Here is a 55,365-nt window from a genome sequence, read left to right on the forward strand (position 1 = left end):
TGCGTTCCTAAACAAAATATGTGCGTGATATCAGACAGTCAATTGCAAGCTTAAGACCTTAGGAAAGATCTTACAAGGGGTATCATAAAACTTGGTCTCCACTGACGAATGACCAATCTATCGGGTTGAGGAAAATCTAGCCTTGACTCAAAGACTACAAAATGGAGCCTGAGTCAAAAATATCATTGCAAGCCAACCTAAGCATAGTGGGAATATGCTCCCAAAAGCACCAAAAGTAACTCAGGCTTAGGCCATCCTCCCAAGGGAACTTTTGAGGAGGGAGGGCCTTGAGGGTCTCCCAGAGCTCCTTGTATGTGAATGGAGCCTCTAGCCATCTCCTCAAGATTTATGGGACTACTGACAAAACTTGTTCCCAGATTGCCTCTCTGGATACAAGAGTCATGGGGATTGAAACAATTGCTGATAGAAGTCCATGGTCCCACTCAAGAATCCTTGAGGGTCCGTGTGCATTTTCCCTTGCACGTCCTACAACTGTTGAAGCTACATCCCTGTTGACCATGGTCTAGTGGTCTAGAAGAATTGCCTCGTTATCTTGTCCCCTTGTTGCACCCATTTGGCCCAAGAGAAGTGGTACGAGAACATGACACTCTGTGGCTTGTAGGTTGAGTTGCGCACTCTCATTTTGGTCCCTAAGCCACTAGGATCCTAGATCCTGGTCTTTTAGTCTTTCTATGGATGCTAGGTCACAATGTAGTGCTCTCTTTCACTCTTGAAGATCATGACATAGTGCTCTCTCTCATTCCTAAAGATCATTCCTGCATCTAAGGGCCTGGGATTGTAGCTCCTGGCTACTCTGTTGGATCACATCTGCCACCCAAGATGTCTAACCTACACTAGGCCCCTCCTTTGGTTGCTTCTAGATCTCAGTTAACTTCCTGCTGCACCTCTGCCTCCTGAAGGAGACCATCTAGTATACGAACCCCTTTTGGGGTAGTCAAGTCGAGGCTCCTCTAGATGGAGTAGAATCGGAGAGTGGTGTGACATCATAGTGGCTGCTAAAATGGTTGTGGAGCCTCCCCTATGTAATACCCATGCCCCAATGTAAAATTTTTCAAGGCGGTCAAGCACTTCATCATGCCTCTCCTCTATCTAAACAAAATGTGGAGGCTACCGGGGAGCCTAGTAAACGATGCCTCTCTTCAAGGTCTCTGCCACCAATCGCAAAGATGAATTGTTTTCAAGTGCTCCTCTCCACTGCCAGCATCTTAGCAAAAGAGGATCCTCCTTGCTTGTCCTCTTTAAACTCTAGATTGTTGAAGTTGTCTCCAACAATTCAAGAGTCAACATTTGGGATGCACTTTGTCAGCCGACTCCAAAAAGCAGGGCAATGCTATCTGCAAGTAGGTACATACACATTCGAGATCCCAATCCTTGACTCACTTGCATGGAGACCCTCCAAACTGCATGACCTATGATGAGCTCACCTTGATCAAAGACCTCTAGGGCCACTAATTGGGAGATTGAGATGTGGACCCCTCCACTCCAGCCTACTACTGAAGAACAAATTTCTCAACCCCTCCCAAAGAGGGGTGGTGGTGAAGTCCAATGTTCGCTACTAAAAACATGTGCTCCTAAATCAAGAGAAAATCTACTTCCTATCCTACCACTACTCTCTGCAACTCCTGTTGAAGTATCAACTATTGTGGCTAACTACATGCACGGCTATGGAGCCCATGCATCCCAACTCACCATGGTCTAGCTCATGGAAAGGGGGTGGTAGAAAACAAGGCTCGCCTATGAGGGGGAGCCTACTCCAAAAAACTAGGCCTCTGTGACTTCAAGGGGCGTTTGGAGGGAGAATAATATGTATCCATGCATTGGCACACTAGGATCGCAAATGGCTTAATACCTACCTTCTGTGCCCATTGAAGGATGAAGCAGATATCTAACCCAAATGACTTGATGCATTGCTAAAGCGTCCAATAATGCAAGCGAGTGAGCACTACCTCTAGTGGTAGGTGGATCACTTCTATCGCCAAATGTGAGCCCGATCTCTTTGGAGTAAAACCACGCCAAAAATGAGCTAAAGAACCATAGGTGAGCCACAAATCCATCCCTTGTGAGCCTATCCACTCATCATCATGCGATATACCTGATCCTCCATCATGGCATGCAATATTGATGCTGTCCAGTTCTAAGGATGTGTTTGAGAGCCAACAACACTAATCTGACCCCCTTTTTGAGGGTTGCAGGATCAATATATAGGATACATGTTCGGGATCTCAAAGTAGTTCCATGGACCTCATCTAGAAATACCTTGGCAAAGGGGGCCCAGTGCGTAGTCTTGAGAGATGGAAGCTAAGAGGGTGTGATGCTCCTTCCCCTAACACTCGCAAAAGAGGTAGTGTCCTCCTACAAACAGGGGGAAGTGGTCTATTGAAGCAAGATAGAGGCCGATGTAGAGGGCACGACATGGCCTTGCCCTTGCAAGGGGTCAAGGTTGGCTCCAAAGGAAGCTCGGAAGGAGGTGAACTTGATGTGGGAGGGGGGGAAGAGGCGAGAGGAGGACCTCTTGGGAGTGGGAGTCTCCTATGCTCTCTTCCTGCGATTAGTGCACTATCTATGGTTCTTCAAGGCCTACTTGTTGGATTTCTTTTCCCCACCTTTTAGTCCACTTTCCCTCAAAGGGCTCCACCCAAGGGGTCTGGGACCCCTATTGTCTCTGTCTATCCTACATTGTGGGGCTTCTGGCTCCTGTCCCCGCCTAGGGGCTCCCCCTATTGTCTCTATCTCTCCTCCTTGTGGGGCTTCTGGGTCTTGTCCCCACCGAGGGGCTCCCCCTATTGTCTATCCTGCATGGGGAAGGGAGGGGCCTCTAACCTCTAGTGTAGTCCCTAGATAAGTGGCCCATCAGCTTGGCAATAAAGACACTGTCCTCGTAACTCAGATACCTCCAGCCTTTGTCAAAGCGTTCCCCCCTCATGGGTTTCAAGGAGAATCACTTCTGGAAGGGACTCCAAGCTCTCTGCCACAATTGAAGCTACAAACTCCATGGGAGACTCCAACACAATACCAAATGCTCGTTCCATGAAAGGAATAATGGCTCTATACTCCCGTGTGAGCCTTGAGAATCGAAGCATCACTAGGAAGTGAGGGACACAGGCCCTCCATTGTGAAACGGTGGTATAGGGAAAAAGTTATACCAAGTGAGGGCCAAGGAGAATGGGGCTCTGCTCCACAAGTGCTAGGGTAGTGATGGGGGAGCTTAGCTAGAGGAGGATGACACCTCTCCCATAGATAGTGACCTCTTGAATATGGTCCCCTTCTAATGCCAAGCTTGCCCGATTCCTTTTGGTCTCTCACTTGTCTACTTGTGGGTGCTACCAACTATTCTACTCATAGCCTTGTCTTGAACTTGTTTGCTTCACATATTGCTTGCTTGTTGAAAGAAGAACCTTAACAGCTTGGGATTCCAGGGTGCTGCCATGAGAGCCCCTTTAGATTATTTGTCTCCAAATCAAAGCAATAAACTAGTCACTGCTGCAAGGACGGGAGAAGTGGAAAGGAGAAAGCAGAAAGATCAGCCACCACTAATTCAGGGTAGAAGTTGCTCCAAACACCAGTTGGATTGGCAAAAAGTAACAAGAAAAGGTGCCTCAGAAAGCTGAGAATAGAGGGCTGCAAAGGAACATGCGAGCCCTTGTCCAAAGGGCCTGAGAAGAGCTGTCCAACCTCAATAAAGGGGCCCAAAGTTTACTTGTTGCACAAGGGGTAGCTAATAAATGCTTGATAGGCTTCCAAAACCAGGTTGATCCTTCAATAAAGGCCTCGCAAGTCCCCAAAAATTTGAGCAAGTAGAGGTGCCAGTAGCCACATTGAGCACCAGGCTCGAATGGCCTCAAAAATTGCCGCGCGAGTGGTGCTTCCAATGCTCCAAATGTGCTCAAGCTCTTGTGAACTAGAGGTCGACGGTCTCTAGCAACTAGGGCATAGTAAAAAACAGACAGAGGGAACAACAAAGGGGCAAGATGGAGCGAGGGAAGAGGCATGATGAAGCAACGAAGGGGCGGGGAGGGGACACGGTGGAAAACAAAGTGGAGAAGAAAAGGAGAGGGGGGGGGAATGTAGCACGATGAGCAATGTAGGGAGCTTAGTCTTAAGTAGGTATTCTAACCCCCAAATGATATACTTTCTAGCCATAATGAGCAACCAATGAAACAACACACCTGATAGTGGTCATCTTGGAAGTTAATAAAGGTCTCTTAAAAAGCTATCCCTTTTGTTGAGAATAGCCTTTGGCATTAATCTTGCCTTGTACTTATCAATTGTACCATCATATTTCCTTTTCAACTTGTAAACCCACTTTGTCTCAATGGCCTTTTTGCAAATGAGCAAGCAACTCCACTAGATCCCATGTGTTGTTCTTATGGATTAAATCCAATTTAGCATGCATGGCTCTCATCCAATGTTCATTATCCTAGGCATCCTTTAAGCTCTCAGGTCCATTTGCATCACAAAGTGTGCTTAACCAAGCCCTATCAACTTATTGAGTTCCTTCAAAACTTGTTTAACTAGTCCATGCTCTATTGGAAGAGCAGCTAAAAGCTTGCTACCTTGTAAAGTTTGTTGAGCATTGGGATTGTAAGGATGGTATCCCTTGCTTTCACTGCTACAGCCAACAAATATACATTTCATGGTCTTGTCATCTAGCTTACCTCTGAACTTTTGAGGCACATATGCATGTGCTATGTAGCCAAACCGTCAGGTAATCCACCTTGGGTTTCTTGTCATGCCAAGCCTTGAAGGGTGCAATGGTTTTCAAGGCTTTGGTTTGGGCATTTGTTGAAAATGTGTGCAACGCACATAATGGCTCCCTACCCAAAATGATGAGGCAATCTTCTACCCTTTTTGTGCATTAGGAACATCCCATCTATTTAGTTTTAGCAGTTACCATTATTGTAGGTGTAGGTCCGGCCACCATTGTAGCCTAGTTTCTATTAGATGTTGCTAGAGCATTGGTTGTAGCATCTATTGGACAAGGTTCATCCCCATTTACAATTCCCCATAGACCCTTGGTAACTAGTAGGTTTTTTACCATGGAGTAATCGGTGCCATCAAGCTTGTCTTCTTGAGACAAAGCTCCACCAAATAAGGTATCACTGAGCCATTGCACAAAGAACCTAGTAAATTGCCCACAAAAGTCATGTATTGTGAATAATTTCTACATTAAGAAAATACACTGACCCAGTGGGAAGATGGCTTGCAACATGTATAGATACAAAAAAGGGGAAAACAATTTTACAAAAAAATGCATTTTTTTTGATATAGGGGTATTTTTAATGTGTGCTTGCTACATAGAATGACTACCCTAGGAGTTTGTATTACCTTAAGAAAAACTAAAATGATGATATAAGTCTCTACATAGGTACTCTAACCCTAATAGTAACCTTAAGTGAAAAGTGCGCATGGGCATTGCCTCCTAGTATAGAGTGCTTTTAGATGCAAAAGAGAAAGCAAATGAAAAATTTAAAGGCATTAGGCTATTAAAAGGCAACTTTTTAAGGATAATCTCCATAAATGGCAGTTTGAAACACACAAGTTAATTAAAAATGTTAAAAATTACATGTGGAAATTCACAAAAAAGTTTCAATCCTCTGTCATAACACTACGTCTAAGGAGACAGTGCTAACAAATCCTTTTTCTTCTATATTGTTTAATGTATTTAGATAGGTAGCATAGTGGAACCAAACCCCCTTTCTACCCTCTCGTTGAGCCAGGTGGCACACTATAAAAAGAAACCCCAAACCCACATGAGCGTATCCTATATTTGATGTTGCTAGATACTGCCTCTTCGGGTCTAGTTTCTCTCCCTCCTTTCTTGTTAGGCAGGCATCATAATGGCTTAGATTCTGCCCGCCTAGCCTGACATCGTTCACTGCTACCTGTCCGGTTCTAGTTTATGAAAGAAAACCATCATGTTCTTTTACAATGCAGTTTTGTAAAACAAGCCTTTTGTTGCATCATGTCATATATTATTGTATTTTGACTTATGATTAGAAGATTGCTGTAAAGACTTGGACATGATTTTCGATGCATATTTACTTGGCCAACACTAGAGTGCTTTATGAAACTCTAAAATCCTAGGAAGCCATGTAGCACATTCTAAGCCATTAGATCAATTGGCCTATTATTAGCTACTTGAAAATATACTTAGGATCTGGCCAAGCATTCTAGTTTTATTTTGTTTAGAGTATTCAACTGCTTGCTTCCCCCTAATTACTAATCTTGCAATGGCTAACATCTCTCTCTCTCTCTGCCCCTTTAAATGTGGAAGAGGATTCATAATGTCTTGTTATGTGCCCGCCAATCACTAGGAGAAACAACGAGTCTTTAAAACAAAGTGGCAAATATATGCAATGCAACCCGGAAACATCTTTGAAGGAACATACTTTCACAAGGATGCATTTTGGCATATGTGGTAGCCGTGAATAATTTCCAACCATGTAACCATGTAGATTCAAGGTAACCAGGTCGCACCATGTGGTTACAAGAGAGAGAGGTAACAAGAGAGAGAGGAGGTTAAGAGTGTGTGTGTGTGGGAAAGAAAGACTGAGGTGAGGCAGTGTTACAGTTTTTGGGGTTTTATTGTTTGGAGGGAGCAAAGCAGAGCTTGAGAGAGAGCAGCGATGGCGAAGCCCGCACGCTCGCCTTCTCCCTCAGCGTCGGGCTCTTCTTCCTACTCGGGCTCCTCCTCCGCCTCTGGCTCTCGCTCCCGTTCCCTCTCCTCCTCCTCCTCTGCTTCAGCCAGCGACACCTCCCGAAGCCGTAGCCCCCCCCCTAAGAAGAGGTGCCTCCATTTTCCTTTCACGATTCTCTCTCCCTCCACTTTTTTTGTGATGTTTCACCATTCAACGTGTCGCCTTGCAATCTTCAAGAAGACTTCTCGTTGTCACACTGCCTTTTGTAGACGAAGCGCCCTTTTGCTAGGGCTTACCATTGAAGGATAACAAGCTGATCCTCTTCTTCCTTCTCTTGCGCAGTACGCCAGCGCCGGCTGTAAAGAAAGCGAGAACGCCGCCACCACCTCCACCGAAGCGACCGTCTCCAACGCGGTAAGGAATTTCGGTTTTTATCACCGTCTTTATCTCAGCTTCGGCTTTTTCTCCATACATAAATTTTATGTACGTTTCGACCGACATATGGGATATCGTCTGTTATCTGACGATAGTATGTGCATTGCGGACTGTTTCATGAAAGAGGTAAATTGGCACCGTGCGCAGGAGGCAATGTATAGCCTCATATGTGTTTTCTACTCTTTTAGGGTATTAGCTAGCATGAATCTTATAAATATTTCGGGTTCTCATTTATTTGAACAGATTATGGTTTCTTCAAAGTTGAGGATATGAATGTCTTTAAAAAGGGGAACATGTAGGGGTTATAAGGACTACGACTTGCCTCTGTTGTCTCAGATCTTCCAGTCGTTGTGATTTAACTCTATGCGATCATGTTCAGGAAAGCTTCATCGCCGGCATCAGAGTCACACGTGTTGCACGTGAGCAATCTTACGCGGAATGTTAACGATGCACACTTGAAGGAGATTTTTAGTATGTTCAAACTCTCTGCTCCTTGGTATTTGGATGGGTATGGGAATCTATGCATATTAATTTGTTTTGAAGAAAGCATGAAGGTTTTGTCATTATTAAAGGAAGTCGGAGCTGAACTGCTACCTCATAATCTTTTTTATTTTACGCGGAATGTTAACGATGCACACTTGAAGGAGATTTTTAGTATGTTCAATCTCTCTGCTCCCTGGTATTTGGATGGTTATGGGGATCTATGCATATTAATTTGTTTTGAAGGAAGCATGAAGTTTTTGTTATTATTAAAGGAAGTTGGAGCTGAACTGCTACCTCATAATCATTTTTTATTTTACCCAGAATGTTAACGATGCACACTTGAAGGAGATTTTTAGTATGTTCAATCTCTCTGCTCTTTGGTACTTGGATGGGTACGGGGATCTATGCATATTAATTTGTTTTGAAGGAAGCGTGAAGTTTTTTTTCATTATTAAAGGAAGTTGGAGCTGAACTGTTACCTCATAATCATTTTTCGTATTTTTAGTGTTCTTTATGCTTTCTATATGCCTACGTGCCTAAACATACTGTGCCATAATTGACAATTAACAGTAAAGCAGAGGAATTTCAAGGGTAATAGCAACGTTGAAAGCTGTAGGTTGCTCTTATTTTTCATGGCCTTTGAATTTAATGTCATGGGGTTTTCCTCCAAGACGATTAGGGCTTTGATGTCCTATGTCCAGTTTTCTCAAAACTATCACATCACCATGCCTGTGAAACTTTGCCAAGATTGTGGAGTAATAACTAAGAGAGAATGATCCTACAATGGTTTTTTAATGATCGCAGTTGTGGGTCATGAGGTTGCCAAGTTATCATTTAATGCTGAGAAGATTTTGTCAAAGCTTGAGCTGGATACTCCATTCTCTTCTTATGATATCAATTTGTATAAAGCCCTCGTAGTAATTTTGCACGTGTATTTTTTGGCCTGTTTCAATTAGGCTGTGATTTCCATACAACAATTCTTTTTTGTGATGATTATTTAAATGCAATGGGAATCTGCAGGGATTTTTACCTGCTGATCTTGTAATTGGCGTATTTTTGGTTCCTCGTCTATTAGTCCCTAATTGCAGATGTCCACGTCAGTTCAGGATGAACGCTGGTTATCTCTGTTGTAACTTGGACTTGTTTTACTAATTTCAGGCAATTTTGGTGAGGTCATAAGTGTGGAGCTTGCTATGGATCGAACAGTAAGTACTTTTGTATTGATATAAGGATGTAGGAAGGTGTTATCTTGTGGGATATTATGCTTACAAAGCCTTGCAGTTATCCAAGTTTTAAATCAGTTGGTTGGACGTATATTTTTCTTTTCCGGTGAGATTAAGCATGGAAAGTGTCTCTCTGAGCCTTAAATGTTTAATTCAAAGATTGTCAATTTGCTATAGGTCCAACTACCCAGGGGGTATGGCTACATTGTTTTCAAGACGCGGTCAGATGCAGATAAGGCCTTGCATCATATGGATGGGGTATGCAAGCGTCATTATGGAGCAATTTGCAGTGCACCAACCTGTAAATGTGGATCTATTGTATCTGCATTGTATATTTACCTTTCCAAGTGAAATGTTACGATTCACCTGTATTATCCTGCAGGGACAAATTGACGGCAACACAGTTACTGCAAAGTTTACTCTTCTACCAAGCAAAAAGGCATCTCCACCTCCTAGACCTGCAGCGGCACCCCCCAAAAGAGATGCAGGTGGACGAGCAAATGTGCATGGTGATAGTGAAAAGGATGGATTACCCCGACGACGTGAATGTAAGCTTTCTGACGACTCTCTTTACTTTTCTCGTAATTTACTCTCCCAAGTGCAATTCTTTTTGTTTCCGCATCTCTCCAAGGGAATTGACTCTCCTGGGAGGTTATCAAGGAATTCCAGCTCTTTTATGATATACCTTTTATTAACAATGACAGCTGTAAGTTTCCTTGAGACACAGATCTATTCTGTTAAGCTGCCTCCAGATTTGTATGTGCTAAAGTAACGATGTTATAGTAGCTAGTCCCTGCTATGCATGATGGAGTTTATGGTTTTCAACCTTGTGAGTGACTATCATGAGATTGAAACTGCACTATGTTGTGTTTTTAGAGAATGAGTTTGGGAATGTTCTTGGATTCATCTAGGTATATGCTTCTGCCGTATTAGCGGACATGCAAATTTCACCTTGTGAAGTTTTCGTCCAAGTTGCGGTCTGCTGGCATTGTGATAATTCTTTCTATCTTAAATGGTGCATTGCCCTATCAGCTAGATTTAGATTTAGATGCTCGTTGGGGAGAGACTAAAATGAAAACGTTTATAGACTTCACAAGCAGTTGTAGCTTGAGTGAAGAGATTTTGGACTACCTTATGATTAGCCTTCTCCTTTAGTGCTAGCCTTCGTCATGGTTGAGTCTGCCCTTCACCTCCGGAGTGCCGACAGAAACTCAGTACGAAGACTTTGTATAAATGGATGCTCAAGTATGTGTGGGTGTGTGGATTTATATGTGTGAGAGCATATTTTTATACTATGGTCTACACCCACTGTTGGGCGTTGATGACGTCAGTGGGGATGTCATAGTAGCCAGTCCCTGCTATGCATGATGGAGTTTATGGTTTTCAACCTTGTGAGTGACTATCATGAGATTGAAATTGCACTATGTTGTGTTTTTAGAGGATGAGTTTGGGAATGTTCCTGGATTCATCTAGGTATATGCTTCTGCCGTATTAGCGGACATGCAAATTTCACCTTGTGAAGTTTTCGTCCAAGTTGCGGCCTGCTGGTATTGTGATAATTCTTTCTATCTTAAATGGTGCATTGCCCTATAAGCTAGATTTAGATTTAGGTGCTCGTTGGGGAGAGACTAAAATGAAAACGTTTATAGACTTCACAAGCAGTTGTAGCTTGAATGAAGAGATTTTGGACTACCTTTTGATTAGCCTTCTCCTTTAGTGCTAGCCTTCGTCATGGCTGAGTCTGCCCTTCACCTCCGGAGTGCCGACAGAAACTCAGTACGAAGACTTTGTATAAATGGATGCTCAAGTATGTGTGGGTGTGTGGATTTGTATGTGTGAGAGCATATTTTTATACTATGGTTTACATCCACTGTTGGGTGCTGATGACGTCAGTGGGGATGTCATAGTAGCTAGTCCTTGCTATGCATGATGGAGTTTATGGTTTTCAACCTTGTGAGTGACTATCATGAGATTGAAACTGCACTATGTTGTGTTTTTAGAGGATGAGTTTGGGAATGTTCCTGGATTCATCTAGGTATATAAAGTAATGATGTTAATGTGGGCCCCAACTCTTTTCCATGGACTTGCGAATATCCTCTTGACATTAAATTCTCAGGTCTCTGCTGCTATACTGCATGCCGTCTACAATATAGACTTAGGTCTTGGATGTCTGGAAAATGTGTTGTCTCATGTAATAACAATAAACACAAATGTCATCTGGATAGTGATGGACAAAGCCATTACCTTGGTGATGTAAGGGTTCGTGTCTTTATGTACATGGGAATGGCTATTCAAATTTCACACTTTGGTGCATGTGGCAGAATATAAATTGTGTGTGAACATGTTTCGAATTGGACAGGGGTGTGTGCCCTGTTGCCGTTTTTTACTGCAGTTCTAGCTTGCCTCCAGGCCATGCCCCTGTGACTGTAGACCAAGAAACTACTGGAAGATCTGAGACTTGGAGGGGGATGGGGGCTCCCTACTTTTTTGGCTGGCTGCTTTAGCAGTGTTTTCAAGTTATTTCTGCTGGCTATATTTTAGGGGTCATTTTCTATCTCCCTGTAGGACAGATTTTGCAGAGACACACGAACACACACACACACACACACACACACACACACACACACACACACACAGAAGAAGTGGAAGTGGAAGTGGAAGTGGAGGGGTCAAGAATTTTCAAAAATCCTCAGTACAAAAATCTCCTCCGTTGTGGAGGGGTCAAGAATTTTCAAGTTCTTGATGGTATCAAAAAAGACGAGTGACAACATTGCCGTAGAGGCAGTGGAGAGAACTGACGAGATGTGAGTGGTGTCTGCTAGTATCTGCTGATAGTCGTCTCTGATGTGTGCATATCGGGGGCAGTGTAGGTCTATATGTGCCTCTGTCTCTTATGTCTGCGAATCACAGAATCTGCAAACTCTAACATGTTGCGGCAGACTTAGCCAAGCTCCTGTCTCTATTGCCAAGGTATGTGACCGTGTGCGGAATCTGGCAATATTCTTGCGATAGAGAAGAGGTATGGGAGTACTGATGTATGACTGAGCAGGGGCATCTGGTGTCATGAAAGATGACCAGCATAAAGGATTTATTTGATCTTGATAGTATTCTAGCTTGGTCCTCTTTTCTGCTGTTAACCATTGGGTTTGTAGAGTGCATAGTAGGGACAACTGGAATTCTTGCATCTTGACCTTTTCAGGGGGCATAGTCAAGTATGATTCCACTTTCCATGTGCTGAACCATTTCCTTATATCTGTCCTCCATCCTGTGCAGATGATCTTGCTTTTATGATTCTTCTGAAGTTTCACTCTTTGTGGCAATCTTTCTTTTGGCATTTGTTGTACTTCCACTAGGTACTGCATCACTCTGATCAGTGCTTGGATTCAATTGGCCGCCTGCCCGTTTCCAAAAAGAGGACTGAATAAGGGGTAGTTGCCTTGACTCCTAGATGTCTTCGTAGGAAAGCGTTCTGAATTTTTTCAATCTCATTCCATGTGGAGAGAGAGATGCTGCCCCCCCATACTTCTACTCCATATAACATTGTTTGAACCACATGCATAAACAACATATTCTGAATCTTCCAGGTCCGGGTATCAGTGTGCCTACAGTTGTTTTCAAATTGATAGTACTTCCCCCAACCTGTATCCAGCCTTCTTTGTGCACATTGCCACCATCTGTGATCGGCTGGTATGTCAATTCCCAAATATTTAAAGGTATCGACATATTAAATGTGCTACCCCTCAAAGCTGATAACTAGGGGATGTTTAGGTCGGGTGGTGCATACTACCATCATTTTGGTTTTGGCAGTGTTAACTTGCAGCCCACTTTCCGTGCAAAGGACCTGTAGTACCTGTAATAGTTGATGCATGGAGTCAGGGTCATTAGCGAAAAGAACCACATCATCTGCATATAGGAGCAATAGTATTGTCCATAGCCCAAGCTTGGGCCCTTGTATCCCTTCTTCTGCTGCAAATTCATTAATCAGTTCTTCTAGCTTGTCAATGCATATTCCAAACAGTGTGGGTGAAAGAGGGCAACCTTGTTTCACCCCCATATTACTTTGGAAGGCGGTTGACAGTCCATGTTCTTGCCTGAGTTTGCATGATACCTTCTTGTGTATGCGAGAGATGCCTATCCTTAGTGCCAGAGGGACTCTGAGGTCTTGCATTCTTTTCCATAGGCCACCTCTCGGGACTGTATCAAATGCCTTCTTGAAATCTACAAAGCAACACATAAGAGTTTCTCCTTTGAGCCTGCTCTCATCCGTGAGTACTCTTAATGTGACCAGGTGATCTGCAGTTCTATGTTCTTTACGGAAGCCTGCTTGGCCAATGGCCCTCTTCTTGGCCTCTTCAGCCCAAATGCTGATTTTTGCCTCAAGCACTGTGCTAAAAAGTTTAGCCAGTGTGGAATTGACCATTATAGTCCTGTAATTGGTGACTGAATTTTTGTCTCCTCCTTTGAATAGAGGCTGAACCCAATTCTCTTGCCAATCTGGAGGGAAGCCATGATGTAAAGCGTTTGTCAGTATGTGGGATAGCCATTGTCGTGCCTTGTCTTCTGTCCATTTGAAGAGTTCAGCACACATGTGCATGTGGTCAGAGGCCTTGCCATTTGCCATCTTTTTCAACCCTGCTTCAACATCCTCAAAAGTGAAAGGGCTGGCTGAAGCATATGACATTGTTTCATTTCCCATTTCTGTGGCATTGGCATGATTATAGAGCTTGGTGACATACTCCAGCATTTCCTCATCAGAGATATTGCTTATGACCTTTTTCTTCTGGCCCTTAACCTGTTTCCACCCCTTTTTGGGATTCTTGATGAATGTAAGCAAATCAGATTTTTCCCTTTCGAAAATGTAATTTCTTTTCTTCTTCCTCGTGAGGGCATTGTATTGCTCTTTCTTCTGTCTGTAGAGGTTAATGTCAGAAATATGTCTCAGCTCACTGCGTAGTTGCTTGCATTCATCATCATACCATTTCTTGTGGGGCAGCCCTTTATGTCTCTTCTTTCTGTCCTGGGAAATTTCTCCAAAAACCTGCGTTGAAGTGTCAAGGACAGCTTTTCTGAGGGCTTCCCATGTGGGTGTGATTGCCAAGTGTGTTGGGGTTTGGAATGTCTCCCCGCCCCCCAATGGCCCATCAACAAAGACGGGCCCCACCCCCTCCTTGAGCAAATTTAGTACTTTTTTTTTGGCTATAAGAACAATTTTTTGGAATTTGAGGAATATTTCTAGGTCTCGACGCAAGTGCTCTTTGAAGTTTGTAACTAACCTTAGGGAGTTATCTTCTCCGTGGTTAAAGTTTTGTTTAGAGAAATATTACAAGGTATCTATTATTTTCATGTTTGAAATGTTCCATTGCTTGATCTTGAATCATTAGTTGAGTGGCTGCTGTTAGCAAATAGATTTACAAATATGTCACTCTAAACCTTTTAGCCTGCAAAGAGAATGGCCGTTATTATGTCTATTTTAATACAAGAGAGAGGAATTTTGTAATTTGTGCACAGTCAGTTTCTGACATACTTGTTTTATTATGCTTCTGTATTCTTTAAGAGCTGCTCTGACCAGTCTGGAAATGCCAGCAACATGTGAGGTTGGTTCAGTTTTCGAATCAGAGGTGGTCTTTCAGGGTGTTCTTGCTATTTCTACTTTCCCTTATTGCAATTCACGATTACACATTCACTCTCTGCAGTGGAAATGTGTGTTAGAAATCTAAGCGTCCAGCAGATGGAGCTCAAGTATCATGATAGAACTAGCTTTTTACAGCCTAAAGGCTGTGGTGGAATGCTTAAAGAAGTATCATGATCAGAACCACTCAGGATGACATTGCTCAAAGAAGACAAGGATTTGGAAGAGAGAGTATAGTCTACTAGACATCCAAAATACCATGTATAGGTAATGCTCAAAATAGGATGTGTCAATACAACGTGCACCTCTATATATCTGACATCTGCAGTCAAGTGCTGCCTGAGAACAAGTATCTTCGAAGGAAAGAAGCACGATCCCTTGGAGGTTTCTCATGTAGAAAAACGCCTTTTAGTTCCGGCTTTTTTGTGGATGAGGAGAGTGAGGTTTGCTAGTGCCACGATATTTATTATGGTCATTTTTAAGGGGCAAGTGGTGGCGAAATGTGAATTGAAGGGTATATGGGGTAAGTGCATAAAGGAGTGATACTTGGCAAGGTGCCAAGTGTGGGTTATGGAGGGTCTATGCTCTAGGTCTATGTCTAGAAGGGGTGTGAGAGACACTGATTAAGAACCATGCATGACTAGAAGGTGATGATCCTTGTAAGTTCGTGATGATCTTTGTATGTGACGAATTGGTGCGATGTGGAAGGCTACGTGCATGTAATTGCATGTAACAATTGGTATAGAGCATTGAAGCTCGAGACACTAGTTGGTATACACTTAGGTTGATTCGACATGCAATGGTGAATGATCGTGTAATGCGAAGCAAGACCTTCTTTAAACCTTTGTGCAAGGCGTATGCGTATGCACCATAAGAGATAGAGAGAGTAGGGTTAGAGAGAGAATGTAGACGACACGAGATTGGAGCTGCGTGAGTGTGAGATGAAGTGAAGACGGAAAGTTGAGAGCTAAGAGAGAGCTGAGATGTGAACTGAGAGCTGAGTGATGAGAGCTGTGAGTGAGCTGAGAAAACTGTAAAAGAAGTATAAAAAGAGCTGCTGAAACAGACACCAAACCTTCTTCCGTTCACTGGTCCAAACCCCGGCTGTAGTGCTGCATGTACTTCTCCCTTCGAGGCTGATCTGCACTGCTAACTCTTGCTGCTGTGCATGGGATCTCTGGAGGTGCACCGGGCTTCACTGGACGGGCTGAAGGCTGCAGGGAAGGCTGGAGCTGAATGAGGAATGAGGGCTGCAGCCCCCCCTTTATATAGGGGGCTGCAAGGTGAGCCAACCAGCCCCAAACTGGCCAACTTTCTGGTCGGTTGTTTTGGGCTCGCTGGTTGGGCCCTTTGCCCCATAAAAACAGCCTAGGGAGGGCACATGGCGGCCTATAAAGGCAGCCCTTCCCCCAGCCCATTCTCCCTTGATGGGAGCTCATTAGCTCAGCCTTGAGGGATCCCTTTTGGGTTCCTATCCTAGGCTGAGACCTAGACCTACCTAGAACCCTAAGACGGAAACACTAACCTACTGTTCTCCAGTGGGTACTAGTGAACAAGGACTGACTTTTTGACTTGACCCTAGGCTGAGAGATTGACCTACGTAGCTCGTGCTTGACTGTCCTTGGACAAGGGCTCACAATGGGGTCTTGGCTTACGACAAAATATCCTATCATAGGAACTATTTGCACTTTGTCGATGAAGCCACTTCTCACCTTGCACCCACGTGCAGAGGTGCATGTGACATTCCCTCCTTAACTTGGCAGTAGGTGCATGGCCTCGAAATAGTAGTCAATATCTGTGGGAGCTCCTTGAAGAAACTTTCGTCTAACCACACCGCTTCATGGGTTTCTCAGTCTCGAAACTTCGTGTAGAATTCGCGGATCGGGTGTCTTGACCCATGCTTCCATTTGTGGAGGAGAATTTGCTCTGGCTCAATGATTTATTTCTTGTCGATCACCTTGGGCTATAGCTCATCGGAGATATCGCTAAGTGGTGGCCCAATATATGGCTTCAATCATGCCATGTGAAAGACATTATGCATCGTCCAATTTTATGGTAACCGCAACGTCATAGAGACATCGTTGATCTTCTTAATGATGGGGAATTGTTCGAAACTTTTGAAGGGTAACTTAGGGCATCGCTTGCCCACCTGTTTTAGCCTTTGCTTTATAATCCTCAGATAAACCTAATCGCCCTCTTTATAGTTGACATGCTTGGCGCGTGTATGTTGCTTTAGCTTTGGCGAGGCAGTCTATAATTGACTCTGTGATCTCAGCCATGGATTCTGTAGTTTTGAGGGACGGTGATATCATCCTGGTGAGGGGTGAAGAAAACCTCTTGTTGAAAGTAGCTTCATATGGGGTACGCCCAATATTTGAGGTGTAAGTATCGCTTAATATGGCCTGTACTAACAGAAGGTGTTGCTCCCACTTGGATTGCAAATCATGACAATACGATTTTGTTAGAATCATGGTAGAGAGAGAGAGAGAGAGAGAGAGAGAGAGAGAGAGAAGGTTAGGGTGTGAGAAAATGATACTAAAATGAAGACATGAAGAAGGCTTTCATTCGTTCATCAATGGTAAGTGAAGTACAAGCCTTATATAGACTACTCACTCACACACTAGCACCAAGTGCATATGGGATAAGTCCCATTGTGACACGTGGCACTAGTTCACACACATGAACTAGTACGAGAACTCCTAGTACTACATACCAACACATCACATCACCACACTCTTTGGCACTCTTTGGCTATGATATCTCCAACATCCCCCCTCAGAGCAAAGAGTGAGACCCAACACGCAAGAGTAGACCGATTCCCCCTCCACCGCAATACTGTAAAGAGCAAGTCCAACTATCCAATATCTCCCGTATGATAGAGACTTCTCAGTCAACTTGCGATCGGCAAGGGCAAACCATCTCTCGTGAGAGAGAGAGAGAGAGAGAGAGAGAGAGAGAGAGAGAAGGTTAGGGTGTGAGAAAATGATACTAAAATGAAGACATGAAGAAGAGAGAGAGAGAGAGAGAGAGAGAGAGAGAGAGAGAAGGTTAGGGTGTGAGAAAATGATGCTAAAATGAAGACATGAAGAAGGCTTTCATTCGTTCATCAATGGTAAGTGAAGTACAAGCCTTATATAGACTACTCACTCACACACTAGCACCTAGTGCATATGGGATAAGTCCCATTGTGACATGTGGCACTCACACATGACTCACACACATGAATTAGTATGAGAACTCCTAGTACTACATACCAACACATCACATCACCACTCTTTGGCTATGATATCTCCAACGTCCCTCTGCAGCGCAAAGAGTGAGACCCAACACGCAAGAGTAGATCGATCCCCTCTCTATCAGGGTATATGTAGCTGTATTAAATCTGCTTAGAGTGACAGGCCTTCTCACGCCCTAGGTCTTTGCAAACTCTGTAGAAATGCTTTTCTGGCTTGATACAGATGTCCAATTCAGAGCCTTGAGGTGACCGACATGTAATGCACCCTGTCAGTCTAGTAAGATGGAAGGTTTGTATGGTGTTATTTTTATGTGAAGTCTCATGTTAATTCCATGTCTACTATTTACTGTTGTCTCCTATGTTTCTATCCCCTTGTCACCCTACTTTTCAAGGATAAACTTAGCAACTTAAGGGCACATGGGTTTAATTTCTTGGATTAATGTTCTGTGTGACTGCAATCTTTAAAGTTCAGTCCACAACTGTATTCAGTTTTGTCAAAGCATGCAGCAATAGTGTCTTGAGTGCATTGTAGTATAACTTATTTTTTTCCTGATATTTTCCAGCACCACGCCGGAAGTCACTCACGCCTCCAGCTCGTAGGAGGTCTTCATCTATTGATCGGCGACGTGGTATTTCCCCTCGGCGCCGAGCTCCAGAAAGTCCCCCGCATAGACACCCACCAGCAAGCTCTCCTCGCAGGCGATCTCCTTCTCCTCCACGAAGAAGACGTCGCTCACCGATCAGGTCAAATAATTCCTGTTTGGTTTAAATTTAGTTTGTTAAGCTCTAGAGCTTTAGCAAGATTTGGTTCATGTTACTTGCAGGGAATTTGGATGACCCTCTTTGGTGAAATTTTATTTACAGGTCACCTCGTAGAGCTAGAGGAAGTCCTGTGGGTCGCCAGAGGTCACCTGTTCTTCATCGGCGAAGGTACTCTCAGTTTCATTTCTTTTGGCCACGGTCTTGTGATCACTTCTGATTTGGTGAATCGAATGAACTGTACAACAAGTTTTTGGCATCATGTTTAGATATTGAAAGAATGCCCCGGATGGTAGGAGTTACTGTTTAGAAATGGCCCAAGTAGGTAGCATGCCTATTTAGACTCTTATGTAGTCATAAAGAGCTGCTATGCAGTGTGACAGCTTGTCCTCAGAGGCTAACAAGTGAATCTGCGTGCTGGGAAGACTGCTATCTCCTTCACCTTGCTTGAGCACGCAATCTACAAGTATGGATGTAACATATGGTTTTGGGTGGGAACCTTTTTAATAATTATACATGACCTCAGTTATGTCTTCCATGACCTTCTCTTGACCAGCTTGAAATGTGCAGTCCTTTTTGACAGGTGGACCATTTACTAGCTTTCTTCATTTGTTGTTAGAGAGGTCTTTTCCAGGCCTTTCAGTGCACTGCCTAAGTTATGCCTGGCCAAGACCTACTTGACCAGCTTGAAATCATTTTTTGATAAGTGGATCATTGACTAGCTTTCTTCCTTTGTTAATAGAGAGGCCTTTTCCATTTGTGCTGTATATTTCCAGTGGACTCTGGGCTACTAATGTACAACACAGGGCCTTCAGGACTTCTCGGATATTCACATTTAGACCTTATCCTCAGAATGCAGGACTTCAGGACTTCTCTGATGCTTGCATGTAAACCTTATCCTCGGAATTCAGAGGACTTCCTTTGTTGTTAGAGAGGCCTTTTCCAGTTGTATTGTGTATATGTCCACTGGACTTTGGGCTGCTAATGTACAACACAGGGCTTTGAGGACTTGCATGTAAACCTTATCCTCAGAATTCACTTCATCATTACTTGCGATTTGCCATTCCTGAAATTTATAGGTAGTTGTTGACCTTGAATCTTGTTAAGCCACTCACATGTGAAGCGAGCAGAAGCCCACTCAATACGTCAGTACATGGCAGTCAGTTTCGGAAGGCAGTCTTTATTAATTCCCGTGAATGCTGTGAATATTATCAAAGGATTTGCAGTGCGTAACAGGGTTATATCTTACAAAGGAACATAGCCCAATTGAGTTCAGCAGGCTCTTGTCAGCTGGCAGTTCTTATATGTAAGATTAGTCACTTTCAATGATTGCTCACTTGAAGGAAAGATGGAAGTTCACAATGACCTTTCTTACTCTTGATAATTGTCCTACCAATTTATGCTGTGCTCCTTGTAGTTAGTGTAGGTTGTGGGTAGTCGCAGTCTTCAAACAAATTAATGTGCTTCAACGAGAAAAGACTATTGAAGAGATGAAAAAAATACTATGGGTTAGAGACAATTACCCACCCTTCTAGGTGGGCTGTGAGTAAAGCTGAGGCTGCTACTACAGATGCAGCTAAAAGATGAAGATGAATCGAGCGAAGTTAGGCTGCTTGACACATCGATGGGTTGCTGATTGCGACCCAGTTTTGAGGGCAGTGTTCCTGGATTCATCTAGGTGTATAATTAATACTGCCTTTTTCTTGAATTCATGTACATGTAGGCTTCCCCTTGATTTTCCTCTTGCGGTCATCTCAAATGAGGACCTCGTGCTTTTAATAGTGTTTCCAAAACTCGCTGCTTATATCATTGATTTTTAGGCCGCCATACTATGAGGTATTGGATGGCACCTTATGGAGATGGGATAATTAACTTTCTTTGGAAGTTTCCTTGCTTATTTGCCATGGATACTACCTACCTTAAGGAAGCTAACCCTTGACTAGCCTTGTCCATATGGTCCAAGGCCTTGATTGTAGTTCCAAGGATGATTTTAATTATAGGGATGCAGACAATTAACAAAAACCTCTCGAGGGTCTATCTTTCTGCCCAATGAAGATATTCATGTGCTTGGATCTGTTGTTCTATTCATTTCATTAAATGAGCAGCCCTATCCCCTTAACCAAAGTTGCAAATTTAGCCTTGATTAACCACATTTGACGGTTTTAAAATTTAATCACATAAGAATTTTTAAAGGCAAATTGAGGTTAGTGTTGACCGAAGTATAAATGGTCATTCCGAATCCTTAATCAATATTTATGTTAGTTATTCAACTCTTGAATCCGCTTGGCAATATTTAACGTGTAGGTTGTGTGTGGCATAAGGATTGACATAGTATATATCGCTACTGTAGGATAGAACACAAAGATAGGTGGTAGTCTGTTGGACGAAAACCCTCATAATGCAACCTCGAGGGCTTCCAAATTGTATACATGAGCCCACTAAGCTTGTTGACACTTACAAATACTAATTATCCGTGCATAGCCTTGGCATTGCATTGTACAAACCATGAAAATATTATTTTCTCAAAATGAAATCAAATAAGGACGTCAGCCTATGGGCAAAATTCAAATCCTACTCCATGCAGGTTGATAGCTATTAATTTGGTACTTTATTAGGAAATATTGCTTTAAATCGGCTCCAAATAGCAAGTATCTAAAACAATCAAAAGAACCCTATTGTTTCCATAAACTTATATAGTTCTTGCTGGTTCCCTCTAGTGAAACTTCATAATATTAATTTTTATATTTGAATTATGTTCATCAATTACGTTAAATAAAAGTAATAGACAGCTTTATAAGCTTGACAATAAATAACCAAAGTAATAAATCTAGGTCCATATTCAATGTTCCGCTAAAAATAGTGGAAGACTTAATCTGCCCTAGAGATCTTCACACTAACTCACATAAGCTTAATCAATTTAGGCTAAAAGCCGCTTCACATCAGCATTAGTGCTGAGGCACATTTCAAAGAACTGGAACTGTCTGAAGGCCATGAAAGAACTAATGCCTTAGCAATGTTGTTTGCTCCAATCCTTCAAAGATACTGTTCCTTTGTCTTGCTGACATGCTGTAGATCAAGATGCTGTGAGAGTACCAAAGCTGATACGAAGAGAAAGTTGAGAATTTGATTCATTAGGAATTGAAAAGAAACTGGGGCATCAGAGATCCCAAAGGGCATGACCATTAAATCATTATGGCCTGTCAGTATCAATTGCATCTGCCTTTATACTAGGCGTCTTTTTACTCATCTAGAAGATCATCCAAACCCTAAGAGACACACAGACCATGCTTTCAGGGACCAAAATACAAGGAGTGGAGAATGCCATGTGTCCCAGCTCTATGATAGGATTCTAGGTTAAGTTGGGGGTTCAAAGTAGTGAAGTCATGCCAATTGTTTAAAGGGTCCAATCATCTTACATTAACAAGGTGGATCTATGGATTTTATGTTACAGCAGACTAGGGTTTTATGGATTTCAAATGAGGTTGAGCTTTAGTGCCCTTCTTTGGGCAGCGGGAGGGTATAAAGAAAGTACTTGGAGACAAATAAAACAACACTGAAGACTAATGATAGCTGAAGAAGAAATATATATCACCGAAGGAACTCAATACAAGACAAGAGATATCTGAGAAAGAAAATGTGGAGGGAGCAAACAGCAGTCCTCCATAACAGCCAACTGAAGTGGGCTCTGCACTAGCTCCACTAGCTGGAACTGAACCAGATCTGGGTCAGCAACCTATTGCCAGAAGAGCAAAGGTTTGCTGCAGATCTGGAGGAAATAATACAGCAGTAGAGAAATAAGTCGATGCTGATCTGGAGCAGCAGCAGGAGAGGATGATGAAGCGGAGACAGAGGAGGCAGAGATGCTGGAGCTGAAGCAGAGGAGGCAGAGATGCTGGAGCTGAGGCAGAGGAGGCAGAGATGCTTTAGCGGAAGCAGGAGTGGAGGCAGAGGATGCTGGAGAGGATGCAGGAGTGGAGGCAGAGGAGGCAGAGCCGGCAGAAATGCTAGAGCGCAGGTGTGCAGCAGCCTGTTCCAACAAGAGGTGAGTTAGTAGCCAGGGGGCTACCATAGTCACAAGAAACGAAGAGGAAGAAAGGGAGTGATAGGGAGAAGCAACCGATGGATGCGTGAGAGGACTCAGAACAGGAGCCGAGTGAGAAGGAGGGAGAGGCGGCACCACTGGAGGAACAAAAGGATTTGGAGAAGGCCCTGAGGGGGAGGGATAAACATGAGAGGCGGGATACGACATGAGAGGGGAAAAAGGGGCAGCGGGAGAGATAGAGGGAAATAAACTATAGGAGCCCAGTGGCATGGGAGAAGACGGAGGATGAGAAGCCACTGGAGGAAAGATGGCAGCATAAGATATGAGAGGGATGGGAGGGAAGGAAGAATGAGAACCGAAAGCAAATTCATTGTCTGACGCATTTCTCCTTTCTCGTCTACGAGTGTTCACATGCATGTATGGGTCTGTGTCCTCGTGATTACTCGTTCCTATGCCTTGCATAACAGACGGAGTTGCACCAAGGGAATGGGGCAACATACCTTGCACTGATTCTTGTGGGATAGGCATTGTCGAATAATCGATTGTTTTCATGCCGGCCTGTCCTCTTTCGTCAGGGTATACTTGTTTTTCGTCGGCACCGAACTTGAAATGTTGCTCTGCTTCTTCCGAGTTGAATAGAGGTCCTTGTTGACGTATTGGAGAAAAACGTGGAGAAGAAGAAGCACGGGGTGTGCGGGTACCTGCTTCAAGTTCCTTCCATTTCTGAAATTCAGCAAATTCTTTAAAGAGTTTGGAGAGGTATTCATCACCTTCGATCCTTGCAGACTCTCTCTCGACATATGACGAGGGTGGTGGTTGAATAGAGGTCGATTCAGGCTGAGATCGCTTCGGGGAAGAAGGAGAAGACATCTTCAGTTGATGATCTATCTTCCAAGCTTTCCAGGTCAAGGCTTAGGTGTTGATAGGCACACCTTGCTCTGATACCATATAAAGAAAGTACTTGGAGACAAATAAAACAACACTGAAGACTAATGATAGCTGAAGAAGAAATATATATCACCAAAGGAACTCAATACAAGATAAGAGATATCTGAGAAAGAAACTGTGGAGGGAGCAAACAGCAGTCCTCCAGAACAGCCAACTGAAGTGGGCTCTGCACTAGCTCCACTAGCTGGAACTGAACCAGATCTGGGTCAGCAACCTATTGCCAGAAGAGCAAAGGTTTGCTGCAGATCTGGAGGAAATAATACAGCAGTAGAGAAATAAGTCGATGCTGATCTGGAGCAGCAGTAGGAGAGGATGATGAAGCGGAGACAGAGGAGGCAGAGATGCTGGAGCTGAGGCAGAGGAGGCAGAGATGCTGGAGCGGAAGCAGGAGTGGAGGCAGAGGATGCTGGAGAGGATGCAGGAGTGGAGGCAGAGGAGGCAGAGACGGCAGAAATGCTGGAGCGCGGGTGTGCAGCAGCCTGTTCCAACAAGAGGTGAGTTAGTAGCCAGGGGGCTACTGCCTTTTATAGGCCTGACCCATCTGGTCGGCCAGTTCTGGTCGGCCAGTTATGGCCTTTTTGGCCATTTGTTTTGCCCTGGTTCCTGTGATTGGAGATTTTCCAGTTTTGGCCTTTCTGGCCATTTGTTTGGCCCTGGCCTCTGCATTTGGAGATTGCCTGTCTTAACAGAGGGGGGCATCCCTACCTTTGCTTTAGGCATTTAGAATCCAGACATTATGGGACTCCTTCATTTGGCGGACTGTAGGCCAAGTGCATTCATGCTTGTGTGCTCGCTGTATTTCATTCATTTGGTACTTTTAGTATGATTTTAGCATCTTTATGCATTCTTTGTTGTAGAGTTGTGCATGTCAAGTAATTCTTCTTAGTTTTATTTCAACAACTTACGAATTCAGCAAATCTAAATCCATGCTTGGCATGGATGTATAAACTGAATTTTGGTGTGGATGTTTTGAACAGGTCTCCAGTTCCAGTGCGGCGTGGGCGCTCTCCACCTCGCAGGTCTCCAGTTCGACGGCGTTCAAGATCACCAATGCGACGACCTTTGAGGTCTCGCTCTCGCTCAGCTCCAAGGAGGTATTATTCTTTGATGGTCTTTGATGGCCTGCTCTATTTTTTTGAGGGATGGTAGTCAGCTGGGTTCTCATCCATTTTGTTTTTGGTTAGTAGGGTACGGTCCCCACCTAGACGCCGTGGCAGATCTAGCTCATACTCATCACCATCACCAGCTCGAAAGGTAAATTATGAAAATAACTTTTGGCCTCTCATGTGTTGCCTTCCAAATGCTCAACTTCAAACTTCATTTGTTCTAAGCTGGGTTTGTTCGGGGTATTTTTATCAGAGATCCCCTCGTGTTCCAAGAAAAGCTTCCAAGAGCAAGAGTCCCAAGAGGTATGACTTACCATAATCTATAATGGTGTTTAAGACTTCTAAAATTAAAATTTCTTGGTCCTTCTTGCCGGTCCCTTTTGATGATTCCAGTAAGTCCAAGTCCGATCAGCACTGAACTTATTGTTTTCTTCCCAGACCAACGAGGGAGAGCAGTAGTCCAAGTGGCAGAAGCAATAGCTCTCCGTCTGCCTCTAAAAGCAGCCACTAAAATGTTCATTCTCAAGGTAAAGGCTAATTTGGACTGTTAATACCAGAGCTTTACGAGAGCTTGAATTTTGAATGATCCCTGTCCTATCTGTTAACAGGACTGCATAGCAGATGGGAGAATGAGCGAAGCTAATTTGTTGCAGTGGAGCCTATTTTGTGCACTCTTTAGCCTCTTCTGTTCTGCCTGTATGGCTTACGTTTCTTAGTTTTCTTAGTTTTGTTGGTGTTTGCTTCCCTTCTTTCCTATGCTTGACCTTTGTTTTGTTTATGTGTTCTGCAGTTCTGGTGTTTGCATGTGCTTATTAGAGACTATCGGTAGTCTTGAGTTTAGGTTAGTGTAGTAAGCCTTTACTTCGATGTAGATTGGTATGCTTGTTTTTTTGTCTCTGGAACAGCTACATGGCTGTCTGCATTGTCTCAGGCGTGTCAGCAGCAGCAGGCTTTGTCGCTCTCGTGATACAAGGTATCGGTGGACCTGATTGTGGCATGAGCAGCTCTTTTGGTTATTCATCGCTCTGGCCTTTGTGTGGACGAGGAGCAGCAATGAGACACGCCCATTTGGGCAGCCGTGGCATTCTAAGGGCAGACCAAGTTAACCTTAAGAGGCAACAGTTAAGCAACAGGCTATATGAGGCAAGACAAAAATGGACAACCCCCTTTTTGAGATGAGCTCAACATCAAATGGTCAAACCCCTCCTGCTTGTCCAATGTTTTTCTTGGGCCCATTTTGCCAAGAGTAAATAAATGTCTTAAACATCAGTGACCCAGACCCAGAAGAGGTTGTGATCCATATGTCAGTAGAAGCAGAGAACTGTTTATGTGCTAGTCTTGTTCCTAGGAAGCAGGCAAGTCTGTTTTAAATACCAACTAATATGATTTCTACTTATTGGTGTTAAGTACTTAACTTCGTTAGGCTCGTTGAATTTGCTTCGCTTGATCTTCTATGGCCTTCTTGCAATTATTCAATCTTTGCAGTCCATTTGAAGATGGCATACAAAGGGATTTGAGAAAAAGACGGTGTTCGTGAGTAGTTCAGTGACATTATCATCAATGCGTAGGAGTTGATCAGCAATTGAATTACAAAAAGCATTGGCCCAAGTCATTGAGTTGACGAAGTCTCTTGCTCATTCACTGTAATATAATTGACATTGTTGCTGTGTTTGCTATATGGACAAGTGAGGTGTCTTTGTTTTGAGGCCAAGATCAAAGATTGTGCTTGCAAGCTGCATTCGTTATTAAATTGAGCACAATGCATATCCTTCTTATCACACCCACTTATGTCTCTATCAATGCAAGAGGAGAGTTGGAGGTAGTATGCATATTACATGTATGAAGAAAGCAAGAGCAATTGTTCTCGTTTTTTCCTTGTAAAATTGGAAGGTGGTTGCCTAAATGGAGCAAAAGTAACCTTTGTTCTGGCGGACTGAGTTTGTCGAGAGGCGGGGTGTGGAAGCCTAAATCTCGAGAGATTAGTAAATTAACTTGTAAGATCAATATCTAGATAGTCCCATAATTTAATCAAAGATTCCTTACAAGCTGATTCTAAGAAATTTGTGTTCTTTGGTGGAGATCTTCGGAACGTATTTTTATAGCACTAGAAGTATACTAGACTGCTAGATTATCTACTGGGAAAAAATAGACAATGGTAAAAAGATAAGGCCATTTCCTTTCCTTAAGCTTCGTCCTTGTTGAATGAATGGAGAGAGAGAGAGTGAGAGAGGATCCCTCGCATACTACACTAAATGTACACACTATGTGCCGGTGAACCCAAAGATGGAAGATGAGAATAAGAGGATAAGACCTATGGAAGATGAGAATAAGAGGATAAGACCTATGTATCCATATGCACATGGGTGCAATTTATATTCTCATCGAGTGGTATCCAAAACACAAATTTGCTGTAAATTCAAAGAGCTGAAAACTGCTATGACCAGCAAGGAAAATTTAACTAGCATGTACAATGTATGCGGGAAAAACAATAAAAAAATAGCTTGCCAATGGGAACATAAAATGTGAAAGTTATCCTAGAGATGCGACAAGGTGAAAAGGGCACAAGGGCACGATATGCGGTGGCCACATCATAGATGATTGCCACATCCGATGGCCCTTTTCTTTGCAGCTTGTGCAGTTATATTTCTTTGTGGTATTTGTGAATCAAACATTGACATGTAGATCGTGTAAATATCCGTTGCTTAACACACGGGTAGATTAGTGTGCAGAAGGTAATAACCTCAATTCTCAAGTAGATATGCTAAGGGTGATCTAAAATGGGATCTACTAACATAGGTAACATCATATGCTGCTAAATCTATCATAAGCTTGTCAAGGAGCTGACTATAAGAAGAAGGCCTAATAGCCTTGATTGCAAGTCATGATGCATGAGGTATGTCCTAGAAACATGTGAGGCTTCAAATATTGAAATGAGAAATGTTGCCTAGGAAGACTAGGTGTGTTTGAGAAATATGTGTTGTCAATTGTTGGAATGACGCAAAGAAATGTTGTTGAGGTAGACTAGCAGTCTTGGATTGCACCACAAATAAGAATTATGCATACGAATGATTGTTTCCAATTCACTCTATGGTGGGAAAACCTGACAATATCAATTGCTCTACGGTGGGTGGAATGTGCACCAAGGAATTGAAAATGGTTCTAAACTGAGGTGAAGGCATAATTGATGGACGCCGGAATAGTCACCTTGGAGGCCAGATGCACTATGGCGTGATGGTTGAGGATTTAGGAATAAATTCACCTTGGAAGCTAGATGCACTATGGCATGTGAGTGTAAGTGTGTGTGTGAGAGAGAGAGAGAGAGAGAGAGAGAGAGAGAGAGAGAGAGGCGGGGGGGGGGGGGGGGGGGGGTGAGGAGGGGAGAGCGGTGAGGGAGGAGTGTGCAAGAGAGATCTAATTGGATACTAAGTTATATTCCAAATATATACATAAACCTCTTTTGGTTAGGGTTACCATGAATCCCATCTCAATGGTGCAATTTATACCTCTACAATATTTTCAACATCCACCGCACTAAATAAGTCAAGGGTGCATTACAAAAGCCAAAATGTGGGATTTTTTGAAGTTGCATGATGGCAACAAAAATATAGATTGGAAAAGATGCACAAGAGTGCAAAAAGAGTTCAACGGAAAAATACATACAAAGATATATTATTTGACCTTCATTCGCCCTCTTAAGTTGCAATTTGGCAAAGACAATATGATGTTGAAAGTGTGTGAACTTGTCAAGGGAAAGTGGCTTGATGAAGATATTTGCGACTTGTTCTTGGATTACACAATGAACCGGGTCTACGAGAAATGTTTCACAAATGAATTGACAATGTCATCCAATGTGTTATTTAGGATGTTGCTATATTATTAGCATAGAGTACTATAGGGTCTCCAAAAAGTAGCTTAATATATGAAAGAGCATTCAAAACAAATTGCCTCACATGTAGTGTTTGTGGATCCTCTATACTATTAATTGCTTCTTTCTAAAGCTATAGTCATTTACACTTCGTGCCCAATTGGCATCACTGTAATTCAGACAGATCAAGCGGCCAACAAATTGTTCGTACTAAAGAGGATCCAAAACAACAGAATTATCGAGTGCTGACCATTTGTAGTTGCATTCTATAGTAGGGAGTGGCTTGCAGTCATGTAAATGAAATTGATGGAGTATCCTCTGAGTGTAATCACCCGAAGAAAGTGTGATTCCAATGTCATGCTTCCATATTTCTATTCAAAAAAATTATCAAATTCTTCCATATACGTTATCAAAGGGTTTGAAGGGGCTGATTGGGTCGGATGGGTAGGTTCTGGGGAAACATTGCACCTCCTTCATAGATACCTAAATAAATAGCTAAAATACTTTGCAAACTATCATTAGACACACAGAGGCCTATAACTTCTAACAGAGACATGATATCAAAGATTCATGTACATGAGCTTTACGTAGTTAGGATAGGTACCTAGGGAGCTCGGAGCTGCTGGGTGAGCTCGCCCCTCGCCCGCGGCGGCATGCTGCCCCGTTGCCCCGCTGCCCTCTGCTCCTCCTCGCTTCCCTTCCGCCTCACTCTCCCCTTAGCCTCTGCTCTGCCTTGCCTCCCTCGCCTTCTCTCTCTCCTGCCCCCCTTGCTACTCCTCCGCCCTTGCTCCTCCCCTCCCGCCTTCTCGCCTCCCTGCCTCCTACCCCACCCGCTTCGCACCTCCCACTACTCACTACCTCTCCTATCCAAGTGCCTCGCCCCACCATTCCGCCTCCTCCTCTTCTCCTCTCCTTCCTCTCTCCTTCCCCTTCTCCCTTCTACCTTCCCTCCTGCCTCCTCCACCTCTCTCCTCTGTCTCTTCGCCTCGCCTCCGTCTCCCCCTTGGACACTCTTCTTCCTCTTCCTTTTTCTCCTCTTCCTCCCTGCAGCGGGAGCATTTGTGCTTGTTCAGGTGAAAGAAAGTCTTGGTGGTGACCCTTGGTCTGGCCAGAGGGGCTCTATGGCAGCACCCTCGACTCCTAGAGCCGTTAAGGTTCTTCTTTCCCCAACTAACAAGCAATAGGTACAGTAGGCAGTTAAGTCCCTCTAGGATAAGGCGCTTGTGGGCAGAATTGTGGGCCCCACGCTTACACAGAGACAGGTGCGAGAGTGGATCCAGGCGAGCTTGGCATTAGAGGGAGACCACATCCAGGAGGTCACCATCTATGGAAGAGGCGTTTTCCTCATCCAGTTGAGCTCCCTCGACACTGCCTTGACACTTGTGGAGCAGAGCCCCATCCTCCTTGGCCCGCATCTTGTTTACCTCTTTCCTTGGTATCATGGGTTCACAGTGGAGCACATGGATACGACACACCATGTTCCACGTTTTTCGGTTACACTCTGCTTCCCAGGGCTCCCCAAGGAGTATCGAGCCATCCTCCCTTCCATTAGTCGGGCATTTGGCACAATGCTCGAGTCCTCGCCAGAGTCGGCCCCCTCAGTTCTAGCAGATGATGGACTCCCCAGAATCAAACTGGTGGTTGAGAGCCCAGAGTCCCTCCCAGAGTTGATCCTTCTCGAGACCCTTGCAGGGGGCACACTTTGCCAGAGGGTGGAGATTTTCGGGTTACCAGGCCAGTGTCTTCGGTGCTGAGAGATGGGTCACCTTGCCAAAGATTGCCCCCGTGGCCTCCCCCGTGCGCCCCCCTCCCTCGCAGAGTAGACAGAGTCAACAGGCTTGAGCCCACAGCGTCCTCTCAGGCCGTCCTCTCAGGCAGGAGCAACAGGAGTCTCAGACCCCATGGGTTACCCCCTTAGAAGGGGATTGGACCGAGGTTAAAAAGAAAAAGAAACCAAGCAAAAAGGCCCGCAAGCGCCACAGGCAGAGGGTCAATCGCAGAGAGAGGGAGAGGGTTGACCGAGAGGCCTCGAAGGAGGAACAACAGGAGCTACCTCCCCCAGCGGCAGGAGCCATGGCCCATCCAGACGATCCTCCAGCTTCGAAGGTTCAGCCTTCGCACCCACCCTTGCAGTAGTAGCAAGCCCCAGGAGCTTCAGATGCGGCGATGGCAGAAGCCGCAGACGCTAGCTCGATGGCGACTGCGGAGGAGCAGATCCAGAGCCCTGGCGAGCCTGATCAGCAGGGGGCATGAGGTCATCCTTATCCCTCGCCCTCCCCCTCCAGACCCCTCCCCCTCTACCTCCCCCTCCCCCTCCAGGTTCCCCCTGCCCCCCCTCAGCCCCCCTTCTATGGTCACTCTCAGCACCCGCCCCCCTCCCTCTGCCCCTCGTGTTCCTACCCCTCCCTCTCCCACCGCCCCTCTCCCTCTGCCCCTCATGTCCCTACCCCTCCCCCGCCCCCCTCTCCACCTCAGCAGTAGGTTCTTCTGCCTCGACACCCCTGCCAATAGGCAAGGGAACGATGACGCCCCCTTCTACTTCCTCATCGCAGCAGTAGGTCCGTTTAGGGAGGGATCCTGAGGGACGAGGCTCGTCCTCCCAATCAGCAGCTCCCAACCTCTAGCTCGGGCATCCCTTACCACGAGACTTCTAGAGGTTAGGACCCTGGAACTATCTGGAGATTCCAGACTCATATCCTCTACTGCTGGAGGTAATGCTCATGGTCCTTTAGCTTCAAAAGGGGGTTTTGATCAATGTAATGGGATCTCAAACACACCCTGTTTGGAGATTTCAGTTTGCCTCCAGAGGGTTGGAGAAGTGGTCCCCAAAGGTGTTCGATGCTATTTTCGAAAATCATATTACACTCATAATGGACGAGTGGATGGGGCCATAGGGATTGGACCTTTGGTACACCCATAGCACGGAAGTGAACTTTAAGTTGAGCTTCACGCGCGAGGATCGGTGTGTGGTTTGGCGACATGAGTTATCAGATTGCCGCTGGAGGCAAAGGTGGAGTAGGCGTACTTCTGGCCCCTCCAGAAGCGTGTGGAGCTGTTCGGGGTGGAATTCTCCTTCATGATGAAGTGGGCACGGAAGATCAGTATTGAGCTAGTATCCACCCTAGTATGGCGCCGCAAAGACACCGACTACTCGCCCTCCAAACCCCCAGCAAAGTCACACAAGGCAGTCTTTTTGGGACAGGCACCCACTCACAAGAGAGCCTTGTTCCCGACACCCCCATCCTCATGAGCTGGACCATAGTGAGTTGGAACATACATGGGCTCCACAATCGTGTTTGTAGCCAGCCGCAGTACCTGATACTCAAGCAGGAGTTGCAGAGGGCAGTGGTATGACGTGCAGTGGACATCCTTATGATTCAGGAGCACATGTTTTCAACTGCAGACATCAGATGACATCATCACCTTCTCCCAGGGAGAGGTCCAGAGGAGTGGTCCCTCGTAGTAGGACGGAGCGGAGGGGTCTACATCTCAGTCTCACAGACTTTGGCTCTAGAGGTCTATGATTAGGGTGAGCTCATTCCATGACGGGTAGTTTGGACGAAAGTTCGGACGGGAGAGTCCAGGATTGGGATGTTGAACATGTATGCCCAGCGTGTAGACAACACCGCCCGACCGAAGGAGGTTGTTGGAGTTTCTTCCGAATGTAGACTCCTGGATTGTTGGAGGTGACTTCAACAACCTGGACTTTGGGGAAGACAAGCAGGGCGGTGCCTCGTCCTCTAAGATGCTAGCAGCAGAGTGTATCACTTGGGAGCAGTTCATATTCATGATCAATGGCAGAGATCCGTGGAGAGAGTCAGATTTCAGCAGGACACTTGGCAACCTTTTCTCCTCCTTTGGACAGAGGAGACATGATGGAGTGCTAGAGAGACTAGATTGTTTCTATGTTGGGGACTAGGCACTACACAGAGGTGGATCTATCGGGATTGTGGCAAGTACCACGATGTCAGACCACTCTCCAGTGGTACTCCACTTGGATCAGCCTCGCCGAGGTCTCCCCAAGAAGGGGGTCCGCATTCGAGAGGACCTCCTGCAGGACGAGGAGATCCAACAGGTCATGGTAGGGATTTGGGAGAAATCAGAGATGACACCATGCGAGGGCTGGGCTGCGTGGGTGGCCAATGCGATTCAAAGGAGCAGTGAGGAGCTATAGGCTCATGCCCTTAGGCGGAGGATTCTTTAGGAGCATGATCGGGCTTTGAGGAGAGACCTCGCCTCCATTGAGAGGCTCTGGGAGCACGACCTAGGTTCCCAGTAGCTTAGTGACAGATTCGAGAGCTCATCTTGAGCTTAAAGACACGGAGCTGCGGCAGGTTGAGTTCTCCTATGACTCCTTCCGTGCCCGGTGGGTGCAGTAGGGGGACAAGATGATGAAGCAGTTCTTTTAGACCACTGGGCTCCGATCGGTAGGCACACAACTGCAGCGTCTCTGGGACTCGCAGGGCATCATGCACAGTGACCCACAGGAGATTCTGGACATGACCACTGGATTTTACAGCCAGCTCTTTCAAATGGGGAGGATGATCCCAGATGGTCTTGTGGCCCGAGAGCTAGTTTGGGATCACGTTTTGACAGTAGTCCAGGGATGTTTTTATCGAAGCTATGCTCATATATTAATATAAAATCTTGGCGAAACTTTTCAAGATCCTTTTTTGTTGTTTCACAATATTAGTCGAATTTAGTACCTTTTAATATATTTTCTTTTAAACTTTGAAGAAAAAAATGTAAATCCTGTTTGTGAAACTTTACTTTTTTTTACATAAAAGTTTCAAATCCTGGCGAATGTTTCCAACATTTATTTTTATTAGGGCATATATACTTTTGATGCCAATATAAAATTTTAGATTCATAATGAAACTAACTTGAAAAAATCATCCATGCAGTAGTCTCGTAGGATTTATGCAGCAAACTTGAGGAGCCTTTCACAGATGAGGAGCTCTAGGAAGCCCTCAAGGCTCTCCTGACCCAGAAGTACCCGGGTGAGGATGGCTTGACTCCGGTCTTGTTCCAGAACTTCTGGGAGATTATCTCCACCCTTTTTCCTTTAGCTTGGCAGGATATTTTTGACACAGGCTTTCTCCCTCAGTCCGTAAGCAGGGGGTGGATTCGTTTGATCCCAAAAGGGGAAGATAGGTCAGACATTCGACAGTGGAGGCCGATCACTTTGCTTGATACTACATACAAGATCCTCGCCAAGGTCTTGCGTTTTCGATTATGGCTCCATCTTACCGACATCATCCACGACACACACACAGAGGGTTTGGGAGTGCAACATCCTGGACAACATCTTCACGTTCTAGGAGGTAGTGGATTGGTCTAGGGAGGAGTCACAACTGCTGGCCATTCTTCTCTTAGACTTTGAGAAGGCCTACAATAGGGTGGAGTGGTACTTCCTGGCTCCAACGGTTGGTACGAAAATTCCTTTGGGCAGGTTCAGATGGCATGTGGAACACTAGGGCCCAAGTAGCTTGGCAGCAGACATTGATCATGCTGCAGGCATTGGGAGGCTTGGGTATCATTGATCCAGAGATGCAGAGCAGAGCCCTTCTGGGCAAGTTGGTGGTTCATGGCCTTACCCCTGAGAGTGCTCTCAACGGAAGCAAGAACGGAAGAGGGAGAGAGAGAAACAGAGAGCCACACACGTTTTGGTGGGTGCAGAACCACCCTAATCTTCTTTTTCATTCATTTATGTATGTGTTTGAGTATTGTACATAACTGAGGTAAAGACACAGTGACCTTTAACCCCACAACCTCCCACTTAAAGGACAATGTGCCTTTAAGGGAGAACAACCAGTGAGCATACTATCCAATGTCCATCAATACACGACAGTACTCAAACCGCTGACTAGGTAGACTCTTCGTCAACATATCTACAGGGTTATCATCTGTATGAACCTTAACAAGCTCTATGCACTTGTCCTCAAGTACCTCCCTGATGAAATGGTACCTGACCTCAATGTGTTTGGTCTTTGCATGAAAGACCAGATTCTGTGCTAGCTGAATAGCACTCATGGAATCACTATGCAATGTTGGTACACCTGTATGAATCCCCAAATCTCCCACTAGCCGATCAAGCCATATAGCCTCCTTGCAACCCTCTGTGGTTGCAACATACTCAGCCTCTATGGTAGACAAAGCAATGCACTTCTGTGTGGGAGACATCCACGACACTGCACCACCTGCAAAGGTGAACACATAACCAGAAGTGGATCTCCTACTATCCACGTGCCCTGCATAGTCTGAATCTGTGTACTCACGTACACGCATGTCTCCTCTACCAAAGCAGATGCACATCTCCTTGGTACCCTTCATGTACCTCATGATGCACTTAACTGCCTCCCAATGCCTCTTTCCTGGATTAGCCATATACCGGCTAACAACTCCCACTGCAAATGCAATGTCTGGTCTAGTAGCTATCATAGCATACATAAGACTCCCAACTGCTGATGCATAAGGAACCTTGGCCATCATGGCCCTCTCCTCATCTGATTTGGGACTATCTGTATGACTCAGTTTCACATATGGAGGCAATGGAGTACTCATTGCCTTCCCCCCTCCATATTGAAACGCTGCAATACTTTTGTAACATACTCTTTTTGTGAAAGCCAAAGGAGTTTCCTACTCCGATCACGCGTGATGCGTATACCAAGAATATGACCTTCAAGTCCCAAATCCTTCATATCAAAGGCCTCATGCAACTTGGCCTTTAATGCATCTAGCTCATAAGTATTCTTGCTCGCCAATAGCACATCATCCACATATAGTGCCAAGATTATCAGGCTATTATCCTTAGCCCTTTTAGTGTAGAGGCAGTGATCAATTTCACTCCTCCTAAAACCCTGGGACCGAATGAAAGCATCAAACTTCTGATACCATTCTCTAGGCGCTTGCTTAAGACCATAGAGACTCTTCTTCAGCTTGCAAACTAAATGCTCTTTGCCCTTTTCTTCAAAGCCTTCCAGCTGCACCATGTAAATTTCCTCATGCAAATCCCCATGCAAGAAAGCTGTCTTGACATCCATTTGCATAAGCTCCATATCCTCTGATGCCACTAGTCCAAGCATGCATCTAAGTGTGGTCATCTTCACAATCGGAGAGAATACCTCATCAAAGTCCACACCCTTCTCTTGCTTGAACCCTTTAGCGACCAAACGGGCCTTGTACCTAGGCACATCATCACTTGTGACCTTCATTTTGTAGACCCATTTACATGGCAATGCTTTCTTTCCATGTGGCAAAGAAACCAAGTCCCAAGTCTTATTCTTCATAAGTGAACTCATCTCTGATTGCATAGCATAATCCCACTTGCATTGATCCTCGTGCATCATAGCTTCTCTATAGCAAGAAGGCTCCCCGCAATCAGTAAGCATCACATAGTCTACCCCTGGAACAAACCTATCAGGCGGTCTAGACACTCTAGATGATCTTCTCAAGGCATTTCAGCTTGCTGTCCCACCTGCATATCAGTCACATTTGGCTCATCATTTCCACCAATAGATGATCCATCATCTACCCTTGATTGTATACCTGTGGGAGTACTTAGTGGTACCATTTCTTGCACATTTGGTGCATGGACAACATGCTGTCTATCAACATATGTAGGTGGATTCACATCCTGGAAAGTGATTCTCCTCATTTCCACATCCCTCATGGGTGCCTTATGCATCTTCTTCTCATTGAAGACTACATCATGGCTGCGTATGATCTTCTTTGCTTCTGGATCCCAGAGATGATAGCCCATCTCTCCACTTTCACCATAACCCATAAAGATGCATTTCCTAGACTCAGGATCTAGCTTCTTTCGAAGCTCTTTTGGCACATGTGCATATGCCTCACACCCAAATATATGCAAATGAGAGTAAGAGGGCTTCTTGCACTCCATGCCTCTTCAGGAATACCCTCATCCAAACTCTTACTAGGTGATCTATTGATCACATGCACTATAGTCTTCATTGCCTCAGCCCAAAAACCACCAGAAAGACTTGCATTGGAAAGCATGCATTGCAACATTTCTTGAATGGTACGGTTCATCTTTTCTGCAATTGGATTTTGCTTAAGAGTACGAGGGGATGTGAGCTCCTTCTTAATCCCATGTGTATTACAGAAATGGTGAAAGTCATGAGAGAGATACTCTCCACCATTGTTAGTCCGTAGGCATTTAAGCATTCTACCTGACTGATTCTCAACCAAGGCCAGCCATTTCTGAAATACCTGGAACACATCACTCTTCCAAGTGATAGCATAAGCCCACACTTTCCTAGTTGCATCATCAATGAATGTCACATAGTATTTAGCCCTGCCTAATGACCGTGTAGGCATGGGACCACATACGTCTGAATGCACCAAATCAAGCTTTTCAAACTCTTTCTTTCCCCTTGTTTTATGGGCTGATTTAGTTTGCTTCCCATAGAGACAGTGCTCACAAAATTCAAAATCAGAGAAACTCAAATGCGGTACATAACCCAAAAGGCATAAGAGTTTCATTCCATTCTGGCTCATGGTGCCCCAACCTGCAATGCCACAAAGAAGTGCTTGGCTGCTCGGTTATTGCAACAACATGATCAAATACCCCTGATACATGTAAAGGATACAAAGTCCCACACTTGGCACCCTTGGCCAAAAGCATAGAGCCCTTCTTAATTTTCCAACTCTGAAAGCCAAAAGTGGTGTGAAAACCAGCATCATCTAGTTGACCCACTGAAATAAGACTGTTGATCAACTTAGGCACATGTCTCACATGTTTCAAAATAATTGCAGACCCATTTGCAAAAGAAAACTTTATGTCACCTACTCCCACTATGTCACATGCATAGTCATTTCCAAGATGCACACAATCTGTCTTTCCACTGTCATAAGTGGAGAACCATTCCTTATGGGGAGTAACATGGAATGAAGCACGAGAATCCAAAATCCAATCCTGGGAATATGCATCATCTGAAGTGGTAAGCAACTCTGCAGATAAACTAGACATGAAGAGAACGTCATTGTCACTATCATGTGTGACTGCATCGATCTCCTCACTCTTCACTTTTCCTTTGTCCTCCCTTGGACTCTCTTCCTTTTGATTTGCACCCCAATTTGCATTTTTTTTCTTATCCTTTTCTCTCTTTTCAGCTTGTAGCAATCCTTTTTCATATGGCCCTTCTTGCCACAGTGGTAACACTCAATGTTCTGTGCCCTGGATTTGCTACGAGACTTCCCTTTTTCTTGGGACTTCCCCCTGAACTGTGATCTGCCCCTTTGCACATTTAAGGCTGCATCCTGCTTGTTGCCGTCCATAGACTTCCGTCTAATCTCCTCGGCCAAGAATCTACCCACAACATCATCAAATTTCAGTACTCCACCAGGTGCAGAGTTACTGACAGTTGTACGGAAGGTATCCCATGAGGATGGCAATGAACATAAGAGAAATATTGCCTTAGTCTCTGCATCAAAATTCATCTTCTGAGCCTGAAGCTGGCTGAAAATAATATTGAATTCATTCAAGTGAGAAGCAATGGAGACCCCTTCCTTCATTTGTAGCTCAAACAACCTCTTCATGAGGTAAACTTGATTAGAGGCAGTTTCCTTTTCATAAGTGGCACACAGTTTCTTCCACAAATCTTCCGTAGTGTACTCATTTACTACTATGAAATAAACTGACTCTGCAAGATCAAGTCTAATAGTAGATTTTGCTAATGCATCCAACTCATTCCAATCATCCTCAAACATATTTGCAGGCTTAGCTTCAATCCCTGCCAAGGGTTTAATCTGCTTCTTTTGAATAAGCACATCCCTTATTTGTTCTTTCCACAAAGAAAAGTTTGTCCCATCAAACTTTTTAATGCGAAAAAACTCCTTTTCAGACATGGAAGAGGATGCCATTATGCAAATGAAGCAAAAATCCCAAATGCTAGTGCCTACAAGAGAGAATTACACCAAATACTAGGTGCACCCAAATGTGTATGCCACAATAGAGTGAAATATCACCAAAACTCATGTCTCAAAGCATCTGACTCATGTGCATATACTATGCATCCATATGAGCAAATCTGGCCCAAAAGAAAATGCCAACTGCAATGGCAATCCAAAATGCCAATAAGTGCCAAATGACTCAGGCATAAACACCGTCCACTAGTATATGCTGAGAGTGCTCTCAACGGAAGCAAGAACGGAAGAGGGAGAGAGAGAAACAGAGAGCCACACAAGTTTGGTGGGTGCAGAACCACCCTAATCTTCTTTTTCATTCATTTATATATGTGTTTGAGTATTGTACATAACCGGGGTTAAGGCACAGTGACCTTTAGCCCCCACAACCTCCCACTTAGAGGACAATGTGCCTTTAAGAGAGAACAACTAGTGAGCATACTATCCAATGCCCATCATTACACGACAATACTCAAACTGCTGACTAGGTAGACTCTTCGTCAGCATATCTGCAGGGTTATCATCTGTATGAACCTTGACAAGCTCTATGCGCTTGTCCTCAAGTACCTCCCTGATGAAATGGTACCTGACCTCAATGTGTTTGGTCTTTGCATGAAAGACCGGATTCCGTGCTAGCTGAATGTGGGGGTTAAAGGTCACTGTGCCTTAACCCCAGTTATGTACAATACTCAAACACATATATAAATGAATGAAAAAGAAGATTAGGGTGGTTCTGCACCCACCAAAAACTTGTGTGGCTCTCTGTCTCTCTCTCTCCTTCTTCCATTCTTGCTTCCGTTGAGAGCACTCTCAACTGGTATCAGAGCCCGGGTGATCTAGCTGAGCGTGCGTGAATGCTTGGAAGCTCAGCAGCTCTGTGGGAGGAAGGAGAAGCTTTGTGGGAAGCTTTGTGGGTGACTTTACTTGCATCCGAGTGTGCAGAGACCTTGGAGGAACCTTTGGAAAAGTCACTTTGGCTTTACGAAGTGGTTTTGAGAGCCTGTTAAGAGCTTTCAAAGAAAAAGTCGTTTTTTTGAGCTTTTCCCTGTTCCGTTCGATGACAGAGACTCCGTATTGACTTGTAGAGGCAACTATTGCTTGCTTTTGGTGTCCAGATTACTTCAGGAGCTTGGAAACACCTTCATTCTTGAATCTGGGATCATTTCATTGGATTTCTGACTCATTGTGTCAGTTCCTGCGTTTTTTGCCCGGGTGTTGGAACTCAAGTTTGGAGCAACCATTTGCAGATCTATCAGTTCCGGTGGACTCAGGAGGTCCTAAAACTTCTATGTTGCTCATCATTCGCACTCCGGTGGAGTTTACAGATAGCTCTGTTTCCAAAAACGTTTTTCAGTCCGTGTGTTGGACCCAGTGATTGAGGCCACGGTTTCCAAAACCGTCTGTCCCATTGCGTTCCGGACGCCCAAAAACCCCTACCTATCAGTTCTTGCACGATTCGGTGAAGGATTTTCAGAGTTATAAATCTCTGTGTATTCGATTTCGTCTCTCTGTTATGCATTTTTCATACTAAGGTTTTGAAACCTTAGATTTATGCCACATGGCAGTGGATAAGTGTTGACTCCCATTTCTCACTCATCGGTTGGGATTTTGGAGTTCTGGCAGAAGAGAGATATTTGCAGATTTTCTTGCTGAGTCCGATTATGCAATGGCGCCCATGTTTTGAAGCATCTCAGGTTCTATTTTCAGTAGCGCCCATTACCGTGGGACTATGATTTCTTGAGCATACCTTATGCAGATCACTCTGGTTGCAGTTTGAGCAGTGTGCGCTCATTCGTGGTATGCATTGGGTTGCAGTGGATGATTTATAGGCCATTTGGATGCATTGCGGTCCTTGTTGGATGCGCTGATAGGCCCAAATTGCCTTGTGGGATGCTATTTTTTATGGACGCTTTGCACATGGATGCTATTTTAAGCTGAGGGACAGCTTTGAAACATTGCAGGTGATGCACTGATAGTGCTATGCTCTCTTGGATGAGACATTATTGATGCATATGCCAGTGGACAGTGTTTATGCTTGAGTCATTTGGCACTTATTGGCATTTTCTTTTGGGCCAGATTTGCTCATATGGATGCATAGTATATGCACATGAGTCAGATGCTTTGAGCTTTGAATTTTGGTGATATTTCACTCTATTGTGGCATACACATTTGGGTGCACCTGGTATTTGGTGTGATTCTCTCTTGCAAGCACTAGCATTTGGGATTTTGCTTTATTTGCATCATGGCATCCTCTTCCATGTCTGAAAAGGAGTTTTTCAGCATTAAAAAGTTTGATGGGACAAACTTTTCTTTGTGGAAAGAACAGATAAGGGATGTGCTTATTCAAAAGAAGCAGATTAAACCCTTGGCAGGGATTGAAGCTAAGCCTGCAAATATGTCTGAGGATGATTGGAATGAGTTGGATGCATTAGCAAAGTCTACTATTAGACTTCATCTTGCAGAGTCAGTTTATTTCACAGTAGTAAATGAGCAGACTACGGAAGATTTGTGGAAGAAACTGTGTGCCACTTATGAAAAGGAAACTGCCTCTAATAAAGTTTACCTCATGAAGAGGTTGTTTGAGCTGCAGATGAAGGAAGGGGTCTCCATTGCTTCTCACTTGAATGAATTCAATATTATTTTCAGCCAGCTTCAGGCTCAGAAAATGAATTTTGATGCGGAGACTAAGGCAATATTTCTCTTATGTTCATTGCCATCCTCATGGGATACCTTCCGTACAGCTATCAGTAACTCTGCACCTGGTGGAGTACTGAAATTTGATGATGTTGTGGGTAGCTTGTTGGCCGAGGAGATTAGACGGAAGTCTATGGATGGCAACAAGCAGGATGCAGCCTTAAATGTGCAAAGGGGCAGATCACAGTTTAGGGGGAAGTCCCAAGAAAGAGGGAAGTCTCGTAGCAAATCCAAGGCACGGAACATTGAGTGTTACCATTGTGGCAAGAAGGGCCATATGAAAAAGGATTGCTACAAGCTGAAAAGAGAGCAAAAGGATAAGAAAAAGAATGCAAATTGGGGTGCAAATCAAAAGGAAGAGAGTCCAAGGGAGGACAAAGGAAAAGTGAAGATCGAGGAGATCAATGCAGTCACACATGATAGTGACAATGATGTTCTCTTCATGTCTAGTTTATCTGCAGAGTTGCTTACCACTTCAGATGATGCATATTCCCAGGATTGGATTTTGGATTCTGGTGCTTCATTCCATGTTACTCCCCATAGGGAATGGTTCTCCACTTATGATAGTGGAAAGACAGGTTGTGTGCATCTTGGAAATGACTATGCATGTGACATAGTGGGAGCAGGTGACATAAAGTTTTCTTTTGCAAATGGGTCTGCATTTGTTTTGAAACATGTGAGACATGTGCCTAAGCTGACCAAGAGTCTTATTTCAGTGGGTCAGCTAGATGATGTTGGTTTTCACACCACTTTTGGCTTTCAGAGTTGGAAAATTCAGAAGGGCTCTATGCTTTTGGCCAGGGGTGCCAATTGTGGGACTTTGTATCCCTTACATGTATCAGGGGTATTTGATCATGTTGTTGCAATAACCGAGCAGCCAAGCACTTCTTTGTGGCATTGCAGGTTGGGGCACATGAGCCAGAATGGAATGAAACTCTTATGCCATTTGGGTTATGTACCGCATTTGAGTTTCTCTGATTTTGAATTTTGTGAGCACTGTCTCTATGGGAAGCAGACTAAATCAGCCCATAAAAGAAGGGGAAAGAAAGAGTTTGAAATGCTTGATTTGGTGCATTCAGACGTATGTGGTCCCATGCCTACACGGTCATTAGGCGGGGCTGAATACTATGTGACATTCATTGATGATGCAACTAGGAAAGTGTGGGCTTATGCTATAGCTCGGAAGAGTGATGTGTTCCAGGTATTTCAGAAATGGCTGGCCTTGGTTGAGAATCAGTCAGGTAGAATGCTTAAATGCCTACGGACTGACAATGGTGGAGAGTATCTCTCTCATGACTTTCAGCATTTCTGTGATACACGTGGGATTAAGAGGGAGCTCACATCCCCTCGTACTCCAGAGCAAAATCCAGTTGCAGAAAAGATGAACCGTACCATTCAAGAAAGGTTGCAATGCATGCTTTCCAATGCAAGTCTTTCTGGTGGTTTTTGGGCTGAGGCAATGAAGACTGCAGTGCATGTGATCAATAGATCACCTAGTAAGAGTTTGGATGGTGGTATTCCTGAAGAGGCATGGAGTGGCAAGAAGCCCTCTTACTCTCATTTGCTTTGGTAAAGGAGACATGCGTGTACTTGGGTACACAGATTCAGACTATGCAGGGCATGTGGATAGTAGGAGATCCACTTCTGGTTATGTTTTCACCTTTGCAGGTGGTGCAGTGTCGTGGATGTCTCGCGCATAGAAGTGCGTTGCTTTGTCTACCACAGAGGCTGAGTATGTTGCAGCCACAGAGGGTTGCAAGGAGGCTATATGGCTTGATCGGCTAGTGGGAGATTTGGGGATTCATACAGGTGTACCGACATTGCATAGTGATTCCATGAGTGCTATTCAGCTAGCACGGAATCCAGTCTTTCATGCAAAGACCAAACACATTGAGGTCAGGTACCATTTCATCAGGGAGGTACTTGAGGACAAGCGCATAGAGCTTGTCAAGGTTCATACAGATGATAACCCTGCAGATATGCTGACGAAGAGTCTACCTAGTCAGCGGTTTGAGTATTGTCGTGTATTGATGGGCATTGGATAGTATGCTCACTGGTTGTTCTCCCTTAAAGGCACATTGTCCTTTAAGTGGGAGGTTGTGGGGGTTAAAGGTCACTGTGCCTTAACCCCAGTTATGTACAATACTCAAACACATATATAAATGAATGAAAAAGAAGATTAGGGTGGTTCTGCACCCACCAAAAACTTGTGTGGCTCTCTGTCTCTCTCTCTCCTTCTTCCACTCTTGCTTCCGTTGAGAGCACTCTCAGCTGAATAGCACTCATGGAATCACTATGCAATGTCAGTACACCTGTATGAATCCCCAAATCTCCCACTAGCCGATCAAGCCATATAGCCTCCTTGCAACCCTCTGTGGCTGCAACATACTCAGCCTCTGTGGTAGACAAAGCAACGCACTTCTATGCGCGAGACATCCACGACACTGCACCACCTGCAAAGGTGAATACATAACCAGAAGTGGATCTCCTACTATCCACATGCCCTGCATAGTCTGAATCTATGTACCCAAGTACACGCATGTCTCCTTTACCAAAGCAGATGCACATCTCCTTGGTACCCTTCATGTACCTCATGATGCACTTAACTGCCTCCCAATGCCTCTTTCCTGGATTAGCCATATACCGGCTAACAACTCCCACTGCAAATGCAATGTCTGGTCTAGTAGCTATCATAGCATACATAAGACTCCCAACTGCTGATGCATAAGGAACCTTGGCCATCATGGCCCTCTCCTCTTCTGATTTGGGACTATCTGTATGACTCAGTTTCACATATGGAGGCAATGGGGTACTCACTGCCTTCCCCCCCTCCATATTGAAACGCTGCAATACTTTTGTAACATACTCTTTTTGTGAAAGCCAAAGGAGTTTTCTACTCCGATCACGCGTGATGCGCATACCAAGAATATGACGTGCAAATCCCAAATCCTTCATATCAAAGGCCTCATGCAACTTGGCCTTTAATGCATCTAGCTCATAAGTATTCTTGCTAGCCAATAGCATATCATCCACATATAGTGCCAGGATTATTAGGCTATTATCCTTAGCCCTTTTAGTGTAGAGGCAGTGATCAATTTCACTCCTTCTGAAACCCTGGGACCGAATGAGAGCATCAAACTTCTGATACCATTCTCTAGGCGCTTGCTTAAGACCATAGAGGCTCTTCTTCAGCTTGCAAACTAAATGCTCTTTGCCCTTTTCTTCAAAGCCTTCCGGCTGCACCATGTAAATTTCCTCATGCAAATCCCCATGCAAGAAAGCTATCTTGACATCCATTTGCATAAGCTCCATATCCTCTACTGCCACTAGTCCAAGGATGCATCTAAGTGTGGTCATCTTCACAACCGAAGAGAATATCTCATCAAAGTCCACACCCTTCTCTTGCTTGAACCCTTTAGCAACCAAACGGGCCTTGTACCTATGCACATCATCACCTGTGACCTTCATTTTGTAGACCCATTTACATGGCAATGCTTTCTTTCCATGTGGCAAAGAAACCAAGTCCCAAGTCTTATTCTTCATAAGTGAATTCATCTCTGATTGCATAGCATACTCCCACTTGCATTGATCCTCACGCATCATAGCCTCTCTGTAGCAAGAAGGCTCCCCGCAATCAGTAAGCATCACATAGTCTACCCCTGGAACAAACCTATCAGGCGGTCTAGACACTCTAGATGATCTTCTCAAGGGCATTTCAGCTTGCTGTCCCATTTGCATATCAGCCACATTTGGCTCATCATTTCCACCAATAGATGATCCATCATCTACCCTTGATTGTATACCTGTGGGAGTACTTGGTGGCACCATTTCTTGCACATTTGGTGCATGGACAGCTTGCTGTCTATCAACATATGTAGGTGGATTCACATCCTGGAAAGTGATTCTCCTCATTTCCACATCCCTCATGGGTGCCTTATGCATCTTCTTCTCATTGAAGACCACATCATGGCTGCGTATGATCTTCTTTGCTTCTGGATCCCAGAGATGATAGCCCATCTCTCCACTTTCACCTTAACCCATAAAGATGCATTTCCTAGACTTAGGATCTAGCTTCTTTCGAAGCTCTTTTGCCACATGTGCATATGCCTCACACCCAAATATACACAAATGAGAGTAAGAGGGCTTCTTGCCACTCCATGCCTCTTCAGGAATACCACCATCCAAACTCTTGCTAGGTGATCTATTGATCACATGTACTGCAATCTTCATTGCCTCAGCCCAAAAACCACCAGAAAGACTTACATTGGAAAGCATGCATTGCAACCTTTCTTGAATGGTATGGTTCATCTTTTCTGCAACTGGATTTTGCTCTGGAGTATGAGGGGATGTGAGCTCCCTCTTAATCCCACGTGTATCACAGAAATGCTAAAAGTCATGAGAGAGATACTCTCCACCATTGTCAGTTCGTAGGCATTTAAGCGTTCTACCTGACTGATTCTCAACCAAGGCCAGCCATTTCTGAAATACCTGGAACACATCACTCTTCCGAGCTATAGTATAAGCCCACACTTTCCTAGTTGCATCATCAATGAATGTCACATAGTATTCAGCCCGGCCTAATGACCATGTAGGCATGGGACCACATACGTCTGAATGCACCAAATCAAGCATTTCAAACTCTTTCTTTCCCCTTCTTTTATGGGCTGATTTAGTCTGCTTCCCATAGAGACAATGCTCACAAAATTCAAAATCAGAGAAACTCAAATGCGGTACATAACCCAAACGGCATAAGAGTTTCATTCCATTCTGGCTCATGTGCCCCAACCTGCAATGCCACAAAGAAGTGCTTGGCTGCTCGGTTATTGCAACAACATGATCAAATACCCCTGATACATGTAAGGGATACAAAGTCCCACACTTGGCACCCCTGGCCAAAAGCATAGAGCCCTTCTGAATTTTCCAACTTTGAAAGCCAAAAGTGGTGTGAAAACCAGCATCATCTAGCTGACCCACTGAAATAAGACTCTTGGTCAGCTTAGACACATGTCTCACATGTTTCAAAACAAATGCAGACCAATTTGCAAAAGAAAACTTTATGTCACCTGCTCCCACTATGTCACATGCATAGTCATTTCCAAGATGCACAAAACCTGTCTTTCCACTATCATAAGTGGAGAACAATTCCCTATGGGGAGTAACATGGAATGAAGCACCAGAATCCAAAATCCAATCCTGGGAATATGCATCATCTGAAGTGGTAAGCAACTTTGCAGATAAAGTAGACATGAAGAGAACATCATTGTCACTATCATGTGTGACTGCATTGATCTCCTCGATCTTCACTTTTCCTTTGTCCTCCCTTGGACTCTCTTCCTTTTGATTTGTACCCCAATTTGCATTCTTTTTCTTATCCTTTTGCTCTCTTTTAAGCTTGTAGCAATCCTTTTTCATATGGCCCTTCTTGCTAGAATGGTAACACTCAATGTTCCGTGCCCTGGATTTGCCACGTGACTTCACTCTTTCTTGGGACTTCCCCCTGAACTGTGATCTGCCCCTTTGCACATTTAAGGCTGCATCCTATTGCCATCCATAGACTTCCGTCTAATCTCCTCGGCCAACAAGCTACCCACAATATCATCAAATTTCAGTACTCCACCAGGTGCAGAGTTACTGACAGCTGTACGGAAGGTATCCCATGAGGATGGCAATGAACATAAGAGAAATATTGCCTTAGTCTCCGCATCAAAATTCATTTTCTGAGCCTGAAACTGGCTGAAAATAATATTGAATTCATTTAAGTGAGAAGCAATGGAGACCCCTTCCTTCATCTGTAGCTCAAACAACCTCTTCATGAGGTAAACTTTATTAGAGGCAGTTTCCTTTTCATAAGTGGCACACAGTTTCTTCCACAAATCTTCCGTAGTCTACTCATTTACTACTGTGAAATAAACTGATTCTGCAAGATGAAGTCTAATAGTAGACTTTGCTAATGCATCCAACTCATTCCAATCATCCTCAGACATATTTGCAGGCTTAGCTTCAATCCCTGCCAAGGGTTTAATTTGCTTCTTTTGAATAAGCACATCCCTTATTTGTTCTTTCCACAAAGAAAAGTTTGTCCCATCAAACTTTTTAATGTTGAAAAACTCCTTTTCAGACATGGAAGAGGATGCCATGATGCAAATAAAGCAAAATCCCAAATGCTAGTCCCTGCAAGAGAGAATCACACCAAATACCAGGTGCACCCAAATGTGTATGCCACAATAGAGTGAAATATCACCAAAATTCAAAGCTCAAAGCATCAAAAGATGCATCTGACTCATGTGCATATATTATGCATCCATATGAGCAAATCTGGCCCAAAAGAAAATGCCAAGAAGTGCCAAATGACTCAAGCATAAACACTGTCCACTGGCATATGCATCAATAATATCTCATCCAAGAGAGCATAGCACTATCAGTGCATCATCTGCAATGTGTCAAAGCTGTCCCTCAGCATAAAATAGCATCCATGTGCAAAGCATCCATAAAAAATAGCATCCCACAAGGCAATTTGAGCCTATCAGCGCATCCAATAAGGACCGCAATGCATCCAAATGGCCTGTAAATCATCCATTGCAACCAAATGCACACCACGAATGAGCGCACACTGCTCAAACTACAACCAGAGTGATCTGCATAAGGTATGCTCAGGAAATCATGGTCCCACTGTAATGACCGCTACTAAAAAATAGAACCTGAGATGCCTCAAAACATGGGCACCATTGCATAATCGGAATCAGCAAGAAAATCTGCAAATATCTCTCTTCTGCCAGAACTCCAAAATCCCAACCGATGAGTGAGAAATGGGAGTCAACACTTATCCAATGCCATGTGGCATAAATCTAAGGTTTCAAAACCTTAGAATGAAAAATGCATAACAAAGAGACGAAATCGAATACACAGAGATCTATAACTCTGAAAATCCTCCACTGAATCACGCAAGAACTGACAGGTAGGGGTTTTTGGGCGTCCGGAACGCAATGGGACAGACGGTTTTGGAAACTGTGGTCTCAATCACTGGGTCCAACACATGGACTGAAAAAAGTTTTTGGAAACAGAGCTGTTTGTAAACTCAACCGGAGTGCGAATGGTGAGTAACATAGAAGTTTTAGGACCTCCTGAGTCCACCGGAACTGACAGATCTGCAAATGGTTGCTCCAAACTTGAGTTCCAACACCCGGGCAAAAAACGCAAGAACTGACACAGTGAGTCAGAAATCCAATGAAATGATCCCAGATTCAAGAATGAAGGTGTTTCCAAGCTCCTGAAGTGAAGTGGACATCAAAAGCAAGCAATAGTTGCCTCTACAAGTCAATATGGAGTCTCTGTCGTTGCACGGAACAGAGAAAAGCTCAAAAAACGACTTTTTCTTTCAAACCACTTAACAGGCTCTCAAAACCACTTCACAAAGCCAAAGTGACTTTTCCAAAGGTTCCTTCAAGGTCTCTGCACACTCGGATGTGAGTAAAGTCACCCAGAAAGCTTCCCACAGAGCTTCTCTTTCCTCCCACAGAGCTGCTGAGCTTCCAAGCATTCACGCACGCTCAGCTAGATCACTCGGGCTCTGATACCAGTTGAGAGTGCTCTCAACGGAAGCAAGAACGGAAGAGGGAGAGAGAGAAACAGAGAGCCACACAAGTTTGGTGGGTGCAGAACCACCCTAATCTTCTTTTTCATTCATTTATATATGTGTTTGAGTATTGTACATAACCGGGGTTAAGGCACAGTGACCTTTAACCCCCACATATGCATTAATAATATCTCATCCAAGAGAGAATAGCACTATCAGTGCATCACCTGCAATGTGTCAAAGCTGTCCCTCAGCATGAAATAGCATCCATGTGCAAAGCGTCCATAAAAAAAGCATCCCACAAGGCAATTTGGGCCTATTAGCACATCTAATAAGGACCGCAATGCATCCAAATGGCCTATAAATCATCCACTGCAACCCAATGCACACCATGAATGAGCGCACACTGCTCAAACTACAACCAGAGTGATCTGCATAAGGTATGCTCAAGAAATCATAGTTGCACAATAATGACCGCTACTGAAAATAGAACCTGAGATGCCTCAAAACATGGGTGCCATTGCATAATCGGACTCAACAAGAAAATTTGCAAATATCTCTCTTCCGCCGGAACTCCAAAATCCCAACCGATGAGTGAGAAATGGGAGTCAACACTTATCCATTGCCATGTGGCATAAATCTAAGGTTTCAAAACCTTAGAATGAAAAATGCATAACAAAGAGACGAAATCAAATACACAGAGATCTATAACTCTGAAAATCCTCCACCGAATCACGTAAGAACTGACAGGTAGGGGTTTTTTGGCATCCGGAATGCAATGGGACAGACGGTTTTGGAAACTGTGGTCTCAATCACTGGTCCAATACACGGATTGAAAAAAGTTTTTGGAAACAGAGCTGTTTGTAAACTCCACCGGAGTGCGAATGATGAGCAACATAGAAGTTTTAGGACCTCTTGAGTCCACCAGAACTGACAGATCTGCAAATGGTTGCTCCAAACTTGAGTTCTAATACTCGGGCAGAAAAATGCAGAAACTGACATAGTGAGTCAAAAATCCAATGGAATGATCCCAAATTCAAGAATGAAGGTGTTTTCAAGCTCTTGAAGTGAAGTGGACATCAAAAGCAAGCAATAGCTGCCTCTATAAGTCAATACGGAGTCTCTGTCATCACACAGAACAGGGAAAAGCTTAAAAAACGACTTTTTCTTTGAAAACACTTAACAAGCTCTCAAAACCACTTCGCAAAACCAAAGTGACTTTTCCAAAGGTTCCTCGAAGGTCTCTATACACTCGGATGCAAGTAAAGTCACCCACAAAGCTTCCCATAGAGCTTCTCCTTCCTCCCATAGAGCTGCTGAGCTTCAAGCATTCACACACACTTAGCTAGATCACCCGAGCTCTGATACCAGTTGAGAGTGCTCTCAACGGAAGTAAGAACAGAAGAGGGAGAGAGAGAAATAGAGAGCCACACAAGTTTTGGTGGTGTAGCAAGGACATGGTTTACCACTATGGCACGACTTACTAGGGAGAGTTGGGTGAAGCTCCAATAGAGAAGCTTGCGCCAAACACTCTCAAGGATCAAGGCAATTCTGCTGCTTTGGTGTGATGCCAATACCCACCTGGCATCCGAGGTATCTCGTTGTCTGGCTTGGCGGTATCCATCTGAAGCCAAAGTCACTCCCCCACTCAGGGATCTCCTGTGTCTCCTTAGAGCCTGTGAAGAAACCTATAGATTTTGTCGAGTTGATCCGTGCCCCCGAGGCCTCACAACAAATAGCCAGGACACACTTGACTCTCTCTAGACTCGCTGTGTTGCCCTCAACATACAAGGCTGTGTCATCTACAAACTTCGAGTCAAGTAGCTCCTCCTCCTATCTGATTGGGAGCCTCAACCCTGTGAGACCCGCCACCTGTGATCTCAAGTAGTAGTCCAAACACTCCACAACAAACACGAAGAGGAAGGGAGTGAGTGGCCAGCCCTGGCAAACCAAGTGAGAGAGAGGAAAGGCCTCGCCCATGTGTCCTCCGCATTTGACTAGAGCTCCCTACATATAGCACCGAAACTCCTCTGACTCATTTGTCTAAGAAACCAAATCTCCTCATAGTGCCCTCTAGGAAGGACCACTCCACCATGTCGTAGGCCTTCTAAAAGTCGAAGAGAAGGATGGCTAGTGGTGGCCATGACTCCTCACTAGACCAATCTATTGCCTCCCAAAATGTAAAGATGTTGTCCAGGATGCTGTGCTCTTAGACAAACCCAGTTTGTGTGTCATGGGTGATGTCAGTAAGATGGGGCTATAACTGCAAACTCAAGACCTTGGCGAGGATCTTGTATGCAATATCAAGCAAAGTGATCGGCCTCCACTATTGGATGTGTGGCCTATCTCCCCCTTTCGAGATCAAACAAATCCACCCCCTGCTCAAGGGCTGAGGGAAATCCTGTGTCAAAAATCTCCTGGCAAGCTAAACGGAAAGGGGTGGAGATAATCTCCCATAAGTTTCGAAAGAAGGCCGAAGTCAAGCCATCCTCACTCGGGCACTTTTGGGTTGGGAGAGCCTTGAGGGCTTCCCAGGGCTCCTCATCTGTGAAAGGCTCCTCAAGTCTGCTGCATAAATCTTGCGAGACTACTGTCAGAATGTGATCCTAAACCAACTCTTGGGCCACAATATAAAATCCGGTGGTCATGTCCAGAATCTCCTGCGGGTCAGTGTACATGATGCCCTGTGAGTCTCGGAGACATTGCAACTGTGTGCTTACCAACCAGGGCCCAATGGTATGAAAGAACTGCTTCGTCATCTTGTTCTCCTGTTGCACCCACCGTGCCCAGGAGGAGTGATAGGAGAACTTAGCCCATCGTAGCTCCGTGTCATGAAGCTCAAGACGAGTGCTCTCGAATCTGTCACTAAGCCACTAAGAACTTGTGTCCTGCTCCCTGAGCCTCTCGATGGAGGTGAGGTCTATCCTTAAAACCCGCTAAAGCTTTTGAAGGGTCCTCGTCCACCTAAGGGCATGAGCCTGCTGCAGCTCCTCACTGCTCCTCTGAATCGCATCAGCCACCACGTAGTCCAACCCTCGCATGGTGTTATCTCTGACTGCTCCCGATATCCTCCACATGAAGTGTTGTGTCTTCTTCTTCAGCCAGAGGTTGAGCTTTCTGATGTTAAAGACTCCTCCTTGACAACTTCGTTTTTGCGGCTTCTAATGTTGCAGTGCACCTTCTTAACTTTCCCTTGCGAAATTAATTCCTCAGTATCCCACTTTTTGAATAGATTTCACCTTGCATAGCCAAGGCCTTCCAAGAATCAGTGGATAGGTGTGTGCATTTGACACAGAAACTCCCACATACATCCACTTCTAGATTCTTCACAATTCCCAAGATCTTTATCCTAGTATTGTTAGCCAATTTGATGTGATAAGGAGAGGTACTAGATTATTTTAAATTGGCATTTTTCATGGCCTTCTCACTCATGACATTAATCTATGCACCTCCATCAATGTAAACATTAGAAATCACTTGACCATCAATGATCACATCAACCACAAGCACATCATCACCAACATCTATATCTACCTTTTGAACAACAGGAATGGCACCTTTCTTCTTTTTCTTCTTTGACACCCTTGTGCTTAACTTTCCCCATTCTTTCTGTATTTTTGGAGACAAAGCAAGTAACTCACCAAAGGTGATATGAGCTTCCTTTTCTTTAAGGTCGGACAACAAGTCATAGCTTCCAATGCCTTATCCTAAAGGAAAGTCTGACTCACTAATTCTCCTTCTAGATGCCTTCTTTTTCTTACTATAGCATTACTCTTCCCAATGTCCCTCATCTAATTCTTTCTCACTTCTTCTTCTTTTGCTTTACCACACCCTTGTTTAGCCATCATTACCTCCCTTTCTTCATCCCCTAAAGAAGCTTCTATAAAGGATACTTCCTTTTCTTCTTTCTTTCTCAATCTAGGACACTTTGGGTGATAGTGACCTTTTTCATTACATTCATAGCAAGTGACCCCACTCTTATCTCAAGGCTATCCTCACTCTTGGGTGCTCTAGGTTGTCGTGCATTAACCAAATGCAATTTCAAATGAGCAAACTCTGCCATCAATTGGGAGATATTATGATCTAACTCAGAGGACTTTGGTACTTGAGGAGCTGGTGAAGACACAAAAGAGGATTCGATATGTAGAGAATCATCTTTCTTGGTTGCAATACAGAGTGCCTCCACGTATGTTGTTGGATCTTTACTCATTACTTTGAAGCGAAGAGGAGGCTCCAAAGCCATCACAAATTTGCTCATCTTTAAGCACTCCATCCTTGATAGACTTTGAGGGGCCAATGATGAAATGCCAGAGCTTGCAAAGATGCCCTTTCATACTTTGTCCACAAAACTTCACATTGAATTGCCAACGCAGAGACCCTCTCACCCTCCCCTTGATAGAACTAGTCCAACCGTAACATCAAAGCATTTGGTGACTCCACTACCTCAAATCTCAGCTTCATTAGAGCCACAACTTGGTCCCCCAGTCCTCCTTGGTAGAGTCCAACAAGGCTCATACCAACTCAAGGCAACCCCTTCATGGACCATCCAGAAAGATAGCATCCCTAAATAATGTCCCAAAGATAAGACTCCAAGTCTTCCCCTTGGGTCCCTCGAAACACTGTAATCTTCACCATGATGAAACACAAAAAGGAAGCACCAAGATCCAGACAATATCCCAAGCAAGATCCAAACAAGCTCCCATAGAGCCTTAGTATACCAAGACCAACTGCATAAGCACTTCTTAAAAGCCTCCACAACGTGATCCTTAACCAAATCTTCAAAAATAAGAGACCAACTAGTACCGTGAAAACATTGTGTATACATGCATTCAAGAATCACCCTTCTTACTATTTGAAGTGCACATAATAGCTTCAAGATACTGCTCCATCATTTGCATAGAAAAAGAAGATGAAAGCATTGAGAATCACCACTCCATTGTTATAGTCAAAAATCACCAAAAGACTCACTTCTTCTTCACACCAAGCTACCAATGCATGAGATGATTGTGCAAATAGCTTGCGCATCACCTTCAAAATCTTCTAGTTCTCTTAGGGGATCATTGGGCTGGATGGTAGGTTCTGCGGAAACATTGCACCTCCTTCATAGATACCTCTATAAGTAGCTAAAATACTTTGTAAGCTATTATTAGACACACAAAGGCCTATAACTTTGTGGGCCTATAACTTCTAACAAAGACATGAAATCAAATATTCAAATACATATAAAGATGCATCTTGAAATGAATTTGCGTTGATATAAGTTTCATCAGAAATAGAGAAACAATTGAAAAGTTATGGACATTTTACTTGAAGGGGGTAAAAATTGCCTTAAAAATAAATACTCACACAAAGAGACTCATAACTTTTTGATTTCACATTTGATATAGAAATTGCATACATAATATGATGCGTCTTAAAGAGAGATTCATGCTGATATAATTTTTGTCAAAATTGGAGCATCGAGAAGGAAGTTATGAGCAAAATACTGACAGGGGGTCAAACAGTTATGAAAAACACCTACTCCTTATGACTTGGGAGAATACTCCCTCCATGCTTAGACTTTATCAACGATCTAAGTCCCATAGAGGCTACCTAAGAAGGCTACCTAAGAGAGAAGGAAAAGCTCCCTTTGTAGCTCAAGAAATGGATAAACCATGTATGCACAATGAGCATCTGAATAGAAAGCACTTTTAAAGACTTTGGAAGAGAGAGAAAGAACAAAGCAATGGAAAAAGGGGAGTGGCACTAAAGAGGGATAACCTGAATTGACCTTCATTACCAATAGAGTGAGGGTGTGGGAGCTCCAAGACTACTCATAGAAAGAGAATGAACTAGAGAGCTATGGACTCAAGAGTCTACATAAGAGGATATCTACAAGAGAGAGAGGAAAGAGATCTACATAAGAGGATATCTACAAGAGGGAGAGAGGGCTCATGGAAGAGGCTTGAGGATACTAGAGGTAGAATAGCATGAGGCTCGATGGTGGAAGACAAGTTAAAAAAGGGAGAGGAGGGCTCCTTAAAAGAGATTTTGTCACCCTCCTTCACCCATTTACAATTGCTACCTCTAAATTCATTTCCCATCAATCACATAAGCCCATATGTCACTAGCCATGTCCTTATAGGCTACTCTTGACATGTGTCCCATCAAAAGATGCTCATGAGCCTTAAAATATTAAGAGAGTCAAGGGTCTTTCCACATGGAGCCCATAGGGACCCTCTTTTTTTCCATATGTCCACATCCTCCTTATTCCACATAGGAATTTTAAAGGATTCTTTGTGACTCCACACTCTTCCACACTCCTCCACATGCCCTCCTCATGCTTGCCTTATGATCTCTCTTACATTATTGGAACAAATGGACATGAGACCCACCTCTTTATATGATCCACTCTTCCTATTTTCTAAAAACCCCATAATATCCCATACACAATTAACTCTCACCCCATACCAATGTATTTATCATTCATACACATGGTATTTACAATGATCCATTCCACTCATCCTCTCAATCCCGGACAATACCTTAGAGATTGGAAATAAGTAAGAGCCACTAGGCTATCACTTGATATTCACACTCTTATCAAACATAGAGAAAAGCAACACTAATGCCGAATAAAAGATATCAAATTTTGGCATCACAGTAGTCTTCTTGATCAAAGGGATGGATCTAAAAAATAGATGATAAGAAATTATGATGAATTCTTGCATTTCATGCATGGGGTCTCTATTTCAAACCATACAATGGAGGTAAAAAACATGCCCATTTGGTGTCTCTTATGGCCAAG

At 44.1% G+C, this 55,365-nt stretch overlaps 1 protein-coding gene across 2 annotated transcripts; it reads left to right on the plus strand.

The window, feature by feature from the left end:
• The first annotated feature begins 6,562 nt into the window (after positions 1-6,562).
• SR45 (arginine/serine-rich 45) lies at positions 6,563-25,592 on the plus strand. Of its 2 annotated transcripts, XR_015541038.1 has the most exons (14): positions 6,563-6,808; positions 7,002-7,073; positions 7,474-7,565; positions 8,736-8,782; positions 8,978-9,058; positions 9,183-9,348; positions 18,228-18,408; positions 18,529-18,594; positions 24,391-24,507; positions 24,601-24,667; positions 24,773-24,822; positions 24,958-25,046; positions 25,128-25,215; positions 25,451-25,494. XR_015541038.1 is itself a non-coding variant. In XM_087375288.1 (13 exons), exons 1-12 carry the CDS (start codon positions 6,648-6,650, stop codon positions 25,028-25,030), a joined length of 1,173 nt encoding a protein of 390 aa, XP_087231414.1. In that variant the 5' UTR covers positions 6,563-6,647; the 3' UTR covers positions 25,031-25,046; positions 25,128-25,592. The 2 variants fall into 2 exon arrangements, 1 of the variants encoding a protein (XP_087231414.1); XM_087375288.1 differs by having other exon boundaries at positions 25,128-25,592.
• The last annotated feature ends 29,773 nt before the right edge of the window (positions 25,593-55,365 follow it).

The sequence above is a fragment of the Dipteris shenzhenensis genome, chromosome 5 (genome assembly GCF_047967505.1).
Source record: "Dipteris shenzhenensis isolate YYH24624 ecotype China chromosome 5, Dip_SZ_1.0, whole genome shotgun sequence".
Classification (NCBI taxonomy): domain Eukaryota; kingdom Viridiplantae; phylum Streptophyta; class Polypodiopsida; order Gleicheniales; family Dipteridaceae; genus Dipteris; species Dipteris shenzhenensis.

Excerpts from the sequence above, each read along its gene's own strand:
- SR45 (XM_087375288.1), top strand. The coding sequence starts at position 6,648 with ATGGCGAAGCCCGCACGCTCGCCTTCTCCCTCAGCGTCGGGCTCTTCT. Across the intron at positions 7,074-7,473 it reads AAGCGACCGTCTCCAACGCG|GAAAGCTTCATCGCCGGCAT; the intron begins GTAAGGAATTTC and ends GATCATGTTCAG. Across the intron at positions 7,566-8,735 it reads ACACTTGAAGGAGATTTTTA|GCAATTTTGGTGAGGTCATA; the intron begins GTATGTTCAAAC and ends TACTAATTTCAG.